Source organism: Eriocheir sinensis, unplaced genomic scaffold (assembly GCF_024679095.1).
Source record: "Eriocheir sinensis breed Jianghai 21 unplaced genomic scaffold, ASM2467909v1 Scaffold106, whole genome shotgun sequence".
Classification (NCBI taxonomy): domain Eukaryota; kingdom Metazoa; phylum Arthropoda; class Malacostraca; order Decapoda; family Varunidae; genus Eriocheir; species Eriocheir sinensis.
Window position 1 is genome coordinate 752,134 of NW_026110363.1, and position 72,089 is coordinate 824,222.

The following is a 72,089-nucleotide window of genomic DNA, read 5'->3' on the forward strand; positions in this document are numbered from 1 at the left end:
AATGCTTGATTCAACTCCAGATGCTGCACACAGGGAACAAATGTCAGAGATCATAAGATATGTAGAGATAAACTATGAAGAAAAACAGTTTGTGTGAAAGAAAGTTTCCTTGGATTTATTCAAGTACACCAAAAGGATGCAGCAAGTACTGTAAATGTAACAATGCAGCAGCTGGAGAAAGATCACTTGCCTTTTGAAGACTCTCGTTCTCAGTGTCATGACTATGCTGCTGTCATGTCTGGACACAAATAAGGAGTACAACAAAGACTTGTTACAGTGAACCCTAAAGCAATATATGTGAACTGTGACAACCACTCATTAAATCTGGCTGGGGTTCATTCCGCTAGTCATGAGGTGGTGATGGTCACATTTTCTGGAACTGTGCAGGCAGTGTATGTTTTCTTTTCAAGGTCGACCTATCGATGGGAGACACTGAAGAAGAATTTGCCTATATCTGTGAAAGCTGAATCTGAAACACGCTGATGCAGCTGATGCAGTTCGACCCATACATGAAAATGTGGGGGATTTGGTCCAACTTTTAGAGACCATCGGAAGTGATTTGAAGGAGACAACAGATACCAGAAGTGAAGCAACACAGCTGTTGAGCAGAATTTTGACATTTGATTTCTTTGCTGCACTAAGTTTCTGGAACATTTTACTTACCAAGATTGACAGAGTCCAGAAGCGACTGCAGGATCCAAAAACGAATTTCCATGAGGCATGCAGCACAAGATATCCAGGCGTTGCAAGTTTATTTCCTTGCTAATCGGCAGGAAATCTGCCAGACATCTATCAAAAAAGCAAAGGAGCTCTGTCATGCTTGGGATGTAAGAATTGACAGACGACGTAGAGTGAGGAAAAAATTGCCTGGTGAAACTGGTGATGATGCAGACCTTTCAGCAGAAAATGAGATGCAATGTCTGCTAAAAGGTACTATTGACAGAATGCATAATGAAATGGGCGAATGGTTCATCAGATTGCGTATATTGGATTCAAAGTTTGGCTTTCTTTTGGATATTAAGGAGTTGCTATCTACAACCAATGAAGCATACATCACAGAAAGGTGCATTGATGTGGCAAGTTTCTGTGACACTGACTTAGATGGCTTGGAACTGTTCAGTGAAACTGTAGATTGCAGAATGCTGCTTAAGACACGAGATGATGTTCTGATCACTAACACACAGGAATTACTTTGTTTCATTGTACAATATGGGGATGAAAGTGTTTTCCCAAACCTTCGGGTTGGCCTTAGATACTGCTGACCATTGCAATATTAATTGCTAGTTGTGAGCGATCATTTAGTAAGTTGAAACTTATCTTGTCGTACCTTGGAACGTCTATGGGGCAAGAAAGGTCATCGGCCTTAACTCTACTAAGTGTAGAGCAAGAGATCGCAGACAAAATAAACTTTGATGACGTGGTAGATAAATTTTCAGCTGTAAAAGCTAGAAAGATAAATACATTGTGTCGTGCATCAGTACTTGATATCCTTCAATTCACTGTCAACCCTTTTCTTTGGTTTGGTTTTCTGTTATCAATATCTGTCTAATTACCTTTACCCTCTAATAGCTTTATACCGTTTTATTTCCTTGCATATTGTTGACCCTAAGCATCCAGCACTTAATTTTTTTTGTTTTCATTAATTTGCCACATGCTATAACATTCTCTAAAGAAAAGTAAGGTTTATAATTAGTGAACTAATTCATCTTTGTTCTTATCAGATTTCTTTCCAGGCATTATAACTATTCAGTCTTTACCACAAAATACATTTTTTTCTAATATTAACTTCTATACTGGCAACAATTTATACATTTTCATGATTTTCTTAGCCCCTGTTTTTACTAATGTTTATCTCCTATTTTAGTCATATTTATTTAATTTGCCATTTGTCTTTGGTTATTAAGAGTTACTGGTTGCTGTGATGCCTTACTATAGTCTACATTTTATTTATCTTATCAACATTTTGGAATTTATTTATGAGGGCTAATAATTAAATAATTATATCTATTATTAATAAAATAAACTATTTTAGTTTGCGAATTCGGTTTGTGTTCTATCATTCCAGAATATTATTATGCAAATTAGAATGCTTTGTTTTCAACACAATATATCTGAAATAATAAAGGCCAACATTTCCTGCCAAGATTAATACACTCAAATGAAAAGAGCCCTCCCCACCTTTGGGGGCGCCATAATAGACTTTGCCCCCGGGCGCCAACAACCCCACGACGCCACTGACAGAGCCACAGGGATAGGAGACTTTGGCCGCCTCCATTCCCCCCCATTCCTTCCCTCCCTCCCAAGAGTATATAAAGGAAAGGGAGTAAGGGGAAAGTAAGGAAGAAAGGGAAGGGAGGAAGGGGACGAGAGAGAGAGAGAAGGTGATTGAAAGGGAAGGGAAGGAAAGGAAGGAAGAGGAAGGGGAAGAGAGAGAAGGGAAGGGAAGGGAAGGAAGGAAAAGGAGAGAGAGAGAGAGAGAGAGAGAGAGAGAGAGAGAGAGAGAGAGAGAGAGAGAGAGAGAGAGAGAGAGAGAGAGAGAGAGAGAGAGAGAGAGAGAGAGAGAGAGTGAAGGGATGGGAAGAGAGAGAGAAGGGAAGGGAAGGGGAGGAAGGAAAAGGAAGGGAAAGAGAGAGAAGTGGATGAAAAGTGATGGAAAGGAAAGCGAAGGAAAAGGAAGAGTAGAAAATAAAGGAGGAAGGAAGAGGAAAGGGAAAGAGAGATAAGAGGGGACAAAAAGTGTTGGAAAGGGAAGAGGGGGAGGCGCAATGCTTTCCCTCACCAAACCACATTCTCACACCTCGGCACTTTCCAGGTATTTGGAGGAGTACAAGTTGAAGGAACGGTGCGCTGACGGAACCATTGTAGCCGTGCCGTGCTCCCTGCCAGACAACACCAACACCAACACCACTGCAGGGAAAAAGAAGAAAAAGAAATGTGGTGTGTGTCTCAGGCTGGGAAGGAAGACAGCGATTTGTCACACCAGGAGGAAACACACACTGGCCTTCAGATGGTGGTGTCAGTGAAGGTTCAAGCACAAAGAGGATGGGGTGTGATGTGTGTCTCAGGCTGGGAAGGTAGACCCCACATTACCACACCAGGAGGAAACACACACTGGCCTTCAGATGGTGGTGTCAGTGAAGGTTCAAGCACAAAGAGGAGAGGTGTGGTGTGTGTGTCTCAGGCTGGGGAGGAAGAGGAAGGAAGTTCACTGGAGAAGCAGGAGGAAGCACTTAATGGCCTCACGAATGGCGGTTCTGGCTCAAATACCGATGTGATTAAATATAGGAAACAAACCCGAAGGAGAGGGAAGAAGTTGAAGGGAGGCGATGAAGTGGCTGTACTTTAGAGGAAGAATAGGGATGAGTAGAACATGAAAAACACTAGTTACCCTCACAATGGCAGCGTTGGCTCAAGTACTGACGTGATTAAACATAGGAAGCAAAACACGAAGGAGAGGGAAAGAAGAAGTTGCAGGAGGTTATGAAGTTGCCGTGCCTTAGAGGAGGAACAGGATGGATAGAATATGAAAAATACTAGTTACCCTCACAATGGCAGTTTTGGCTCAAGTACTGATGTGATGAAGCACAGGAAGCAAACCCAAAAGAGAGGGAAGAAGAAGAAGTTGAAGGAGGCGATGAAGTGGCTGTACACTAGAGGAAGAACAGCGACAGATGGAACATGAAGGAAGAAAACACTAGTTACCCCTCACAGTGACAGCACTAGTGAAAGGAAGAGAAAGAAGGTGGAACAGAGGGAATGTAGTGTGGCTTGTGTGTGTTGAACTTAAGAAGGGACACACTGCAGGGTTTGAACAAGAAGAAATGCTTACCTCACAATGACAGCACTAGTGAAAGTAAGAGAAAGAATACAAAACAGAGGGAGTGTGGTGGCTTGTGTGTTGAACTTAGAAGGAAGACACTGCAGGTTTGAGCAAAGAAAAACACTTACTGACGATGGCTGAGTGGTCGGTGCCTGGATGCCATGACCCCAAGGACCCAGGCTCAAGTCCCTCTGCAAGACACTGACAATTCTTAACCATCGGCGAGTGGTGGAATATTACCCACATGCTGCCCAGGTCTTCAATCAACCTTGACTTCAGCGACTTCGGTCAGGAGGAGCACCGGGGGGCAGCATGGGCCAAGCAGAGTCATACATCACAGCAGCCACTATAAATTAAATTCGCCTGTGCCACGAACGGACTGGGGTCTTCCAAGTGGTCCCTCGAGAGAGCCTACTGGTGCTATAGGCAGAGGAGAAGGAAGAGGAAAAATGAAAAGAGGAAGAATTCTGTGGCACTGGTGAAGGAGCAGAAGGGAGAAGAGGATAAAAAGGAAAGAGAAAGAAATCTGCAGCTACAATGGAAGAGAGAAAACACAGAAAAAGAGACACATGAAGAGACTGAAGGAAAGGGAATGGACAGTTACGACAAGAAGAAGCACTTAATAGTCCTTATAATGGTGGCACTGCTGAAGGAGAAGAAGAAGGAAGAGGAAGAAAGGAAAGAGAAGGAAATATGTACCTTGTGATTTTGGGCTGTGAAGAAGCTGGAGGAAGGCAAAGTAATGGAGGGAAGAGAACAAACAGTCAATTACAACAAGAAGAAGCACTTACTAACCGACAGAATGGTGGCACTGCTGAAGGAGAAGAAGGAAGAGGAAGAAAGGAAAGAGAAGGAAATATGTACCTTGTGATTTTGGGCTGTGAAGAAGCTGAAAGAAGGCAAAGTAATGGCAGGACCTTGAGGGGAGAGAACAGACAGTCAATTACAACAAGAAGAAGCACTTACTAATCTACAGAATGGTGGCACTGCTAAAGGAGAACACAAAGTAACACAAATGAAGAACAAACAACAGCAGACCTGCTGGTCCTTACGAGGCTGTTTGTGGCAAGCTACACTAACTATCTAATCAAAGGTGGAAGATGAAGGACAGCAAAGGCGAAGGCTCCTCCCCACCCCCCATCCCTCCAGCCAAAGCTGGCAGGAAAGGAAAAAGAACCATGCAGCATGGAAAAACTGCATGGAAATTATGTAGGAAAGAGGAAAACTACCATTACTGCTACCACAAACCAGGCGATAAAAGCGGACAAGGACAAGAGGAAAGAAGGAAGAAGAGGAAAAAGGACAGAGAAAGAAATCTGTGCCTTGTGAATTTTATGCTGTGACAGTTACAATAGGAATTACACTTACTCTCCTTCGCAGTGCTGGCATGTGCTCAAATTATGACACACAAAGGACAGTGGAAACAGTCGCCTTCACCATTACTTCTCCTTCCTCTCCACTCTTACAAACACTTCTTCCTCTCCCTCCCTCCCAGCCAAACACTGTCATGGAGCCATCTGGTCCCATAAAGCACTAGTGGAAACAGTCGCCTTCACCATTACTCTTTCCTTCCTCTCCACTCTTACAAACACTTCTTCCTCTCCCTCCCAGCCAAACACTGTCATGGAGCCATCTGGTCCCATAAAGCACTAGTATTTTTAGAATGGCAAAAACATGTATAATGAGCTCAAAGCGAAACAGTGCGCGCGACCTTTTGTATACTCGGACTTTTGTCGCGGCGGAAAACAAACACGATATACAGACAAACAGACAACATTGAAGGGAGGCGATGAAAAGGCAGTCCCTTCAACTTGACGGGGGTGGAAGGAAGTGTGAGAGATGAAGAAGGAAGGAGAAAGAGAACATCCCATCACACTGCCCTTCACAACACTGGTGCTAAGAAAAGACAAAGAAGAAAAGTAAAATAAGAAAGAAAGGTGTAGCTTGTGGCTCTCAGGAATGTTAGTTAGGCTGTGACACTTGCAATAGAGAAAACACTTTAGTAGTGGCGTGGACTCAAGTTCTGACTCACACGAAGAACAGCTGAAACAAATATGAAATAAAGTATGTGTGTGTGTGTGTGTGTGTGTACCTATTTGCAGTATACAGGGCCTCAGCTCAAGCATGGTCAGTCCTGTCTCCCAATCTATATTTGTCTAGCTTTTTCTTCATTTTCTGGTCACTGCCCGCCTCAACAAGGTCTTTGCTTCGTCCATTCCATGTATCCACACTCCTGTATGGAAAACTGCATGTCTTTCAAACAAGTCCTCTTTCTCAATTTCTTACTGTGTCCTCTTAGTTGCCTCCTCCCTTCCGTTGTGATTAAATAATTTCTATCCAACACTTCCATGCCACTCGTATTCTCTCATAAAAATTACATCTCATCCCTTCTCCATTTTCATACAAGACTAACCATCATATTTTTTTTACATTTCATGCCCAAGCGCACAGATTCAACAAGGCTTGCATGAGTTGGGGAGGCATTTCCAGGGGTAGTTTCATGGCCCTGGTGGTAGTTTGACCCTTCTTCTGTAACAAGAACTTAAAATACCACCCTTTAGAGCTCGACTGATCTCCTTTTATGCCTTTGGAAATAGTTGATGCGAGGTGTTTGAGAATACCAACCTTATTAGTATCTCCATCTCTCCAGTGCTTTCATCTCCTTTATGACAATCTTCTCTCACTTAAAAACTAATTCTCATCCTTCTCCATTTTCCTATAAGACTTAATGTATCTCCATCTCTTTGATCTCAATGTAATGAACTCCATCTCTTTGATCCTTTCCTCTCTTCCTTCTTGTGTTCCTTCGGGTTGTCTTTAGAGGGAGAATTAAAGGTTGGAAACTGGACTCTGAACTCAGACCCTCAGAGCTCAGCATTCACCACTTCCAGCCGTTGTGTAATATAGTGATATCTGTAGAAGTAGTAGTAATAGTAGTATCAGGTCCTTTGCATGCTTCTGATTATTCCAAATTTCTTCTTTTCTCTTATTTTTACATCATATTTCTCTCTCCTCTGTGCCGGCTCCATTCAAACAAGACTTTCCGTATCTCAATATTTATTCAGTTAACTTACATTGTGTTTACATTAATGCAAGAGAGAGAGAGAGAGAGAGAGAGAGAGAGAGAGAGAGAGAGAGAGAGAGAGAGAGAGAGAGAGAGAGAGAGAGAGAGAGAGAGAGAGAGAGAGAGAGAGAGAGAGAGAGAGAGAATATTTGTGTCGGGGGGTCATGTGTCTGTGGGGTTTGTAAACATACTGTGGGGTGACATCCTGTGGGGCCTGTGGCTGAGAGAGAGAGAGAGAGAGAGAGAGAGAGAGAGAGAGAGAGAGAGAGAGAGAGAGAGAGAGAGAGAGAGAGAGAGAGAGAGAGAATTATTTATGTGTCCGGGGATCATGTGTCTGTGGGGTTTGTAAACATACTGTGGAGTGACATCCTGTGGGGCCTTTGGCTGAGAGAGAGAGAGAGAGAGAGAGAGAGAGAGAGAGAGAGAGAGAGAGAGAGAGAGAGAGAGAGAGAGAGAGAGAGAGAGAGAGAGAGAGAGAGAGATTTATGTCACTCAGCATTGCACTGTCACTATCAGGCTGCTCCTAACGTGCCACTCACTGGAGGTCAGTGATCAGGTGTGTACAGCCAGGCTTGGGCGCCACATTTGACCCAATGTGGACAAATTTCCCACGTCCACACATGAGGTCAATCTACCGCCCATGCCTGGCTGCAGACACCCACCCTAATCAGTGCGCTGCTAACACGTCCGCTGCGATTGGCACAGATTTGGCTTTCACTAGTAGCCTGATAACATATACTCCCAGGTCTTCCTCTGCCTCTGTGGTGGATAGTGGAGTGTTTCCCATGTGGTATTGGTGTGCTGGATATCCCTTCACTGGTAGCCTGGTAACATACACCCCAGGTCTTCCTCTGCCTCTGTGGTGATAGTGGAGTGTTTCCCATGTGGCACTGGTATGCTGGATATCCTCCCAGGGTGCAGTACTTTACATTTTTCTTCATTGAATTGTAGCAGCCACTTTTTGTTCCATTCCTGTTGCTAAGGATGTCTTCATAGGAAATCCGCAGTCAAGGGGTTAACGGTGACAGCATCGTCTTAGTGCCAGCCAGACAGTGACAGTTCCCAGGGCAGCCAAACAGTGACAAACTGCTGTGGGAAGCTTTAAAATTGGTGCATCAGGAATGAGAGCATTTCAAGCTTACGACACATATCCCTTACATCAAATCAAAATATATTAGTATTTCCATGAGAGAGAGAGAGAGAGAGAGAGAGAGAGAGAGAGAGAGAGAGAGAGAGAGAGAGAGAGAGAGAGAGAGAGAGAGAGAGAGAGAGAGAGAGAATCCTTTTCCCAACTCAGACTTTGGTGAAGAGATAAAATTTGTATTAGTATTAAGTAAATAAATAAATGATAGAAAAAAATGGCTTGAGTCTAGGCCCCTGAGAGAGAGAGAGAGAGTGTTGTGCTTGCCACTCATCTTTTTCTTGTATATTTGAATTCGTGAAGCATCAGTGACGTGGCAATAACAGTTCAAAATCTCAAAGTGTGTACCTCACAGTGCTGGGGATGGACCCGGACCCTTGCAATAAAAGTTGGGGCAGCACATCAACAGAGTCCCTTATGAGCAGCTCCTCCTCCTGTATAATATGGAAGCAGAAGGAAGTGTAAATGAAAGTAAAGGAGTGTATTGAACAAGTGCATTAGTCTCATCATCAGTCATCATTCCCTCAATGTCCACACTGCTAGGCTGGGACGTCAGGTGTAGTGCCGCAGAATTGGCCCCTGGCACGATGGTTGAATTTGCTTGCTGCCCTGGCTTGTACTCTGAAGGCCCGGGTTCCCTCAGTGCACGTACGAGACTAGTGAAACATTATTATTATTGTTATTAGTATTATCTGTCATGGAAATACACAAGAATGACGAAACTAATGCATCTGTTCAATATACACCCATGCCTTAATATACTTTCTCTTGCATGCAAATTATTGGGGAAGGAGATGGGAAGATTTAGAAGAGGAAAAATAGGAGGAGGAGGAACTAAGGAAAAATATTATAGATGAGGATTTGTAGGAGAGGAACAAAGGAAAAAAACATAGAAAATAAGAAAAAGGAGGAGGAGGAGGAACAGAAAAGGAGGTGAAGTGAAAACTGTGAATAGAGGAATATAAGAAAGACCTAAGTTTAGAAGAGGAGGAGGAGGAGGAGGAACAGAGGAAGAAAATTATAGCTAGAGGAGGATCCGTAAGAGGAGAAATGACGGACGAAAATAAATGATGGAAATAGAAAAAACAAGGAAGAGGAGGAGAAGGAGGAGGAAGAGAGAAGTATAAGAAAGACGTAAGTTTTGGAGAGGAAGTGGAGGAGGAGGACAAGTAGGAGGAGAAACGAAGGATAAAATTAAGGAAGGAAATAGAGAAAACAAGGAAGAGGAGGAGGAGGAGGAGGACAAGTAGGAGAAGAAACGAAGGATAAAATTTAGGAAGGAAATAGAGAAAACAAGGAGGAGGAGGAGGAGGAGGAGGAAGAGAAGTATAAGAAAGACATAAGTTTACAAGAGGAGAAGAGGAGGAGGAGGAGGAGGAGGACAAGTAGGAGGAGAAACGGAGGAAGAAAACTAACGCTGGAGATATAGAAAAAAAGGAAGAGGAGGAGGAGGAACAGAAATGAAGATGGAATGAAAAACGGAGAAAAGGAAAAATATATTAAAAAAACCTGAGAAGAAGAAATAATAAGCAGGAGAATAAAGGAAGAAAGGGCAGAAAGGGGGAGAGAGGAAGGAAAAGGAGAAGTAGAAAGGAAAAAGACATAAAATTATAGAAAACGAATCCTAGGAGAGGAAGAGGAGGGGTCAAAGAAGGAAGAGGAGGAGGAGGAGGAGAAGGAGCAAAGGAAGAAAAATAAGAAAGGAAAGAGGAAGGAAGAGGAGGAGGAAAAATTAGAAAGGAAAGAGAGATACATGAGAGAAAAATGAATCATATAGGAAGAGGAGAGGGAGGGGAAGCGATAAAGAAGGAGGAGGAGGAGGAGGAGGAAAAATTAGAAAGGAAAGAGAGATACATGAGAGAAAAATGAATCATATAGGAAGAGGAGAGGGAGGGGAAGCGATAAAGAAGGAGGAGGAGGAGGAAGAAGGATAAAGAATGACATATATCAGAAATGAAGAAAAATAAAGGAAAGAAGAAATAAATGACAAAATAATATAGGAAGAAAAGAAGAAGAAGAAAAAGAAAAAGAAGAAGGAGAAGAAAATATATATTAGGAAGGAGGGAAAACACGAACAGAAGGAGAGAGAAGATATAGTAAAAGAGGAGGAGGAGCAAGGAGGAGGAGGAAGAAGAGGAGGAAGAGGAGGAGGAGGAGGAAGCTCTTGCTACTATAAATCTTGCAAACTACTACTATTATTACTACTACTACTACTACTACTATTACTACTACTACTACTACTACTATTACTATTATTACTACTACTACTACTACTACTACTATTACTATTATTACTACCACTACTGCTACTATTACTACCACTACCACATGCATTCACTACAGTAAGGTCTGTATATAATTCTTGCTGTGGTGGTTCTGCTGCTGGTATCACATTCTCCCTCATTCTTGTTGTGGTTCTGTTGTCTCATTCGACCATTCTGTTGTGGTTTCAATGCACATTCATTCATTCTATTCCCGTCACTGCCTGTTGCTTGCCGCCCGCCTCGCCTGTGAATGGAAGGATGTGTGAATGTGTATGTCATGGGAAGAATGTGTGAACCATCTGTATGTTACGGGAGGGAAGAATGTGTGAACCATCTGTATGTTACGGGGAGAATGTGTGAACCATCTGTATGTTACGGGAAGAATGTGTGAACCATCTGTATGTTACGGGAAGAATGTGTGAACCATCTGTATGTTACAGGAAGAATGTGTGAACCATCTGTATGTTACGGGAAGAATGTGTGAACCATCTGTATGTTACGGGAAGAATGTGTGAACCATCTGTATGTTACGGGAAGAATGTGTGAACCATCTGTATGTTACGGGAAGAATGTGTGAACCATCTGTATGTTACGGGAAGAATGTGTGAACCATCTGTATGTCATGGGAAGAATGTGTGAACCATCTGTATGTTACGGGAAGAATGTGTGAACCATCTGTATGTTACGGGAAGAATGTTAGAACCATCTGTATGTTACGGGAAGAATGTGTGAACCATCTGTATGTTACGGGAAGAATGTGTGAACCATCTGTATGTTACGGGAAGAGTGTGAACCATCTGTATGTTACGGGAAGAATGTGTGAACCATCTGTATGTTACGGGAAGAATGTGTGAACCATCTGTATGTTACGGGAAGAATGTGTGAACCATCTGTATGTTACGGGAAGAATGTGTGAACCATCTGTATGTTACGGGAAGAATGTGTGAACCATCTGTATGTTACGGGAAGAATGTGTGAACCATCTGTATGTTACGGGAAGAATGTGTGAACCATCTGTATGTTACGGGAAGAATGTGAACCATCTGTTTGTTCATGGAAGAATGTGTGAACCATCTGTATGTTACGGGAAGAATGTGTGAACCATCTGTATGTTACGGGAAGAATGTGTGAACCATCTGTATGTTACAGGAAGAATGTGAACCATCTGTATGTTACGGGAAGAATGTGTGAACCATCTGTATGTTACGGGAAGAATGTGTGAACCATCTGTATGTTACGGGAAGAATGTGTGAACCATCTGTATGTTACGGGAAGAATGTGTGAACCATCTGTATGTTACGGGAAGAATGTGTGAACCATCTGTATGTTACGGGAAGAATGTGTGAACCATCTGTATGTTACGTGAAGAATGTGAACCATCTGTATGTTACGGGAAGAATGTGTGAACCATCTGTATGTTACGGGAAGAATGTGTGAACCATCTGTATGTTACGGGAAGAATGTGTGAACCATCTGTATGTTACGGGAAGAATGTGAACCATCTGTATGTTACGGGAAGAATGTGTGAACCATCTGTATGTTACGGGAAGAATGTGTGAACCATCTGTATGTTACGGGAGGGAAGAATGTGTGAACCATCTGTATGTTACGGGAAGAATGTGTGAACCATCTGTATGTTACGGGAGGGAAGAATGTGTGAACCATCTGTATGTTACGGGAAGAATGTGTGAACCATCTGTATGTTACGGGAAGAATGTGTGAACCATCTGTATGTTACGGGAGGGAAGAATGTGTGAACCATCTGTATGTTACGGGAAGAATGTGTGAACCATCTGTATGTTACGGGAAGAATGTGTGAACCATCTGTATGTTACGGGAAGAATGTGTGAACCATCTGTATGTTTCGGGAAGAATGTGTGAACCATCTGTATGTTACGGGAAGAATGTGAACCATCTGTATGTTACGGGAAGAATGTGTGAACCATCTGTATGTTACGGGAAGAATGTGTGAACCATCTGTATGTTACGGGAAGAATGTGTGAACCATCTGTATGTTACGGGAAGAATGTGTGAACCATCTGTATGTTACGGGAAGAATGTGTGAACCATCTCTATGTTACGGGAAGAATGTGTGAACCATCTCTATGTTACGGGAAGAATGTGTGAACCATCTCTATGTTACGGGAAGAATGTGTGAACCATCTCTATGTTACGGGAAGAATGTGTGAACCATCTCTATGTTACGGGAAGAATGTGTGAACCATCTCTATGTTACGGGAAGAATGTGTGAACCATCTGTATGTTACGGGAAGAATGTGTGAACCATCTCTATGTTACGGGAAGAATGTGTGAACCATCTCTATGTTACGGGAAGAATGTGTGAACCATCTCTATGTTACGGGAAGAATGTGTGAACCATCTCTATGTTACGGGAAGAATGTGTGAACCATCTGTATGTTACGGGAAGAGTGTGTGAACCATCTGTATGTTTCGGGAATAATGTGTGAACAATCTCTATGTTACGGGAAGAATGTGTGAACCATCTCTATGTTACGGGAAGAATGTGTGAACCATCTGTATGTTACGGGAAGAGTGTGTGAACCATCTGTATGTTGCGGGAAGAATGTGTGAACCATCTCTATGTTACGGGAAGAATGTGTGAACCATCTCTATGTTACGGGAAGAATGTGTGAACCATCTGTATGTTACGGGAAGAGTGTGTGAACCATCTGTATGTTGCGGGAAGAATGTGTGAACCATCTCTATGTTACGGGAAGAATGTGTGAACCATCTCTATGTTACGGGAAGAATGTGTGAACCATCTGTATGTTGCGGGAAGAATGTGTGAACCATCTGTATGTCGCGGGACGGAAGAGTGTGAAAATCGGTGTCATTGCTTAAAAAAATAGATGAAAACTACTTCGATTTTTTACCATAATTAAGAATGAGAGAGGCCAATCGGCTACCATGGTTGCCGACTGTTTGGGACATTCGGCCAACTTGTTGGCAGAATGTCTGCGACATGCTGCCAACTAATCTCAAGACGAGTCTCAACGGTCATTTTTTTAAATGGCGCCATGTCTACAACAACCACGAATCTGCCGCAGGAGGCGAAGGGGACGCCCTCTGAGTTCGTGACTTGAGCATGTCGACAGATCCTGCCAGGAAGTACTCAGGATGGGAAGCGGGTCTGCATGGATACTTGCCCGGAGTGACCCCCAGACATGGCGTCGTAAGGTGGGCGAGGCTACGGGGCCCCCGGCGTATGCCCCTATTGGTTGAAAAGAGGCAGCTCAAAGGTAAAATTGATTAAAAAAAAAAAAACTACTCCGTTGGCGCTGCTCCTGTGAGAAGTTTAAATAGTAATCGGAAGTGTTAAAATCGGAAAGGTGTTTTGATACACCCCTTTTGAAAGCGTTCAAGTCGTAGGCAGGAGGAAACATTAGGAAAGGATGTTCTAGAGTTTACAAATGAAAGGGATGAAATAAGGAAGATGCTGGTTGACTCTTGCATGAGAGATTTGGATATCATAAGGATATTCAGTCAATGAATGGGGGCGTGCTAAATGCCCGTATAGCCGGAGACGGACAATGAGGGTAATCGGGTCCCCCTCTTTCTTTCTCTCAAACATCCTCCTCATTCTCCTCCTCCTTGTCTCCCCACGATATATATGTTTTACCCACAAAGCATCGCGTCGCAGTCTTCCAACATAAAGCTTGTTCCACGGTCCAACATTACCCCCCCCCCCCTCCCCTCCCTAATTTATCGCCTGAGTCTCTCTCTCTCTCTCTCTCTCGTGACCATAGGTAAACCCCCAAAATATGTGGGTGTTAGCCCTCGTTGGTGCCTCCTGAGAGAGAGAGAGAGAGAGAGAGAGAGAGAGAGAGAGAGAGAGAGAGAGAGAGAGAGAGAGAGAGAGAGAGAGAGAGAGAATTACATAGATTTACATAGAAAATCAGACCACACAGACCCCATGGTCCAGACTAGGTGGTCTGTCCTTAAACCTGAGTGAATCTACACTAATCATATGGCTCCAAAACGTTGCTTTTCTACTTTAGTTAATATTAAGTTCAAGGAAGTGACGGTCGAGCTTGTTTTTAAAGGAGTCAATCGTGTTACACTGGACCACTGACGGTGGGAGCTTATTCTATTTTCGCACTACAACGTTGGTGAAGGAAAATTTGGTGCAGTCTGAATTTACTTGTCTACATTTGAGTTTTATGTCATTGTTCCTCGTTCGCAAAGTGTCATTGATCATAAACAATTTTGTTCTGTCTACATTCGTGAAACCATTAAGTATTTTAAAACATTCGATCAGTTTTCCTCGGAGGCGACGTTTCTCAAGAGAGAACATGTTAAGGGTGGAAAGCCTTTCTTCGTAGGATTTGTTGTGCAAGGAAGGGATCATTTTTGTTGCCCGACGCTGAACACCTTCTAATTTAGTAATGTCCTTTGCATGGTGAAGAGACCAAAACTGTACCGCATATTCCAAGTGGGGTCTGACTAAACTACTGTAGAGCGGAAGTATTACATCTTTATTCTTGAATAAACAGTTTCTTTTAATGAAGCCCAACATTCTGTTCGCTTTATTTGCTGCATCGATGCATTGCTGTGAGAATTGGAGGTTTGACGCGATTTTGACCCCCAGGTCCTTAACGCATTGAACGCTTGTAAGTTTAACGCCGCGCATTTCGTATTCGAACTTCTTATTTCTTGTTCCAACCTGAAGGACCTGGCACTTGTCTACGTTAAAGGGCATCTCCATCTATCCGACCAAGTTGAAATTTTGTGCAAATCCACTTCGAGGCTTTGCCTGTCTTCGTCAGTGAGAACCGAGTTACCAATCTTGTGTCGTCTGCAAATTTACTAATGCGATTATTGAGTCCAACATCCACATCGTTGATGTAAATAATGAAGAGCATTGGGCCAAGAACCGAGCCATAAGGGACGCCACTAGTGAGCGGCGCCCACTTCGAGTTAAATCCGTCAATCACCACTCTTTGTTGTCTGTTGCTCAACCAATTCGCGATCCATTGGTTTACTTGACCGTCAATACCTATTTGCTTTAATTTATAAAGTAATTTATGATGTGGGACCTTATCAAACGCTCTCTGGAAATCAAGATAGACTACGTCCAATGATTTGGTTACGTCATAAACTGAGAAGAGGTCGTTATAAAAGGTCAATAGGTTTGATAGGCAGGATCTTTTGTTACGGAAGCCATGTTGTGAATCCCCAATTAATGAGTGGCTTTCGAGGTAACTCACCATTTTGTCTCTAATTATGCTCTCAAGTAGCTTACCTACAATTGAAGTTAGACCAATGGGTCGGTATTTTTTTGTCTCCTTTCTTAAAAATCGGTGTCCCGTTAGATTTATTCCAATCCGCAGGGACGATGCCTTGTCGCAAGGACATATTGAAAATGGTTGTTAGCGAGGAGAGTATTTCGCTCTTTGTTTCTTTAAGCAGTATAGGATATACTTTATCGGGTCCGGGACTTTTATTTGTTTTAAGTGAATGGAGAGCTTTAAGGTTTCCATCGGTTGTTATTTCAAAATTAGGCAATGCATGCTCGAGATTTACATTAGTACTGGTGTTGGTGGTAGTGGGAGGAAGACTGTTAGTATTAAACACCGAGGAAAAGTAATTGTTTAAGAGATTTGCAATGTGTTGGCTGTCAGTCACCAGTGCACCGTCGCTGTTTGTTAAAGGTCCAATTCCACTTCTGATCGCCTTTCTGTTGTTTATGTAACTGAAGAAAGATTTCGGATTATTTTTACAGTTGGCTGCAATATTTTCTTCATATCTACGCTTTGCCTGACGCACTAATCTTTTTACTCGTCGCCTGGCACCATTATAAAGTCTAATGTTTTCGGGCGTGCTTTGTTCTTTCTTTAACCTGTAAGACAATTTTCTCTCCCTGACTGAGTGTTTAATTTCGCTATTAAACCAAGGTGGGCTTTTATTAGTGTTAATTCGCTTCTCGCACAAGGGGACGAATGTGTTCTGAGTGAGTATATGATTTTAAGGCTTAGCCAGGCTTCCTCTACAATGCCGTCATCTGATAGTTGTATTTCTGTTAGTTTTTGTCGGATTTCTACGAAGTTAGCTCTTTTGAAATTAGGCACCTTTACTTTATTTTCAGTCACTGATGTTTGAGCTCTAATGTCGACGCGCACTGATTTATAATCGCAAGAGCCGAGGTGTTCTCCTACCGTGACACTACTGACTAGGTTATCTTGGGTCGTTATAACAAGGTCGAGTATATCATTTTGTCGAGTTGGCTCAAGAAACCATTTGGCTTAGATGATTTTCTTCTAGAAATTGATCATTCTATGTGACTCGCCTCCTGTACCTGACAGTGTCGCCCAGTCGATATGAGGGAGGTTAAAGTCTCCTAATATCAGTGAGTCGTTGTTATTAAATGACTGCCTTAAAACGCTGTACATTTCAAGGTCGTCATCGAGTGATTGCCCGGGAGGCCTGTAGGTGACCGATATATTTAAATTGACTTTTGCAATGTTTACTCGCACGTACAAATGTTCAACGTTACTGTTTCCCGATGTTCTGTCAGTGGGTTGCAAATACCTTTTGATATAAAGGGCGACGCCACCGCCTCTACGGTTCACACGATCTTTGTTGAAGAGTCTATAGCCATCTATGTTGTACTCGGAACTTTAATCAATATTTGTGGTGTCGATAAATATTTCGGTTATGGCAATTATGTCAAAATTTTCTGTTAGAGCAAGACATCTCAGTTCATCAAATTTGTTGCTTAGGCTACGCGCATTGAAACTAAGGATTTTTAAGTTATCTAGAGGCTTGGTAATAGAGGTGTTGGTACTTGCGGGGATCACGGTTACGGGTTTGTTGAGATCCACGGAAACTATTTACACGTGCGGGGTGGAGGGAAGTTGCTGAGGGTCGTTTTTTGATCGAGAGAGAGAGAGAGAGAGAGAGAGAGAGAGAGAGAGAGAGAGAGAGAGAGAGAGAGAGAGAGAGAGAGAGAGAGAGAACAATTATTTGACGTTAGAGTCAGGGTCTTTTTTTTCTTTTTCTTTCCCTACTTCCCTTTTCCCTTCTACTTACTTCCTTAATCTTTCTTTTTATTGCCGTGTCAAATGAAAACAAACACATCGTAAATAGACAACAGCAACAGAGGAAAGTAAAACTGAAAACAAGCAAAAAAGAAATTCAATAATAATCACAATCAATCAATAATCAATGTCTGAAAGCATCAGTTTGCCGGCATAACACACTCAACAGCCATCCACCATCAACTCGTCACTGAAGTCCATATATTATTAAAAGTATCGGGCGCCCATTACGACCATTCCCAAGGCCACGGAGAAAGTTGGAAAGTTTCGTTTAGTCGGCGCAACATCTGTGGTCATATGCCGGAGAGAGACAGAAGGGGAAGGAATTATAGGAGAAGGGAACAGTTGGAAAGTTTTGTTTAGTCGGCGCAACATGTGGCCATATGCCGGAGAGAGACAGAAGGGGAAGGAATTATAGGAGAAGGGAACGGACCCCAGGAGACGGGACACAACCCCTGATTAATACTTGGTACCCATTCACTGCTGGGTGGACAGGGGCGTAGGGTATCTGAAAAGCCGCCCAAATTATTCCACTCCGCCCGGGAATCGAACCCAGGCTCTCTCGGTTGTGAGCCGAATGTGCTTACCACTGCACCACGAAGCCCCCTGCCACGAAAAAGATGAACCAAGTTTTCAGGGGTGATTTTTCCCGTTCAAGATGCAAAAGTCGTGTAAAACTATCACATTACAAAACAGTCCATGAATATCCCAGCGACTTCTACGAGAGGCTATTCAAACAGGCGAACTGCGGTGCCGAGACGCTGAACAATAAGAACATGTTTGCCGGGCTCCCACTACGACCATTCCCAAGGCCACGGAGATTAACGAGGTTTTCAGGGTAATTTTTCCCGTTCAAGATGAAGAAGTCGGGTAAAACTAAGGTATCGGGCTCCCATTACGACCATTCCCAAGGCCACGGAGAAGATTAACGAGGTTTTCAGGGTGATTTTTCCCGTTCAAGATGAAGAAGTCGGGTAAAACTAAGGTATCGGGCTCCCATTACGACCATTCCCAAGGCCACGGAGAAGATTAACGAGGTTTTCAGGGTGATTTTTCCCGTTCAAGGTGCAGAAGTCATGTAAAACTATCACCAGCGTCACAAAACAGCCAACGAACATCCCTTCTAGGAGAGGCTTTTCAAACAGGCGAACTGCGGTGCTGATACGCTTAACAATACGGGCTAAGAGCTTGTTGCCCACCTATCGTCCTTGTCTCATAACAAACCAATAGCCAATCGACAACAACTCGTTATTAAGAACATGTTGCTCATCTCTTCCCTGCCTCACAAAACACTACTGTTTACCTCTCGTCCTTGCCTCATAACACAAAGCAAGCAACCGCCACCAACTCGAATGTTCCTCTCCTCTCGTCACCGTAGCGGCCTCCTCGTGCGCATAATATAATCCCTTCGAACGTTGCTTCCTTATAACGCACCAATAGCCACTCTCCACCAGCTCACGTCACCACGGATGTTATATTGCTCACCTCTCGTCCTTGCCTCATAACACACAAAACAGCCGCCTGCCATCAACTCGTCACCGAGAACGTCCTGTTGCTCACCTCTCGTCCCTGAATCGGCCTCCTCGTGCGCAGAAAACCCTTCGTACGACCAACACCCACACCCACGGCACACCCTTGGCCATATAAACAGCAGCAGATGAAGCTCACCGGAGGCTCGGTTCTGACGTCACGGCGTACTACCTTGTGATTGGCTGGAAGCCGGAAGGTGAAGCAACGACAAGCGTGTGGAAATCAATACAAAAAAGTACCGTGAAAACGTTTACTTTAAGGAGTCACCAAGTATTTCTACAGTATGATTTATTTTTTATGCGTTTGTGACAGGAAATTCAACCTTGGATTAATACCCTATTACGTGGTGAGCCCGTGGACCTAGGATCGAGTCCCACCTAAACGCGCTGATATTTCAAGCCATCGCCGAGTGGCGGATGATTACCCACATGCAGCCCAGGCCTTCAATCAACCCTAACTTCAGTGACTTCGTCCAAGAGGAGCACCGGGGGGCAGCATGGACCAAGCAAGAGTCATACATCACGACAGCCACTATATAAAAAAAAATTCGCCTGCGCAGCTAACGGGCTGGGGTCGAGCAAGAGGCCTCTCAAGAAAGCTTGCAGGCGCTATTGGCAGCATGTAAAAAAAGTTGTTAAGTTTGCTTGATATAAAGTTGCTGTCTGACTTACGTAAGTTACTGAGAGTTTTGAATGTTTACTGTTGACTCATCAGTCTAGCTGTTGGTTAATGATAAATTTGGTGCCATTATTAAACTTTGCATTTTGTTTTCATAAAATATTTCGTAAATTTAACTGAGTGTGTTACTGGACCATGCTTCCCCGGCCCCCGCTGTCCAGGCCGTGTGTTCCCTCGGGCGGGTCATAGGGCGTGTCCTCGAGCAGCAGGCCCCACCCGTAGAAAAGTGCCCGGGTGAGCTTCATCGGGTGCTTCTCCACCCCAGTTTGTACGATCCTGAGCAAGGCCCAGAGTGTTAGGCTCCACACCATGACGCCGGCCACCATGGAGACCCAGACAGTACCTGAGGAAGAAATGACGCATGGCACCATCGCTTGATTGAACACACACACACACACACACACACACACACACACACACACACACACATAAAAACATAAGAACGCAGGAGTCTACAAGAGGCCGGTAGGCCTGTACAAGGCAGCTCCTTTGACCCTAAGCTCCCGTGTATCTAACCCCACCTAATATCGCTGTCCATGAATTTATCTAGTCTATTTTTGAATGTGACAATTGTATTGGCACTCACCACATGACTGCTAAGCCTATTCCACTCATCCACCACCCTGTTAGTAAACCAATTTTTGCCTATGTCCCTGTTGAATCTGACTTTATCCAGTTTAAACCCATTACTTCGTGTCCTACCCGGTTCTCTTACCAACAAAACCTTATGAATGTCTCCCTTATTAAAGCCCTTCATCCATTTATAAACCTCGATCATGTCTCCACGCACCCTTCGCCTTTCTAGAGAATGCAAGTTTAACTGTTTGAGTCTTTCCTCGTATGGCAAGTTTCTCAACCCCTGAATCATCTTAGTCATCCTCCTCTGCACCGATTCTAACATTTTGATATCCATTCTATAGTAAGGTGACCAGAACTGAACCGCATAGTCAAGATGAGGTCTAACTAATGCTAAATATAGTTTGAGGAAGACTTCGGGGCTTCTGTTGCTTACGCTCCTTGAAATAAATCCCAGTACCCTATTAGCTCGATTTCTAGCTTGAATGCATTGTGCCCTTGGACACAACACACACACACACCAAGCTTCTCAACCAGCCCAGACACAGACACATCCTCCCACCCGAGTAGTAACAAATGTACGGAAGTGGGGGTAATTGGAAGTGGGGTTGGGGGGATGGAGGGAAGTGGGTTGGGGTGCGGGGTATGGTCAGGTTATGTAGGTGGAGGGGTGGGTCAGCAAGGGGGTTACGGAAGAGGGGGTATGGACCCTCTCCACCTACCCTCTACACCCCCCCATCTCTTTTACCGGTTCACCACCCCCCCCCCCCCCTCACCCCCTCTCGGACTAGCGTACGGAAGCGTGAGGGTGACGGGAGTAGGGGTGCCCAGCAGGGAGGGGGGGAAGGGTTAAGATAATATCTTGGACCCTCGAATGACCACGAGATAATAATCACGGAAAAGGTTAAGGACATTAGGTTAATGACCAGGCTGGAATATGAATTTACTCTCTAATGCAAGTCCGAAAATAAAATAAAAAATCGCCATTGAACGTAAGACTCGATAAATTATTTAAGTTTTTGCTGGATGTATTGTATCATTATCTTCTTATTTCTCATTTCTCAACTTGTTTCTTCTTATTTCTTTCCTCAACTTATATATATATATATATATATATATATATATATATATATATATATATATATATATATATATATATATATATATATATATATATATATATATATATATATATATATATATTTTTTTTTACTCGGTTATTTGGTGCCATCTAACCCTAAACACTGCAGCACCAAGTCTTTTTTCTGATTTTGCATTAATTAATGTCTTATATCTCATTTCTTAACTTCTTTCTTCTTATTTATTTTCTCAACTTGCATTTCTTTATATTTTCTGCCTGCTCTTCGATGTCATATGACCTTAGACGTTGCCGCATCGAGTTTACCTTTTTCCGTGAAAAGGGATCATGTCTGTGTGTGTGTGTGTGTGTGTGTGTGTGTGTGTGTGTGTGTTCCATTCCCTCCGATTCTTGAGAAATCTGCGCTAGCTCGAAATTTTGTGGGCCATCTTTTTAGCCGATTATATGCTCCGAAGCGGAATTTAGTGAGGATTCTTATGGTATCTTGAAATTCCTCATACGTCTATTAGTTCCCGAGTTACACGAGAAAACTGATTTTTTTTTCTCTCGTCAGAGTAGCCTAACAAATAAAAATGACTCATTAATTAATGTCTTATATTTCATTTCTTAACTTATTTCTTCTTATTTCTTTTCTCAACTTGCATTTCTTTATATTTTCTGCCTGCTCTTCGGTGTCATATGACCTTAGACGTTGCCGCATCGAGTTTACTTTTTTCCGTGAAAAAGGGATCGTGTGTGTGTGTGTGTGTGTGTGTGTGTGTGTGTGTGTGTGTGTGTGTTCCATTCCCCTCTGATTCTTGAGAAATCTGCTGCTAGCTCAAAATTTTGTGGGCCAACTTTTTTAGCCGAATATATGTTCCGAAGCGGAATTTAGTGAGGATTCTTATGGTATCTTCAAATTCCTCATACGTCTATTAGTTCCCGAGTTACACCGAGAAAACTGATTTTTTTTCTCTCGTAAGAGTAGCCTAACAAATAAAAATCACTCAAAGCTCCTCATCTACATTCCTTAGAAAGATTGCCATATGTTACTATTAAGAAACTTATCCCAACAACTGCAAATTTGACGCACTTTCATTTTTTTTCTTCTGATTTTGCATTAATTAATGTCTTATATCTCATTTCTTAACTTCTTTCTTCTTATTTCTTTTCTCAACCTGCATTTCTTTATATTTTCTGCCTGCTCTTCGGTGTCATATGACCTTAGACGTTGCCGCATCGAGTTTACCTTTTCCCTAGATCAAGATAGCGCTCAACCGAAGGCAACCCAGAAATACCTCAGTGAGTCAGTGGAGGAAGGGAGCGATGTGAGAGGGAAAGTGTGTGTGTGTGTGTGTGTGTGTGTGTGTTCAATTCCCTCTGATTCTTGAGAAATTTGCAGCTAGCCTGAAATTTTGTGGGCCAACTTTTTTAGCCAAATATATGTTCCGAAGCGGAATTTAGTGAGGATTCTTATGGTATCTTCAAATTCCTCATACGTCTATTAGTTCCCGAGTTACACCGAGAAAACTGAATGTTATTCTCTCGTCAGAGTATCCTAACAAATAAAAATCACTCAAAGCTCCTCATCTGCGTTCCTTAGAAAGATTGCCATATGTTACTATTAAGAAACTTATCCCAACAACTGCAAATTTGACGCACTTTCATCGAAAACTTAATTTTTAATAATTTTTTTATTTACTTTTATGGCGCGTTTCGCGTCATCGTCCGCCAGAACCTTTTACCCTTGATGACATGAAATGCGTCATCGTGCGCGAGAGGGTTAAAAAAGTCAGATTTATCTCAAATTCACTGACTGGGCAGACAAATATTCGGAAAAGAGAAGGCAAACCAGTTTGTAGATATATATAAATATGCTGTATATTCACGTCCTTATGGATATCTTCTTGTTGATTAGGGTATAAATACTCCTGAATCCCTACAGTTTCGCTCAAACATTGTTGGAGAGCCTCCCAGATGAACGCGTATTCCAATGGTGAACTCCAGGAAAAAGGAACTCTTACACGTTCTATACTCCCAACATAACGAACCCTATGGTTTAAGCTCTCAGCTACTTCTGATCTTACTCTCTTAAGCCTTTGCAGTTACTTTCTTAAACCCTCGAAGTCCGCCTTCCTGAAGTCAGGTATTACGTGTTGTTTCTGCTGACTCTATCCTCCCATTTAATATTAAATTTAGTTTCCTTATGATCACTGTTACCTAATGAACCCCCAACCTCAATGTTGCTTATTATGTCCTCTTTATTAGTTAACAACAAATCCAAAATATTTTCTTCCCTCGTTGGTGTTCTAATTAACTGCTTAAGGAAACTATCCTGCGGCGGGAAATGAAAAAGAACCATGCAGCATGGAAAAACTGCATGGAAATTTGTGTGCCTGTGAGAACAAGACAACGCTTGCTGAGCACCCAATGATGATCACAAGACTAAGATTCCCACCTGCGGGATATACTGTGAAATTTATTAATCATGCTAAAGCATAAACCATCTTATTTTAGCATCTATGTGTTTTTGAGATTACTATAAAAGCCTTCTTCAAAATGGGTGTAAAGAACATCACTTTGCCATAGCGTATGCTTACATTATAGTGAATAGAAACGGAGAAACAGTAGAAAGCGGATCCTATTGTGGAAGTAATGCTAAACCATTTTAGCTGAACCCACACTGTTTTGTATATAGAACGAACTTACATTAGCTGAACTCACACTGTTTTGTATATAGAACGAACTTACATTAGCTGAACTCACACTGTTTTGTATATAGAACGAACTTACATTAGCTGAACTCACACTGTTTTGTATATAGAACGAACTTATATTAGCTGAACTCACACTGTTTTGTATATAGAACGAACTTACATTAGCTGAACTCACACTGTTTTGTATATAGAACGAACTTACATTAGCTGAACTCACACTGTTTTGTATATAGAACGAACTTACATTAGCTGAACTCACACTGTTTTGTATATATAGAACGGTCTTACATTAGCTGAACTCACACTGTTTTGCATATAGAACGAACTTACATTAGGTGAACTCACACTGTTTTGAATATAGAACGAACTTACATTAGCTGAACCCGCACTGTGTTGTATATAGAACGAACTTACCTTAGCTGAAATCGCACTGTTTTGTCATGTAGTTGTAGTTCGCCATAAGAAATATTCACAGGCGAATCATCCAAACTACATTGGCTACTACGTCCTAGAGCTGTCCAAGCTGCGACTATATGATTTCTTTTACAGTATCATGAAGGCTCATTACGGGGATCGGGCGAAACTAGTGTATTGTGACACTGATTCCTTAATAACAGAAACTGAAACTCCTGATCTATTAACAGAGTACTCGCAGGAACCCTTTAAAAGCTATATAGACACAAGTAACTTTAGCTCCTCACATTCCTTGTACAACACAGACAACAAAGGCAAGCTCGGATTTCTCAAGTTTGAAGTGAGGGAAAGAACCATCTCAGAATTTGTAGGTGTAAGACCAAAGTGCTACTCCATCCCCTTGGCAGACAGTGACCGGTTGAGTTCAGCTAAGAGCGTTCCAAAGCTCATAGAGAAAAAAAAATTGCTCATCAGCGATACAAAGACGTCCTATTCCAGAAGCAAACATTTACCTTTGGCTATCAGGGATTCACAGTGCGTAATGGACGAAAGAGTACAGTAAAATATCCCAAGAGAGGGATATCTGTAGTTGAGGACAAAAGACACTGCTTTAGCACCTTGGAGTTACGACCTTACGGTCATCCCGATAATTCTACAGGGGTAGAGGAGGAGGAGGAAGAGAAGGAAGCTGTAATCATAATTTGACCAAATTCCAATAAACATTGAGTTTGTTTGAATTGTTTATATGCCCTTTATCAAAAAATGAATGAAAAAATCAATAATTGTCTTAAAATTTATTCGATTTGTGGAAACATGTAGATAAAACGCGTCTATGTTTCGATCTGGCTCATATAAAAAAATTAAAAAAAGACTCGCGAAATGTGCGCGGCGGCGGCAGCAGCGGGCCCTGCGGCGACATCATGCGACGACAGGATGCGACAGGATTGCGTGGGCTCGGGGCGGGTCGGGGCGGGGCGGCAGCACTGGGGCTAGTGGTGGTGACGAGTGAGGTCCTGTATGTCGTAATCCGCATAATGTGCAATGAGAGTGCGCTGCAATTTGTGATTTTTTTCATTTGAAGGTTGCATCTATTACAATAAGCTTCAATGTAATTGTTTCCTGATTTTTCATGGTCATGATGTTTTACTCCTTTACCTTTTAAAACCCGTATTTACAGAGAAGACAGTGAGTTTGTTCATTGTGACGTGCCGTATCTTCATCGGTCATATTGATTTTATTGTAGCCTTTAGAAAATTTTAGCCTCTTCCAGGAGTGTGGGTTCAGCTAATGTAAGTTCGTTCTATATTCAAAACAGTGTGAGATCAGCTAATGTAAGTTCGTTCTATATTCAAAACAGTGTGAGTTCAGCTAATGTAAGTTCGTTCTTTATACAAAACAGTGCGAGTTCAGCTAATGTAAGTTCGTTCTATATACAAAACAGTGCGGGTTCAGCTAATGTAAGTTCGTTCTATATTCAAAACAGTGTGAGTTCAGCTAATGTAAGTTCGTTCTATATGCAAAACAGTGTGAGTTCAGCTAATGTAAGACCGTTCTATATATACAAAACAGTGTGAGTTCAGCTAATGTAAGTTCGTTCTATATACAAAACAGTGTGAGTTCAGCTAATGTAAGTTCGTTCTATATACAAAACAGTGTGAGTTCAGCTAATGTAAGTTCGTTCTGTATACAAAACAGTGTGAGTTCAGCTAATGTAAGACCGTTCTATATATACAAAACAGTGTGAGTTCAGCTAATGTAAGTTCGTTCTATATACAAAACAGTGTGAGTTCAGCTAATGTAAGTTCGTTCTATATACAAAACAGTGTGAGTTCAGCTAATGTAAGTTCGTTCTATATACAAAACAGTGTGAGTTCAGCTAATATAAGTTCGTTCTATATACAAAACAGTGTGAGTTCAGCTAATGTAAGTTCGTTCTATATACAAAACAGTGTGAGTTCAGCTAATGTAAGTTCGTTCTATATACAAAACAGTGTGAGTTCAGCTAATGTAAGTTCGTTCTATATACAAAACAGTGTGGGTTCAGCTAAAATGGTTTACAGCATTACTTCCACAATAGGATCCGCTTTCTACTGTTTCTCCGTTTTTATTCACTATAATGTAAGCATACGCTATGGCAAAGTGATGTCTCTTTACACCCATTTGAAGAAGGCTTTACGAGAATACTCTCAAAGACATAGAATGCTAAATAAGATGGCTCATATGCTTTAGCATGATTGATAAATTTCACAGTATATCCCGCAGGTGGGAATCTTAGTCTTGTGATCATCATTGGGTGCTCAGCAAACGTTGTCTTGTTCTCACAGGCACACAAATTTCCATGCAGTTTTTCCATGCTGCATGGTTCTTTTTCATTTCCCGCCGCAGGATAGTTTCCTTAAGCAGTTAATTAGAACACCAACGAGGGAAGAAAATATTTTGGATTTGTTGTTAACTAATAAAGAGGACATAATAAGCAACATTGAGGTTGGGGGTTCATTAGGTAACAGTGATCATAAGGAAACTAAATTTAATATTAAATGGGAGGATAGAGTCAGCAGAAACAACACGTAATACCTGACTTCAGGAAGGCGGACTTCGAGGGTTTAAGAAAGTAACTGCAAAGGCTTAAGAGAGTAAGATCAGAAGTAGCTGAGAGCTTAAACCATAGGGTTCGTTATGTTGGGAGTATAGAACGTGTAAGAGTTCCTTTTTCCTGGAGTTCACCATTGGAATACGCGTTCATCTGGGAGGCTCTCCAACAATGTTTGAGCGAAACTGTAGGGATTCAGGAGTATTTATACCCTAATCAACAAGAAGATATCCATAAGGACGTGAATATACGGCATATTTATATATATCTACAAACTGGTTTGCCTTCTCTTTTCCGATTATTTGTCTGCCCAGTCAGTGAATTTGAGATAAATCTGACTTATTTAACCCTCTCGCGCACGATGACGCATTTCATGTCATCAAGGGTAAAAGGTTCTGGCGGACGATGACGCGAAACGCGCCATAAAAGTAAATAAAAAATTATTAAAAATTAAGTTTTCGATGAAAGTGCGTCAAATTTGCAGGTGTTGGGATAAGTTTCTTAATAGTAACATATGGCAATCTTTCTAAGGAACGTAGATGAGGAGCTTTGAGTGATTTTTATTTGTTAGGATACTCTGACGAGAGAATAACATTCAGTTTTCTCGGTGTAACTCGGGAACTAATAGACGTATGAGGAATTTGAAGATACCATAAGAATCCTCACTAAATTCCGCTTCGGGACATATATTCGGCTAAAAAAGTTGGCCCACAAAATTTCGAGCTAGCCGCAAATTTCTCAAGAATCAGAGGGGAATGGAACACACACACACACACACACACACACGCACACTTTCCCTCTCACATCGCTCTCCCTTCCCTCCACTGACTCACTGAGGTATTTCTGGGTTGCCTTCGGTTGAGCGCTATCTTGATCTAGAGAAAAAGGTAAACTCGATGCGGCAAAGTCTAAGGTCATATGACACCGAAGAGCAGGCAGAAAATATAAAGAAATGCAGGTTGAGAAAAGAAATAAGAAGAAAGAAGTTAAGAAATGAGATATAAGACATTAATTAATGCAAAATCAGAAGAAAAAAAATGAAAGTGCGTCAAATTTGCAGTTGTTGGGATAAGTTTCTTAATAGTAACATATGGCAATCTTTCTAAGGAATGTAGATGAGGAGCTTTGAGTGATTTTTATTTGTTAGGCTACTCTTACGAGAGAAAAAAAAATCAGTTTTCTCGGTGTAACTCGGGAACTAATAGACGTATGAGGAATTTGAAGATACCATAAGAATCCTCACTAAATTCCGCTTCGGAACATATATTCGGCTAAAAAAGTTGGCCCACAAAATTTTGAGCTAGCAGCAGATTTCTCAAGAATCAGAGGGGAATGGAACACACACACACACACACACACGATCCCTTTTTCACGGAAAAAAGTAAACTCGATGCGGCAACGTCTAAGGTCATATGACACCGAAGAGCAGGCAGAAAATATAAAGAAATGCAAGTTGAGAAAAGAAATAAGAAGAAATAAGTTAAGAAATGAAATATAAGACATTAATTAATGAGTGATTTTTATTTGTTAGGCTACTCTGACGAGAAAAAAAAAATCAGTTTCCTCGGTGTAACTCGGAAACTAATAGACGTATGAGGAATTTGAAGATACCATAAGAATCCTCACTAAATTCCGCTTCGGAGCATATAATCGGCTAAAAAAGATGGCCCACAAAATTTCGAGCTAGCCGCAGATTTCTCAATAATCGGAGGGGAATGGAACACACACACACACACACACACACACACACACACACACACACACACACACACACACACACACACACACACATGATCCCTTTTTCACGGAAAAAGGTAAACTCGATGCGGCAACGTCTAAGGTCATATGACATCGAAGAGCAGGCAGAAAATATAAAGAAATGCAAGTTGAGAAAATAAATAAGAAGAAAGAAGTTAAGAAATGAGATATAAGACATTAATTAATGCAAAATCAGAAAAAAAAAGACTTGGTGCTGCAGTGTTTAGGGTTAGATGGCACCAAATAACCGGAGTAAAAAAAAAAAAAAAAATATATATATATATATATATAGATATTTATAAATATATCTATATATTTATATATATATAGATATATATATATAGATATATATATATATATATATAAGTTGAGGAAAGAAATAAGAAGAAACAAGTTGAGAAATGAGAAATAAGAAGATAATGATACAATACATCCAGCAAAAACTTAAATAATTTATCGAGTCTTACGTTCAATGGCGATTTTTTATTTTATTTTCGGACTTGCATTAGAGAGTAAATTCATATTCCAGCCTGGTCATTAACCTAATGTCCTTAACCTTTTCCGTGATTATTATCTCGTGGTCATTCGAGGGTCCAAGATCTTATCTTAACCCTTCAAGTACCCCTTCTCCCGTCACCCCCCCTTCCCTGCTGGGCACCCCTACTCCCGCCACCCTCTCGCTTCCGTACGCTAGTCCGAGAGGGGGTGAGGGGGGGGGGGGGTTGGTGAAAAGGTAAAAGAGATGGGGGGGGGTGTAGGGAGGGGGGGGGGTAGGTGGGGGGGTCCAGATACCCCCTCTTCCGTAACCCCCCCGCTGACCGCTGACCCCCCCAACCCCCACTTCCAGTCCCCCCCGCTGACCCCCCCAACCCCCACTTCCAGTCCCCCCCACTTCCAATTACCCCCACTTCCGTACATTTGTTACTACTCACCCGCAGTGAACCGCCCTCAGCACTCAGTAAGACACCACAACATTATTGCCCCGATACGGGCACGGACTGACCGCTATAAGAACAGCGCCGTGCCCATGATGGTCAAGTATATTAACAATGCAAATTAAGAGCAGCACTATTTGTATGTTTTGTAAATATTTTTCATTAGCACTTATTGTTGTTGTTATTATTATTGTTATTATTATTATGAATATTATTATTATTATTATTATTATTATTATTATTATTATTATTATTATTATTATCATTATTAGTATTATCTTTACTATGATTATTGCTATTATTGTTATTTCTATTTTCCTTTTTAGTTTCAATCATACTACTTTGCTTATTTGTCTCATTCATTTCATTTCATCTTCCATTGATGTATATTTTCAGCTCTAGGGCTGCCTGCTACTTCATGCAATAAACCGTTTATTATTATTATTATTATTATTATTATTATTATTATTATTATTATTATTACACACACACACACACACACACACACACACACACACACACACACACTTTAGGAAAACAAAGTGAACTTTAATATTGCATTGAGACAATATTTTCAAAAATAAAATACTATACTTAATTATTCCAGTCGTACTGCTTCATATACGAATAACTGTGTGTCTACTTCAATATTTGCCGAGCAGTGTGAAATAGCCCTTCAGTTTTGGCAGGAACCGGAGCTGCTTTCGACGAGTCCTAATAATGAAAGGCTTCACGTGGCCACTTGAAACACTTTTTATATACTCAAGGGAAGAAGAGTACGGCCGCCGTAGCTTTAAATTGCACCGACGGTCTTGGTTAGGCTGTGCACGTGTTGTGTGTAACAGTAACATAATTATCATAAGAAGATTTCAAGATGATCGGACAAAAAAATATTTTACAAAAAATGACGCTGGCTATTTGTCCTCAGCAAGTTCCTTCTTACCCGCACATCGATACTTTTCTATCATCCTAACAAGCTTATGTGATTTCCTTTTCAATATGTTTTCATTTATCATTTGAATGTTTTTACATAGCATGGAAAAAACATGACGTTTAAAAAAAATCTAATCACATATATTTCTCCTTTAAAATTTGAACTTATAAAACCCCAAGTTTTATTGATTTCATGCAAACCTGACAACACCGTTAGCCAGACCGATGTATTTATCTGACAATGTATGAGAGAGAGAGAGAGAGAGAGAGAGAGAGAGAGAGAGAGAGAGAGAGAGAGAGAGAGAGAGAGAGAGAGAGAGAGAGAGAGAATGTTATAGAACCATCTCTTACCTTCTAAGGGCCTGAAGAGAGAGAGAGAGAGAGAGAGAGAGAGAGAATGTTATAGAGTAGGTAGGAAGACACCAACCGAACGGGCGCAAGCCACTCTCGGTGAGGTATATATGGGAGGTGAGAAGGGAGCTGAAGCCCTCCAGAGACTCTTCCCATGTCCTCACTAACCGTTTCCCTATTGTCTCACCAACACCGGAGAGTAATTCAGCATGCTCTCTAAAGATAGATCCTCTCTCTATCCACACCACACTTCATTCACACAACATATACACCTTTTCCCAAAATTCAAATTTCAAAATGGCGCACCTATATCAAGCCTCGGAGTCCCCACTTGGGGGGGGGGACCACAAATTTCCCCAGGGAGGACTCCCCTTCTGGCTGCCGACCCGAGAGGTGTCTTGATAACTCCTCGAACCTCTTTCTTCTCAGTTTCTGCAACATTCGCGGTCTTCGTTCTAATTTTCATTGTGTGGAACATCATCTCTCCTCTTCTAAACCTCACCTTCTCTTCCTTACCGAAACAGAGGTTTCTGAGGCTACTGACAGCAATCTCTACTCTGTTCCCTCCTACTATCTCTATCCTAAATTTCAATCCAAAGCTGGATGTTCCGCCTACGTGCACAACGACATCACTTGCTCTCGTGCCCACAACCTTGACTCTTCTGAATTTTCTACCATCTGGCTAAGACTTCATTGTCAATCTATTACTAAATACATCTGTGCTGTTTATCTCTCACCTAACTCTACTAACTATGTAAAATTCTTTGACTATTTGAACTCTAAAGTGGAGCACATCTTGACCCACTCTCCCTTCGCTGAAATCTCCATCTTAGGAGATTTCAATGTTCACCACCAGCTTTGGCTTTCATCTTCTTTCACTGACCATCCTGGTGAACAAGCCTACAACTTTGCTATCCTCAACGACCTAGAGCAGTTGGTCCAGCACCCTACACGTATTCCCGACCGTCTTGGAGACCGGCCCAACATTCTAGACCTCTTCCTTACCTCAAACCCTTCTGCTCATTCTGTCAAACTGTTCTCTCCGTTGGGCTCCTACGATCACAATCTTATTTCTGTATCCTGTCCTATCGCTCCTGTACACCCTCTAGACCCACCGAAGAGGCGATGCTTCTGGCATTTTGCTTCAGCTCGGTGGGACGACGATTCAGGATAGAGACCCATCTGTGTGCATCACAGAGGTGATTGTCTCTGAATGGAGGCATACATTCCTCGTTCTTTCTCTACTCCTCACGCTAAAAAGCCTTGGTTTAATCGCGCTTGTTATCGTGCTGTCAATGATAGAGAGGCAGCTCACAAAAGGTACCAGAGCCTTCAAACTAATGCTAACTATGAACTTTACATTTCTGCCCGGAATCGTGCCAAATCTATTCTCCGACTAATCAAAAACTATTATTAATAGAAAATGCCAAAACCTTGCTTTCCTTAACTTTTCCCGTGACTTCTGGCATCTAGCCAAAATCATCTACACGTTCACTTCTTCATCTTTCCCTCCTCTCCTCAGTCCTGACGGCAACACTGCCGTCTCATCTATCTCTAAGGCTGAACTCTTCTCTCAAACTTTTTCTAAAAACTCCACTCTGGACGATTCTGGGCATATTCTTCCTACTCATCCCCCCTCTGACTCCTTTATGCCTGTTATAAAGATTCTTCAAATGATGTTTTCTATGCCCTCTCTGGCCTCAATCCTCAGAAGGCTTATGGACCTGATGGAGTGCCTCCTATTATCCTTAAAAACTGTGCCTCCGTGCTGTCACCCTTCCTGGTCAAACTCTTTCGCCTCTGCCTGTCAACATCTACCTTTCCTTCCTGCTGGAAGTATGCCTTCATACAGCCTGTGCCTAAGAAGGGTGACCGTTCCAATCCCTCAAACTACCGTTCTATAGCTTTTCTTTCTTGTCTATCTAAAGCTTTTGAATCAATCCTTAACCGGAAGATTCAAAAGCACCTTTCCACTTCTGACCTTCTGTCTGATCGCCAGTATGGGTTCCGCAAGGGGCGATCTACTGGTGATCTCCTAGCCTTCTTAACTGACTCTTGGTCATCCTCTCTTAGCCGTTTCGGTGAAACCTTTGTTATTGCGCTGGACATATCAAAAGCTTTTGATAGGGTCTGGCACAAATCTTTTCTTTCCAAACTACCCTCCTACGGTTTCTATCCTTCTCGCTGTACCTTTGTCTCCAGTTTCCTTTCTGACCGTTCTATTTCTGCTGTGGTAGACGGTCACTGTTCTTCCCCTAAACCTATTAACAGGGTTCTGTCCTATCTCCCACTCTCTTTCTGTTGTTCATTGATGATCTTCTTTCCAAAACGAACTGTCCTATCCATTCCTACGCCGATGATTCCACTCTGCATTACTCAACTTCTTTTAATAGAAGACCCACCCTACAGGAACTTAACGACTCAAGGCTGGAGGCTGCAGAACGCTTAGCCTCAGACCTTACTATTATTTCCGACTGGGGAAGAGGAACCTGGTGTCCTTCAACGCCTCAAAAACACAGTTTCTCCACCTATCTACTCGACACAATCTTCCAAACAACTATCCACTATTCTTTGACAACACTCAGCTATCACCTTCCTCAACACTAAACATCCTCGGTCTATCCTTAACTCAAAATCTCAACTGGAAACTTCATATCTCATCTCTTAAATCAGCTTCCTCGAGGCTGGGCGTTCTGTACCGTCTCCGCCAGTTCTTCTCCCCCGCACAGTTGCTATCCATATACAGGGGCCTTGTCCGCCCTCGTATGGAGTATGCATCTCATGTGTGAGGGGGGCTCCACTCACACAGCTCTTCTGGACAGAGTGGAGGCTAAGGCTCTTCGTCTCATCAGCTCTCCTCCTCATACTGATAGTCTTCTACCTCTTAATTTCCGCCGCCATGTTGCCTCTCTTTCTATTTTCTATCGATAATTTCACGCTGACTGCTCTTCTGAACTTGCTAACTGCATGCCTTCCCCCCTCCCGCGGCCCCGCTGCACGCGACTTTCTACACATTCTCATCCCTGTACTGTCCAAACCCCTTATGCAAAATTTACCCAGCATCTTCACTCTTTCATCACTCACGCTGGTAAACTCTGGAACAATCTTTCTTCATCTGTAGCTATTTCCTCCTGCCTACGACATGAACTCTTTAAAGAGGAGGGTATCTGGACACCTCTCCTCCCGTATTTGATCTTGTTTTCGACCACCTCTTTTGTTTCTTTTTTTAGGAGCAGCGAGTAGCGGGCTTTTTTTTATTATTGTTTTCTTTTTTTGTGTGCCCTTGAGCTGCCTCCTTTGTTGTGAAAAAAAAAAAAATCCTCTCTTAGCCGTTACGGTGAAATTTTCTCTGTTGAGCTAGACATATCGAAAGCCTTCGATAGAGTCTGGCACAAGTCTTTGCTTTTTAAACTGCCCTCTTTCGTATTCTATCCCTCTCTTTGTTCCTTTATCTCCAGTTTCATTTCCGGCCGTTCTATCTCTGATGTGGTAGACGGTCACTGTTCTTCCCCTAAACTTATCAACAGTGGTGTCCCGCAGGGCTCTGTCCTATCACCCACTCTCTTCCTGTTGTTCTTCAATGATCTTCTTTCCTTAACAAACTCCTGTCCACTCATACGCCGACGATTCCAATCTGCATTATTCAACTTCTTTCAATAGAAGACCATCCCAACAGGAAGTACATGACTCCAGACTGGAGGCTGCAGAACGCTTAAGGGTGATGAACATGATGATTGCTATCATTTCCGGTGTTTTTTTTCACCTATCAAGTCGACACAATCTTCCAAACACCTATCCCCTATTCTTCGACAACACTCAGCTGTCACCATCTTCAACGCTAGATATCCTCGGTCTATCCTTAACTCAAAATCTGGACTGGAAACTTGATGTCTCTCTCACTAAATCAGCCTCCTCGAGGTTGGGCGTTCTGTATCGTCTCCGCCAGTTCTTCTCCCCCGCACAGTTGCTATCCATATACAGGGGCATTGTCAGCCCTTGTATGGAGTATGCATCTCACGTGAGGGGGACTCCACTCACACAGCTCTTCTGGACAGAGTGGAGTCTAAGGCCTTCGTCTCATCAGCTCTCCTCTTCTGACTGATAATCTTCTACCTCTTAATTTCCGTCGCGATGTTGCCTGCCTCTCTTTCTATCTTCTATCGATATTTTCACGCTGACTGCTCTTCTGAACTTGCTAAATGTATGCCTCCCACCCTCCCGCGGCCTCGCCTCACACGGCTTTCTAATCAAACTGATCCCAATACTGTCCAAACCCCTTATGCAAAAGTTAACCAGCATCTTCACTCTTTCATCCCTCACGCTGGTAAACTCTGGAACAATATTCCTTTAACTGTATTTCCTCCTGCCTACGACTTGAACTCTTTCAAGAGGAGGGTATCTGGACACCTCTCCTCCCGAAATTGACTTCTCTTTTTGGACACTCCTCTGTACTCTATTCAGGAGCAGTAAGTAGAGTTTTTTTTTTTTTTCATTATTGTTTTTTTTTCACGCCCTTGAACTGTCTCCTTTTCTCTCTCTAAAAAAAAGTTTTTTCGAGTATGTATGGGTGTGCGTGTGTGTGCATGCGTCTACTGCAACCTGTATACTGTTATACATTCATCAATTTTATTTGAAGCACAATGACTTTTTTTCAGGTTACGAATCAGTATGCAGCCTTCCCCTTAGACAGTTTGTCATGGACGCCTATAACAAATAAAAGCTGATTTGGTTGAAAGCGTATTTCTATACATCCTTTTTGTTGTGTATATGCTGCGATTGGCTGACTGCCGGTACATAACAACTGTTCCACCATTGTTGCTTACTGCTAACCATAATATGGAGATATGCTGTGGGAAAAACAAGTTCCTTAATATGATGAACCTTACCACTGGAATCGTGTTTAATAAGGCAAACACAACATACAAATAGAGCAACATAAGCCTAGGTTAATTAATGGTAATCCATCTATATATTACATAGGTGCCGTGCATATACCACTGTAAACCACACGGAACACATATAATAATAACAATAACAACAACGAATAGCATAAATCCGCATTGTTTACGTTTTTCGCATCGTTTACGGTCGCATTGTTTACGTTTTTCGCATCGTTTACGGTCGCATTGTTTACGTTTTTCGCATCGTTTAAGGGCGTATTGTTTACGTGTTTCGCATCGTTTACGGACGCATTGTTTACGTTTTTCGCATCGTTTAAGGGCGTATTGTTTACGTTTTTCGCATCGTTTACGGACGCATTGTTTACGTTTTTCGCATCGTTTAAGGGCGTATTGTTTACGTTTTTCGCATCGTTTACGGGCGCATTGTTTACGTTTTTCGCATCGTTTACGGACGCATTGTTTACGTTTTTCGCATCGTTTACGGGCGCATTGTTTACGTTTTTCGCATCGTTTACGGGCGCATTGTTTACGTTTTTCGCATCGTTTACGGGCGCATTGTTTACGTTTTTCGCATCGTTTACGGTCGCATTGTTTACGTGTTTCGCATCGTTTACGGGCGCATTGTTTACGTGTTTCGCATCGTTTACGGGCGCATTGTTTACGTGTTTCGCATCGTTTACGGGCGCATTGTTTACGTGTTTCGCATCGTTTACGGGCGCATTGTTTACGTGTTTCGCATCGTTTACGGGCGCATTGTTCACGGGCGTCTAAGTAACGGAACGTCTCGGGACGAGGGGGCAGTGGAGGAGGCCCCTTCCGCGAAGGTGTCGCCGGCCTGCTCCTCGACTGGGCCGGGGCCTGCAGCCTCCTCCTCTTCGTACCCCGCGCGTTTTGTGTGCCAGTCAGTGTGTTTTTAATGGACTCAGTCTTGTGTTTGTGTGTGCCAGTCAGTGTGTTTTGAGGGACTCAGTCTTGTCTTTGTGGGGTTTTTTTTTACAACAAAGGAGGCAACTCAAGGGCACACAAAAAAATTAAAAAATGATAAAAAAAAAGCCCGCTACTCGCTGCTCCTAAAAAAGAAACAAAAGAGGTGGCCGAAAACAAGATCAAATACGGGAGGAGAGATGTCCTGATACCCTCCTCTTGAAAGAGTTCAAGTCGTAGGCAGGAGGAAATACAGATGAAGGAAGATTGTTCCAGAGTTTACCAGCGTGAGGGATGAAAGAGTGAAGATGCTGGTTAACTCTTGCATAAGGGGTTTGGACAGTATAGGGATGAGCATGAGTAAAAAGTCGAGTGCAGCGGAGCCGCGGGAGGGGGGGAGGCATGCAGTTAGCAAGTTCAGAAAAGAAGGCATTTGACAAAGTTCCACATTCAAGACTGCTGTGGAAACTAGAAAATAAAGGAGGATTGAGAAGGAAAATGAAGAGCTGGATGGAAAGCTACTTAAGAGGAAGAGAGATGAGAACCATGGTTAAGGACACTAGATCGGAATGGAGAACGGTGGAAAGTGGAGTGCCCCAGGGGTCGGTTTTAGCACCAGTACTCTTCCTAGTCTATATTAATGATATGCCAGAGGGAGTAAACAGCTACATGAGCCTGTTTGCAGATGATGCTAAACTGCAAAGACATATAAGAAACAGTGAAGACTGCAAGGAGCTGCAAGAAGACCTAAACAAGATTTGGAAATGGAGTCAGAAATGGGATATGAAATTCAACGTGAAGAAATGTCATATTAGGGAAATGGGAAAAAGTGTAGAAAGACCAAAATGGACATATAAAATGGGAGATGGTGAAACATTAAAGAAAGTAAATGAAGAGAGAGACCTGGGAGTAATAATGCAAGATTATATGCAACCAGAAAGTCATATAAATCGGATCTTCGGTGATACATATAACATGGTGAGAAATGTAGGTATAGCATTCCACTACATGGACAAAGAATTGATGAAAAAAATAATTACTACTATGATCAGACCTAAACTAGAATACGCGGAAACAGTGTGGTCTCCACATATGAAGAAACACAAAAAAACTAGAAAGAATACAGAGGATGGCAACAACAATGGTTCCAGAACAGGAGGGACTGACATATGAAGAGAGACTAAAGGAAATGGAATTACCTTCACTAGAACAAAGAAGAGAAAGAGGAGACCTAATACAAATATATAGGCTATTGAGTAAAATGGAAGAAGTGGATAACGAGAATTGCTACTAAGAGAGGAACCTTCCAGCAGGAACATAGTAAAAAGTTGAGGAAGGGAAAATGCTCAAGAGACATAAAGAAATATTGCTTCCCACAAAGAAAAATAGAGGTTTGGAACAGACTACGTGAAGAAATAGTATCGGCGAAGAGTGTGCAGAGCTTCAAGGAAAAGTTGGATAATTATAGATACGGAGACGGGACCACACGAGCGTAAGCCCAGGCCCTGTAAAATTACAACTAGGTAAATACACACACACTGACCGAGGTCAGACGTGGGGCGCAGCGCGCCGAAAGGAGAAGCCAGGGCCCAGCCTGTTGGCCTCCCCCCCTTCCCCTTCCCCTACTTCCCCTTCTCCCATTTCATTAAAATCCCAACTCCGTAAGAAACTTTTGTGCCATCAAGCTCTATCGCGGTGACAGACAGTGAGAGCAGTGCGTTTGTGGTGCCGTTAAGACACTGAAGAGGAAATGGCCAGTGTGACGGCGCCGCGGCCTTACCATCCGGCCAACTCCCCAGGTCCTCCCAGGTACACCAGCCCGACCATCATCCGGCTGGGTTAAGTCGGTGCAGTGCAGTGTTGAGGCCCGTCACTCAGGTGGAGGCAAGGGTGAGGCAACCAGCACTCCCCTCAACATAAAAGGCTGTGCAGACCCGGTGCGTGACGACAGACGCTCCCACGCCTGCTCTCTCGCTTGTCATCCTCTTCCCTTCTTGTCTCGCCGGCTGGATGCAGATTAGAAGATCAACGCTAAGCCCATAAGCTGAGTGACGGTCGAAACCGCCTCTACCTGCACCCTGCCCCCATCAGCCGCGACCTGACCCTTTCTGACCGGGGGTTGACCTGGAGCTTAACACCTGACACACCACCCAGAAGACTGCCGCACAAACACACTGCATTCCAACACCGCACCTCCTCCCCCCGCCCTAAACATTTTTATCACAACTTTCCCAGTGTTTACCACAGACCCCGATACCTCTTTCATACTGTACTTTTCCCCTTTTTATTGTACTTCAATATTATATATGTAACGTGTATATTTTCAGCTTAACAGCTGCTATCTCTTAATAAACCGATTATTATTATTATTATTATACACACACACGCGCAAGAGCCCCAGCCATTAGATATGTGTAGCTCCATGCACAGCTACAGAACGAGCACACAGCCGTGCACAGCTTACACAGCGAACCTAACATGACACCTTGTCTTCACACACATCAAAAGCGCCTGAAGACACTGAAAGACGCTGTGTCTAAACCCCCAAAAATATTTAGGAGGCACATAATCTCAGAACATCAACTCCAGGCATTAGTTGCAGGGCCGAGGTATCCTGTATGAGGCGTAGAGGCAACGCTTGTGTCATACCTGCAGTCCTCAAGCTGGACGCAAGCTTTAGCGTGACAACACCCAGACTCCTCCGGTTACAAAGGACAAGTTCACAGAGTTCTATTTGGTGCAAGTGTAGCTTAGCTGTGTGGGGCGTGCAGCAAGGTGCAGGATTCCTGGGCCAAAACTTCAGCGCAGGCACGCAGCACTGCACCTTTCTGCACCAGTAGATATTGAAGTGAATCTTTAAGAATAATGGAGACGTGGCCATTGAGGTCAGCTTGGATGCCACGAGGCCACGGGTCTTGTGTGCTTCGTGACAGGAGCTTACACCAGGACCATCATAAGAGTATTTCTGCCATGATAATCGTCATGGAAAGTCTGGTGCCAAGGAGAAAGAGGGCGCTGTGGTTTCACCAAAGAAGAGTGTGTCAATCACATATGCAGTGTCCTAGGCAGTGCTGACAGATGATGGGACTGACTGTCTGTCATAATGCCACGGGAAGGCAATTCCTGGCGACTGTGGCACCACTGCCAGGCTATATATATATATATATATATATATATATATATATATATATATATATATATATATATATATATATATATATATATATATATATATATATATATATATATATATATATATATATATATATATATATATATATATATATATATATATATATATATATATATATATATATATATATATATATATATATATATATATATATATATATATATATATATATATATATATATATATATATATATATATATATATATATATATATATATATATATATATATATATATATATATATATATATATATATATATATATATACTGGCATCTGTGTTCATCAGACAGACATCAGATGTGTCCCAAGGTGCATATTCGTGGTACTTTCAACAGAGCTGAGCCCTGTAATGACACAGACGCCTGACAGTCACAAATCAAGGAACCTGTATTGGCAAAATCCTCTGGAAAAGTTGACACTAATCCGAGGGGTCTACAAGGAACTTAGCGCTCCAGACCTATTGCGGAGGTGCTTGAACCCTAATGAGTCACTAAGTATGCTGGACTATTCAGTGACTCTTGTCCAGGGTTACTACACTGGAACACAACACTGGCAAGGAAGCCAACACATGGCAAACCTGGCGACAATGAGGCCTTCTGTCACCCTGGGCTATTACTATGCCCTGCACTAAGATGCCAGCCATACACTAGAATGCAATGTGAATGTGGCATAACACTCAGGCATGATACAGAGAGGGCTAGAATACCGCCTCTATTGTACTCGAGTTTCTTGTGTGGCTCTAGAATGTGGTGCAGCATGACAAAATAACACCTGGCACATTTGACTTGAGTTTCTTGCATGTATATAGAGTGTAGTGTACTCACCTCCACAGTGTCCTGGGGAAGAGGAGGTCACTCTTGCTAGTGACGGGGCCGCTCCAATGTGCCTGATGGAGACCAGTCACGCACAGCCTGGCGGACGGTGGACTGAACCTTCTCCACGTCTAACCTGAAATAGATAATATATAAATAGATAAACACTCATAACTCCACTCTCTTCCTGTTTCACCATATATACAGCCTTCCTCCCTTTCCTTATACACCATTTATACTTTCTCCTCTCCTCTCTTTCACCGTGAAGGAGGAAATGTACGAGGAAGCCAGGCCGAGGATAAGTAAATATCGGTGCCTGTAGTAGTCTAGGTGTAGCATGTCTGAGCCGTGAGGAAGGACGTGTAATTGAGGCAGGAAGGAAGGGTCTTCACTCATCATGTTGGAAGAAAGATAAACTGAGAAGGGAAACAGAATGATATAGAAATTACAAAGGCCAAACTCACGACCCTCAGTTCACCTCACCCCGGGCTGCGGCTGCTTCTCAGACATGGCGTCCACAACCCTGCCGGTGAGCCTGACCATCTCAGCCGACCCCCTCTCCGGCACCTTCTTCAGGGAGTGAGTGCTGCCTGCAATGGATTAAACTTATAGTGATTCATGTAGCCAGGGCTGTTTGCTTGTAAAGGAGTGCAAAGCCCTCATCTTTGGTGAGTGGCAGATGCAGTACACTCCAGCATGCATCAGACCAGCAAACAGATACCATGAACCTCTATTACCAAGGGAACCTCATTACCCTGCATGGGCCCAGAAAACTCATCCAGACTGTCACAGGGGCACTCAGATTTGGTATTTACTTGTCAGTCTCTCTGAGGAATGTGGCAGCAGAGTTGGCACCCCACACTTGATGGAGCAAATATATACATAGCAAAGGTTATTCTTGAGGCCTGGAACACTCCTCTAAACTGTAACTCTAACACCAGTGATGACCTAAACTTTCTTATCAACTCTACAGTCACATCTATACGGCTTTGCTCCTTCGCCCACAAGACGTGATGAAGCAAGGAAGTAAGACACACTGGCATTACTAAGCACTCTGGGTTCTTGTTAGGGCCAGTTGTTAAGGCCAGAAAGGAACTACGTCAGGTTGCCAGGAGTGTTTTACTCATTCACAGCGCACAAGCCTTAACTGCACAACTATCGCCAGGCTCACGAAACCACCCATGGAAACCCTGACAACTTCCACTAGAACCACGCACACACACACACACACACACACACACACACACACACACACACACACACACACACACACACACAGGAAAGGAGGAAGGATGGAAAGTGTCTTATACGAATATCAATGGAATAGGGTCATCATGGATAGAGTTTAACGACTATTTGAGAGACAGAACCTGATATTGTGGGGCTGACAGAAACTAAGTTGTATGACTCAGTTGAGGTGGTGGGGATTGGAGAAGGTGCATACAATATATGGAGGAGAGACAGAAAGAGAAAACAGGGAGGTGTGATGCTGATGGTAAGGAAAGGCATTAGGTGGAAGAGGTGATTGAGGGTGAAGGCTTGGCAGAGGTACTGAAAGTGAAAATTAGGGTGCTGAAGGAAGAAGGAGGCAGTATGTAGTGGTATGTGCTACCAAGAACCAATGCATGAAGGCCTGAGAATATGAACAAATGATACAGGATACAGTGAGTTGCCTGGATGGAATGTTGAGAAGGGGTGAGAGAATAATTTTAATGGGTGATTTTAATTGCAAAGAGAGAGAAGGGGAGGATTGGCATACGCGGGGAACCGAAGAGTCGTGGGGAGGAAGACTCCTGCGATGCTTCTGGCATTTTGCTTCAGCTCGGTGGGACGACCTGAGGATGTACTTTTCCGATTTCCCGTGGAATGATTACTGTTTCCAGGAGAGAAACCCCTCTGTGTGTGCCCAGCGCATCACAGAGGTCATTGTCTCTGGAATGGAGGCATCCATTCCACGTTCTTCCTCTACTCCTCATGCTAAAAAGCCTTGATTTAATCATGCTTGTTCCCGTACTATTACAGATAGAGAGGCAGCTCACAAAAGGTACCAGAGCCTTCGCACTCCTGCCAACCATGACTTTTACATTTCAGCAGGAATCGTGCCAAATCTGTTCTCCGACTAACTAAAAACTTCTTTTATCAATAGAAATGTCAACACCTTTGTTTTCTAATTCTTCCCGTGACTTCTGGCATCTAGCCAAAATATCTCCTCCAATTTCACTTCTTCCTTCTTTCCCTCACTCTCCTTAACCCTGACGCCAGCACTGCCGCCTCATCTGTCTCTAAGGCTGAACTCTTCGCTCAAACTTCTGTGGTAAGAGCTTCACCTTGACGATTCTGGCATATTCCTCCCACCCATCCCCCTCTGACTCCTTTTGCCTGTTATTAAGATTCTTCCAAATGATGTTTTCTATGCCCTCTCTGGCCTCAACTCTCAGAAGGCTTATGGACCTGATGGAGTGCCTCCCTATTGTCCTTAAAAACTGTGCTTCTGTGCTGACACCTGCTCTGGTCAAACTCTTTCGTCTCTGCTCTATCAACATATCTTTCCTTCCGCTGGAAGTATGCCTTTGCACAGCTTCTGTGCCTCAAGAAGGGTGACCGTTCCATTCCTCAAACTACTCCGCCCTGTAGCTTTACTTTCCTGAAGTTCTGCTCTAAAGCTTTTGAATCAGTCCTTAGCCGGAAGATTCAAAAGCACCTTTTCACTTCTAACCTTCTATCTGATCGCTCAAGTATGGATTCCATAGGGCGTTCTACTGGCGATCTTCTGCTCTCTTAACTGACTCTTGGTCATCCTCTCTAGCAGTTTCGGTGAAACTTTTCTGTTGGCTAGACATATCGAAAGCCTCTCGGATAGAGTCTGGCACCAGTCATTGCTTTGATAAACTGCCCTCTTTCGGATTCTGTCCCTCTCTCTGTTCCTTTATCTCAGTTTCCTTTCCGGCCGTTCTATCTCTGCGGTGGTAGACGGTCACTGCTCTTCCCTAAACCTATCAACAGTGGCGTTTCCACAGGGCTCTGTCCTATCACCACTCTCTTCCTGTTATTCATCAATGATCTCCTTTCCATAACAAACTGTCCTGTCCACTCGTGCATACTGACGAATCCACTCTGCGTTATTCAATTTCTTTTCAATAGAAGACCATCACCGCCAAACAGGAAGTACATCGACTCCAGACTGGAGGCTGCCGAACGCTTAACCTCAGACGTTGCTATCATTTCCGATTGAGGCAGAATGAACCTTGTGTCCTTCAATGACTAAAAAACTCAATTTCTCCACCTATCAACTCGACACAAACTTCCAAACACCTATCCCTTGGCCTTCGACAAATACTTTCAGCTGTCACCTTTCAACACTAAACATCCTCGGTCTATCCTTAACTCAAAATCTTAACTGGAAACTTGATGTCTCTATCAAGCAATCCAGCTTCCTCGAGGGCTGGCTGTTCATGGCCTGTCTCCGCCAAAGTTCTTCTCCCTCGCAGTTGCTATCCGCGAGCACAGGGGCCTTTGTCCGCCCCTCGTATGGAGTATGCATCTCACGTGGGGCCTACCCACCACAGCTCTTTCTCTGGACAGAGGGAGGCTAAGGCTCTTCGTTCTCATCATCTCTCCTCCCTCCTACTAATAGCGTCTTTACCCTTAAAGTCCGCCGCAGTGCGTGCTGCCTCTTCTTCTATCTCTTCTATCGATATTTCCACGCTGGACTGCTCTTCTGAACTAGCTAACTGTGATGCCTCCTCCCTCCTCAGCGGTGGCCCTGCTGCACACGAGACTTCTTCTACTCATGCTCATCCCTATACTGTAAAACCCCGATGCAAGAGTTAACCAGCATCTCAGTCTTTCATATCCCTCACGCTGGTAAACTCTGGAACAATCTTCCTTCATCTATATTTCCTCCTCCCTCACGACTTGAACTCTTTCCGCAAGAGGAGGATATTTGACCAGGACGCCTCCTCCCGAATTTGACATTGCTTTCGGCCACCCTCTTTGATTCTTTTTTGGAGCAAGTGAGTAGCGGGCTTTTTATTATTGTTTTCTTTTTTGTGTGCCCTTGAGCTGCCTCCTTTATTGTAAAACATTTTTTTAAAATGGCAATGGAACATGTGCTGACGCAATGGATTAAGGAACATACTAGATTCGGGAAAGAAGGAGAGGTGATCAAGACTAGACCTGGTTTTTAGCAAGGAACCAGGAAGTAATAGAAAATAGGTTGTAAATCAGATTGCTCCAATAGCAAAGAGTGACCATGCTATCGTGTGGAATTTGAAGTTAAAGAAAGAGAACGATTGACCGAAAAGAGGATCACAAAATAGGAGAAGTAACTACTCTAAGGCAGACTTTGTTAATATGAGAACTTTTTTGAAAATGCATTTGGAGTGGGCCAAAAATACAAAGCCAAAAAGTACACAAAGACAAGTGAGAGAGTTTTTAAAGCTGTACAAAGAAGCCGAGAATGGATATGTCCCTAAGGTAACCAAAAGTGGAGGTTTGTAAGCAAAGGAATGGTTTAACAAAAAAGATGCGAGGCAGCTAGAAAAATTAAGGAGGAAGCCTGGAAGGGATGGAGGAGACGAAGAGAAGAATCAATCTCGTGGAACAATTTCAAACAAAGTCACAAGGAAATGAGTATACAAAGATTAGAAGAGAAGAAAAATCGGAAATATGGCGAAAAGATATAATCGACAAATGCAGAGACCAACCTAAATTTATTTTATAGGACATTTGAACGGCACCAAAGAATAGAGAAAACAATCGATAAACTGAAACAGGATGGAACTACATATGAAGACCAAGCAGAGATGGCAGAAGGATGAAACAATAGCTTTATGAGTTTTCACAAAGGAAGACGAATTCAGAACCACTGGGCCTAAGAAAGAGGAAGGATTATGCAGAGATACAGTTAACGCAGCAGAGAGGTCGGGGAAGGAAAGCTTCTGAACAAGCTGGATGTAAGAAAGGCGACAGGGCTGGCTGAAGTATCACGGTGGATCCTGAAAGAATGTAGTGAGAACTGGTAGAGAAACTGCACTCCAGTAATGAGCGCCTCTGAGTGAAGGAAGGGTACCACAGATTGAAGAGAGCAAACAGGTAGCACCAATTTATAAAGGAGGAAAGAGAGAGGACCCATTAAATTACAGAGCGGTATCACCACTAGTGTGGTTGCGAAAAGATATGAGAGGCTAGTTAAAGAGGTGGTCGGATTTTTGGAAAAGTGAGAGAATTATCTCTGATTGCTATATACGCCTCAAGTAAGTATTACTTAATACAAGAGAGAAGGTTGGGGGATGAGCAAAACAATTACACTGAAATTCCAAGTTGAATCACAACACGGATCAAACAACAGATAAACACATGGACCCTCTTCACATACGCGGACAAGCACACAGACTTACATTTATGTACAAGATCACAAACACCACATTGGACATTGACCCAAACATACTCTTACACAACACAAACAGTCAACGTACTGTAACACACACACTCATAAATACCAAACATATCACACTAATGACTGACGCATACAAGCACCATGGCTTTCCACGCACCATACAGACTGAAACAGCCCTCAACAGATTTTAGACTGCGGTACAACAGACTCATCTAGAAAACAAATACACACTCTGGGTCACCACAGCACACCAACACTAACGATTACACTTGATCTACTTCCTCCCCACACCCGGTTCCCCTGTCCCCCCAACAGCTAACACAAATATGCGTGGTGCAGGTACCTGTACGGCTGCCCTGCGCATCATGTATCCAGATTCAGCATACCCGCCCCACCTGCGCCTTCCTCAGGGACGGGCAGCCTGTGCGTGGCCCTCGCCACCGGGGCGCTGAGGTGACTGCCTCCTCACTTTAGAGCTATCTCACTTGTCTCACAACATGTCACTTCTTCTTGGGTGGTTTTATAATAGTTAGCTGGGGCCACAGCCTTCACAACATGTCACTCATCCAATAACGAGCCTGAACAGGACACAGGAAGAATGGAAGACATTTACCTATTTCAAGGGATCGCTGCCCCCACGCCTGCGCCTCCGCCTCCCCACGCCTGCAGTATTTATATAAGTGTTCTGAGGGTTTAAATAAGAAGGCTAGGTTTGTTATCGCTGTGGTTTTGCCTTGCTCTTGCTGCCAGTTCAGTTCAGTTCAGTAGTAGCGGATGTTTCTCATGGTCTCACTCAGGCTGTTTCTTTAGTTGTGCTGCAGTTCCTGTGTTTTCTGTGTCTGTTTGCCAGATAGTTTTAATATATTCTTTTCTTTCTTGTATATTTTGATTCATTGTTCACCAAATAGTAGTGTTTCTGCTATTATTTCCTTTTTGTCTGTGTTGGGGAGAAGTTACCTGTGTTAAATTTGTTTATATCTTCATAACCTGTACATTCTAAAGAAAATGTTCTAATGTTTCCTTGTCAGTGATCATATGGACATCGCTCACTCTTTCCTTTTGTAGCCATTTCTCGAGTTTAAACTTAGCGTTGGTTCTTGCTCTCATCATTAATTAATACCAGTTGTACAGGTGACCTGTTTTTTTTTTTTTTTTTTTTACAGCAAAGGAGATGTCTAAGGCACACAAAAATCAAACATTATCAAAAACCACAATTACTGCTCCCAAAAGAATCCAAAGAGGTACGAAGATAGGTCAATTTTGGAGGAGAGGTGTCCTGATACCTTCCCTGAAAGAGTTGGGTCGTAGGCAGGGAGAAATACAGATGAAGGAAGAGCGTTCCAGTTTACCAGCGTGAGGGATGAAAGAGTGAAGATACTAAGGAATCTCTGCATAAGGGGTTTGGACAGTATAGGATGAGCATGAGTAGAAATGAGTAGCAAATATGGGAGGGGGGGGAGGCATGCAGTTAGCAAGTTCAGAAGAGCAGTCATGTGGAAATATCGATAGAAGATAGAAAGAGAGGCAACATTGCGGCGGGAATTTAAGAGGTAGAAGACTATCAGTATGAGGAGGAGAGCGATGAGACAGTTTTAGCCTGCACTCTGTCCAGAAGAGCTGAGGAGCCTCTACACATGAGATGCATATTCATACGAGGGTGACAAGGCTCCTGCATATGGACAGCAACTGTGAGGGGGAGAAGAACTGGCGGAGATTTACAGAACGCCCAGCCTCGAGGAAGCTGATTTAGTAAGAGATGAGATATGAAGTTTCCAGTTGAGATTTTGAGTTATGATAGACTGAAAATGTTTAGTGTTGAGGAAGGTGATAGCTAGGTGTTGCCGGGGTAAATAGGGATAGTTGTTTGGAAGATTGTGTCGAGGGATAGGTGGAGAAGAAAGAAATGAAAATAAACAAAAACAAGTATCCACACAAATCTTCCACCCTCATTTCTTACACACCACATCTTTTCCAGAAAATCTTCATGGCTGCTATACCCTCTCATTTGTTTACATTCAGTCCCAGCAGCAGCAGCAGCAGCATCCATTCCCTCTCCGTTCTGCAGTCCTCCCATTCTCCCAGCCCATCAGTGCCACCCTCATCATCTCCGTCCTTTCTCTCCGGTACCTCCCACACACCAGTACCACATGCACGAGCAGTTTCATCCAACCACACCCCTGTCACACATCTGACACACTTTGCTGCGGACCTAGACCACCTGTAATTTCTGCATTCACATTCATATACTGCAGCTCGAGCTGGAAGAGACATCACCACCCAGGCTTCCATCATACCAGCTGACACACTGGGTGGGGCATCTTTTTTTCCCCTGTACCCAATCAAAGTACTCTTTCGCTCCATCGCATGCTTCACCTCCTCAGACCGCTCACCTTTCACTGCACTGTTCATCTCTCTTCCACTTTCACATCCTATTCTGGACTACTGTTCCTGTCAGTCACCTTCCATTCAAAGAAACGCTCCTTCCTCTCTGCTCTCACCCAATTGACTGCATACTCACTGTCACCAACCATTCTTATGCAGTTCTTAATCCTACCATCTGAGAAATATTGCATTTGTCAAGAAATACCTGATGATAAGACTATGAAGATGCTTATATATAATCATAACTAGCAGCGGGATTATTGTAACTCACTTTATTATGGCTCTTCCTAACATCTGCTGGAAGAAACTACAACTTGTTATGAACAGAGCTGCAGGCTAATAAAGGGTCTGCCCCCCGTGAGAGAATAACACCCACTTATAGACTTAGACATACCCATCAAGGCACGAATAGTCTACAAAAATATGTGTCTTGACTTATCAAGCAACGCGACTTTGGTAAACCTGATATTTGAGAAATATTCTACAGATTTTCATTTGACACCACCATGTCGCGAGACACAGTACAGAACGGTATAGAGAGCCCAGGGCCAACCTGAACTCGAGTTTCAGAGCATTTGAGAAGAGTTCCCCACGGCTCTATAATGAGTTGTACTGGGACGTTAAGAACAGGGAAGGTTCATAACCTCTCAAGAAAGCGCTGAAGACTTACTTATTCACTAAATCCTGCCGACTTAACAAATATGAGGATTGCGACCCCTTTAGGTGCTAATATTACTGTTATAATGTTACGGCCCCAGGAGCGCTGCCACGGCGGTGGCGACCGGGGCCTGAACCTCATCAACGGTAAACGGTAAACAATTAAGTAAACCTTCGATCCAACTCTATATCACCCTCAGTGCTTCCAAATTCTGCTGCATACCTGGTGCATTCAGCTAACCTACCGATCCTAATGTGTCTTACTTCCAATTTATCCATTTCCAACTCTCACCCATAATCACCTCCATCCCATACATCACACTCGCACTGCTACACTCTTCCACACCCTCTCTCAGCACATCATACTTACATGCTCTCATTCTTGCCGCATGCACTCCCAGACGGCCCACCCATTGATTGACTAGGCTAATCTTCTCATTCTTTTGTCCCTTCATCCGCTCGGACCTTCATCCATACACCCAGGTACTTGTATGCACTGTTTGCCCTAGCTCCAGTTCCTAGCTCCAGGCCCCATTTTCATCTTCTGTCCCATTCACAACCATTATCTGACTTTTCTCACTACTAAATTTCACTCCAAAATCTCCCATACTCATTCACCACATCTACAGTTCCTGCAGTTCCTCCATGACTCACTCATGACTACTCAATGTCATCTGCATACAGAAGCACACTTACCCTGTCTTCTCCCCACCTTTTTACTCCCTGCATTCTTTCCTCATCCTGGCTGCCAACTCCAGTATACAGACTGGAAGAGGCCTGGAGACAGGATGCAGCCCTTCCTGACACCCTCTTTCACCTCACCCACTCTGTCTCCAATGCCCTAACCTATAGAGGTTTTGGTGACGTCACTGAAATAGCGTCGTTCATTTTTGAAAGCCGCCCAAACCCGCTGTGGTCACCTCCCCAGCAGAGCAGCAGACGGACCACGTGTGCCCCATCCCCAAGTCACTACCTGCGGGCAAAGGTGGACCTTCAGTACCATTTAGTACATTACCGAGATCGCTTTAGGATGCTGGCAGTTTAAGATACATCGAAAAAACAGTGCTTTGGAGGGGAGATCGGTAGACTGGCTCCAGCTGGCTGGTTGTCTGCTGACTGGTGGGTTGCCCAAGAGTTGATTGGGTGGCTGATTGGTAAACCAACTGTCTGTCTAACTGGACCGACTGGATGGCTGGACTGGTTGACTGGATGACCGACTGGGTGGCTGACTGACTGGTGATTGATTGGCTGGCTGGCTGGTTGATTTGCCGATTGGTTTACTGGCTGACTGTTGGTTGGTCGGTTGACTGGGTGTCTCTGCCTGGTCGATTCTGCTGCTGACCAGTGATGCCCAGGTAGGCCCAGGTAGTAAGCACAGGCAGGCAAACAGAGGCAAGGACGACAGGTGAGGGCAGGACGGCAACTCACCTTACACTACGCTAATCATGGTCACTTCCATGCATATAATTTTATATACCCAGCACTGAGCCCCTTGTCCTCTGCATTTTGCTTCCACTGAATTTCCTTTTCCTATTTTCTTCCCTGCTTGAGCGTCGCCATGTAAGCTACTCCGCCAGCTCATGTAAACCCTGTTCCATATAAATCCCCTGCCACACAAGCTAGGGGACCGGGGGCAATACCTAAATGAGGTTACCTCATGCAATAATCTGATTAGTCTTGCCTGTAATATTTACTCAGATAAAATGAGCACTGCGGAGTCGAGATGAAGCAGACGGCCGCCAGTTTTCCCTCCTCACAGCTAAGCATCCACTTCCCCCGGCTCTTCTGGATTCGCTGGAAACCTATAAATGACACAGCATTCTCCTGTGTCGGTTAGAACATCTGAACCACAGCAAACGTGGTATGGCATGACGAACAATAACAGAGCACTTCCCAGCAGCCGCCACCAAGGTTTGCTTTGATTAGTGACCACCGCCACGACCACCAAGATGGCTGCAGCCCACGCTACTCCTGCACCCACACTAATGACGTCAGCTGCAAACCTCAATACCTGACTCTCTTGTCCACATAATACCCTAAATGACCTTCGCAATTATCTTATCACTCAAACCTACTTTTTCCAATACCTGCACATCACCTCCTGTTTTACTCTTACAGGCAGGCTCCCAACCAGGGTCGCACCCCCTGGGGGCGTGGAGCCTGGCAGGGGGCTGCGTAGCCTACAAAAGTAGCTTGGGATGATGTTAATTTCAACTCATCAATTACATTTTTTATGTTCCTATATATTTTTGTTTTGTTTTTGTTTCAGTGCAAAAAAAACGTGTGTTACAGCGGTTCAATGTGATTAGATGACACTGGGGGTGTCTGTATGGTGCTCAGGAGGTATGTGCCTGTATGAATGTGTATGTAAAGGTCTTCAAGTGTATAAGCCAGGTTCGTACCAGCGTGGAGTATGTGAGTATAGGCATAATGCTTGAGTGTCTGTTAGCTGTGCTACGCATGTGTTCAGTTAAGCCCTGTTCACACTCAGCCGACTCTAGGCCACGTCCTAGGTACACGAGGTCCTGGGTGTTGATGTGAAAGGGTCGGGCATGCTCCTGAAAGAGATCTTGAGACTGTTGCTGAATGCTGCGCCGACGTCGACGGGAGTCTGCAGTCGAGGATTAGCAAAAGTATTCCATGCTAAACTTTCACGACAAGAGTCGTGGTAAGAACCTGACCACCGTCACTTCCGGTTGAGGTCTGAGGGAGGTCGGGGTAGCCGTCAAGACTGTCGTTCGTCTGAGACAGTCAAAATGACTGTCGGGCTATTTTTTCAAATTTTACTGCTTCCACGGCACAATCGTCTGTGCCGACTTCTTAAGATGAGGGCTGTCGTGACGACAGTTCGCCATCAAGGACGTTCGTGACGACTGTCGCATATTCAGAAATATTGGCTAACACTGTCATATCAAGAAATTTTTATTTTATCTTGCAGCCATGCGACAATAACAACTTCTGGGCATGGTTACGTTTCTGCTGCAACAAACTTGGGAGCTGCAATAGCATGCATGCATTCTTTTGCCTCGATTCTCTTGTGTTGAATAACATAACTAGGGTTGCCACCCCTGAGGTCACTGGGGAAAATGTGAATGCAACATCTCACTCTCCAATACACGGAATGGATCCATATGTAAAGGAACGGTGGCAACCCTAAAATTCTTCGAGCATGTACGATGCTGCCGCATCACGCTTCTGGTGGAGGCAAGAGGAGGGAGAGGGACGCACACGCGTATTTTACACGTATTTTAGGACGAAACTTGACAAATTTTATGGGCTGGTTTTTGTGATTAACTGAAAATGCGCTTACTACAATTTTAAGATACTGAATTTCATCTGCTTGACCATTCAGTTAACAAAATACAGTGCGGAACAAATATCGTTCCGTATTGGTTCAAAAACGGAACGATATATTTCATTCTCGAATGCTGAAAGCGATTCCGGTATTTTGTTGAAACGGCAAGGCCAAGCCGCCAAGACAGTCACCAAGATAGTCGCGAAGACCGTCAGGGAAGACCGTTCGGCCAACTCTTAGAAACTGTCGGCCAGCTAGGCCGGCCAACCAGTTGCAGGGGCCGGATTAAGCTGTTGGCGAGGTACCTGGGGGCCTATACCTCACAGTGGGAAGGCCCCTTTCCAACTCCTCCTATTGCATACACCCACAAACCATAGTCTAATTAATCCCAATGCACAAAATAGTGTACCCAATACTAATTAGGTTTGTTTATTTAGGAAGCTTACTACAATGGGACTATTCTTCCGATTATCAATACCCATAAATTCAAAATAAATACAATGGGGATTACTATCTTCCGATTATCCAATATAATACAGTAATAATACTTGTCCTTGTATTTCTGTATTTCTATTATTAATAATATTAATAATAAAAATGACAATAATATCGACTGAATGGGTAAACCGTTATTTCTAGTTCTTGAGTTGGTTTGCAGTTCAAAGAATTTGGAGTAATCGACGTTATTGAATTTTTTTAGATACTTGAAGACTTGAATCATATCCCCTCGTAGGCGTCTTTTCTCCAATGTAAAGAGATTGAATCGCTTGAGTCGTTCCTCGTACGGTTGAGCCCTGAAGGTTGGAATCATCTTTGTGGCGCGTCGTTGAATCCTTTCCAGTAAAGCAATGTCCTTTCTGTAATTGGGAGACCATAACTGCACTGCATACTTGAGGTGCGGTCTTACCATGGTGTAACGGGCTTGTCGGGGGGCGTTTAAAGGGTGTTGACTAAGACTTCAGCTTCCTTAAGGCGAATTATATTCGTAGCCTTTATGTACAAGAAGCGACGGAGCGAGAGCGACTGTCGTTGTGTGTCAGTCGGACTCTCGTGAAGGAGTGGCGAGTTACAGGGTGGAAAATAATTGTTACAATTGGTCACGTATGTCAAGGTGACCTCCACGCACCATCGGAGTGCTAAGTATACAAAACTGAGACGGTAAACACTGACGGACGACATTCCTATAAGGTGGCGTGATCTATCTGTCGTGGGGTTTTTCCATTGACAATTGTATGCCTAATTCGTGGTGATATTAAATAATAATAATACATTGATATCCTACTATAACACTGCTCGGTCACCTACCAGTGATCGCGACCTCGCGATATATAAAAATCGAAATAGCAGTCTAGGTACCATGAACATACATAGTGGGAGTTTGTCAAGCAGACTGCCTATGATACAATTATATTAAAACACTGGCTATGTAAGAACAGATGTGGAATTATAATATAAATAGGGAGAGGGAAACCACAACGTGTGTGACATGAAACATAAGAAACCTCTCAAAAGATAAATATAAGGACACATGTATAAGAAACTATCAACTGGCATAGTTACAGACAATGAAACGTTGATCTAGCTCCTAAAAAAAAAATACAGTAGTGAAACACAGTACAATGTTAAGTATAGGAGCAGCCAGGTTTCTGTCCCCTGACTTGTCTGAGAAAAGGAAAACTACCTTGCCAGTGGCCTCCCTGCATCCAGTCGCCGTGTCTGCACAACCAAATAATCGTGCAGGACAGAGTTTCTCCTAATAAGGTAGCACATGACGACGAGACTGACGAACATCAGAAATGCAAATAATCAGGCAGCGTTTCCTCCAGGGTTTCCGCAAACTCTGTTTTGTTCGCGAAAGACAATGAATTAAGGGAATTAGTCACATACGAGATGCTGGAGAAATGAATGTCATCGAGAGACCGTAGAGGAAACACTCGATGGGAAATATTGGCCGTGAAAACCAGACGAATCCGGGACGGGTACGTTGTTATGTTAGTGGAGCGGATATAGCATGCTTCCGCTATGGCATAGTGACCAGTAACCCGTTGATAAGTGGTACCCTCCGGGCAGATGACCGATACATAGAATGACTGAGGGAAATAAAAATAATGCAGACCCTGAAAGTTCTTATGGAAAACAGGCGTTGGTGTTAGCTGCTTGTAAGGGCACAGGGAAAGAGCGTCAGACGCGTTCACGCGGGTGAGGGCGATCTCGCATACCCCTCCCCGAACTGGAAGGAAGGCAAAAGAGACGCAGAGCAATAGAATCGCCCGAAGACCGTCTCCTTGCAATACTGCAAGAGTGAGTAGCTACCCGTTGAATACAGAGCGAAATCCTTCGCGATTAGAACAAGACGGGGACGTGTCCAGGGCCAACACACTGTCCTTTGCTGAAAAGGAACGGGACAATTTCGTGCCTCAAACACGTCCGCCGTCTGAAATGGAACATGAATGATTATGGCATCAGGGGTGAGGCTGGACTCAAGCAAGGGGTAAAAATATTGACTCATGTCCGGGGTGAATAAAGGTGTTAGGCTATAATTTTGATACCCGATCTGGACAGTCGTTCTCAAATCGTGTAGAGGGAACAAGGCAGGTGTGACTCTACCGTGCGCTGCATCAACCATGTTGTTAATAACCTGCTGATTAGCCGTTGCGACGGAGGTAATGACGTTTTCCAATACATGCAAGGCCTGATCTAGGAGGAGAAACTGATTCACCTGGTCGATCTGTTTGACAACTATGTTGATAACCTCTACCATCTTAATTGTCTGCTCTAGCAGTTCCTCAATGTTAGTATGCAATTGCGCAAGTTTTCTACAATTGGCGTTGATCACCCTGCGATTTCGAGCAGCAAAGGAAAGTACATGAGCGTAGTGGTCCCGCAAATCGCGAACGTCCTCGTCGGTAGCCGTACCTCATCAACTTTTCCCCGTAAGAACAGAATCCTATCCTCCAGTAGTTGAAAAAGAGTCAGAGAGTTGGTACTAGAAGGAGCCTTTGATTCCCTAGTCTTGGTAGCCCGGATGGCGTCTGCCATGCCGAGTAGTTTTTCTGAGACTATCCTGATTGTGTCCGTGGTGTTGGTCAAGGAAGTATATGGATATTTTACGAGGAGCACATCTTCTATGAGGAAGACCTCTCCTATGTGTGCCGTGAGGGCACCAGGCTTCAGGTGGAAGGGTGTTGTTGCAAGCAGAGAGCCGAGGGACAATAAGATGGTCAGAAAACGCAACATCATGATCTGAAAGTGGTGGGAATGAAGTATTTAAACCCGTGGTCTCAAGTTATAGCTATGGGTGTTGGGATTATCTTGTTGAACATTTGACTCTGAGGGTGAAGTACCAATATCAAGGTCCAAAGGTGAGGGAATTACTTTCAGACGATCACTGTGAACTTCTAGACTGACTCCACTATTCGACTCGAGAACCTCGAACCGATTACCCCTGACATTCCGAACAACTCGGTAAGGACCCACAAATTTAGCCCCCAGTTTCGAACTCCTTTCCGCTTGCTGAATCATGACTGTGTCACCCTCTTTGAAATTCACCGGGACGGCCTGTTTGTGTTGTTTTGACATCATTTCAACCTTCGTAGCTTTTAACGTACACCTAACTTCTGAGTGTATCTTGGAAAACATATGCATCTGCTGTTGTGCGTACCTATCAATGTTGTAGAGAGGTTGCTGTGGGGTTGTAAGGAAGTCGTACGGAAGACGTTTCTCCACCCCATATAAGATGTAGTAGTAGTCGTTTACCGACGTATTTATGGAAGCGGCTATATGCGATAGCCAATCCTCCCAATTATCGTGGAGATCGTTCACGATAGGCCTGAGGACCTGTAAGATTTTCCTATTAGCCCTCTCCGCCAACCCATTAGCAGCTGGGTGGTAAGCTGTGATGAAGGATTGCGTGATGTTAAACTGAGCGCATATTTCGCTCAATACTGAGTTCCTAAACTCGGTGCCATTGTCACTCAGAAGAATTCGAGGAGACGAATGTGGACACAACACGTGAGTCACGAGGGCATGGGCCACGCGTGTGGCTGTCTTGTCCTTGAGAGGCGCTAGAACTAGAAACCTAGAGAACTGGTCGACGCACACCAATAAGTAGCGCGAGCCATGTTGGCTCTGGGGAGCTGTAAGTCTATCTTAACAACATCCCATGGCGCCTCTGGTGCTGGGTATTGCAACATAGGTGCTGGCCCTTTGACGGACCCCTTGTGCTTAGCACAAACGACGCAATGTGCGACATGTTTTTCTACATCAACCCGTAATGTGGGCCAGTAGAATTTTCGTCTGGTGACAGATAGCGTCTTGTCTCTTCCTGGGTGACCCGCAATGGGTGTGTTATGGACCAGCTTAAGCGTCACGGGGACGTATATGTCTGGGATGACCAGTTGGTCTACAGGTACCGGTTTGGTTGGCCATGACCTACAAAGGAGGTTGTCCTCTGATAGGAAGAAATGTGAAAAGGGAACTGGCAATTCAGGAAGGTTTGATTCGTCTCCCGACTCGAGGGCGTAAATTAACCTCTTCCACACAGGGTGGTCACGCTGAGCAGTGTGTAGCGCAGGTGAAGTGAAGTTGTGGATGACCTCTGGGGTGGTAATCGCGCCTATCGGAACATTCCGAGATAAGGCATCTGCGACCACATTTGTTTTCCCGGTGATGTATTTTATCTCCGGATTGTATGCTTGGATCGTTAAGAACCATCTTGCCAGACGACCGTGTAGGTTTTTTCCCTTGAAAAGATCAGTTATGGCCGCGTGGTCCGTAAACACCACAATTTTGTACCCCATCACAATGTCACGAAAATGCTTCAGAGCCCACACAATGGCAAGAGCCTCTAGGTGGGTAACAGAATAGTTATTTTCCGGAGCTGTAAGTACTCGACTGGCGAACGCTATCACATGCTTTTTGCCGGACATATCTGTTTGCATCAGCGCGGCTCCTACTCCACTAGCCGACGCGTCGGTACAAAGCTGAAAGGGGTCCTTGAAATCCGGAAAGACAAGGACCGGAGCCCGTGTAAGCGCTTTCTTTAAATCCTCAAAACTCGTTTGTTGAGCTGGGAGCCACTGAAATGGTACGTCTTTCTTTAAAAGATGCGTTAGGGGACTCGCGCGAGCTGCGAAGTCCTTAATGAAAGGCCTGTAATAACCTGCGACACCCAAGAAAGACCGTACCATTGTCCGCAGACGTAGGCTGAGGGAACTCGGCAATAGCCTTTATTTTGTCGTCCACTGTATGGATGCCGAATTCGTCCACGACATGCCCCAAGAACTTGATCCGAGGCTTTAAAAATTCACATTTGGTGATTTTGAGCTTTAATCCGACCTCTTGAAGTCTGTGTAGGACTGCTTTTAGTGTTTCCATGTGTGCATGCACGTCTTTACTTGCTATGATGATGTCGTCTAAATACACATAGACAAAGTTGCCCAGCAAGTCACCAAAAATACTGTTCATTGTCCTTTGGAAAGTCAAGGGAGCTCCTTTGAGCCCGAACGGCATCCTCGTCCACCCATAGTGGCCATGAGGCGTGCTGAAAGCCGTTATTTCACGTGACTCGGGGGCCATGGGCAGTTGCCAGTAGCCACTGACCAGATCAAGACTCGTAAAGACTTTATTTCCTCTACCGAGACACATCAGAAGATCTCTAAGAACGGGAAGCGGAAAATGATCATCCACGGTCGCGGTGTTCACACGCCGGAAATCAATCACAGGACGATAAGAGCCGTCTTTCTTTGGAACCAGGAACAAGGGTGAATTCCACGGGGAATTCGATTCTTTGATGACACCTTGTTCTAACATTTCAGAGATAAGTTGTTGCACCACCTCCCTCTGACTGTGGGGGAGCTTGTACGCATTGATATGTACAGGATTTGTATTGGGTTTGAACTTAATGTGGTGTTCAGCACACTGCGTAACTCCAAGCGGCTCGCCTGGTAGAGCAAGCGCCCCCCGATAATGTTCCAGAAGCTGGACTAAGGTTGGCTTAATTTCGGAATAGTGTGCAACTTTTAAGAATGCCTCTAAATTAGCTGTGTCTTGTTCGGGAGAAGCCTGACACGCCGAGGTTATGCCTGAGACTTGGGCTGAAGGGTATTCAGCTGGTTCCGGGGCGACATTTCTCCCATACACTAGACACTGGCATAATCGAACACCGTGTTTTAAGGATACAGGGGATCCAGACGTGTTTATTACCAATGCCTCTGCAAAACCTCCCTCCTTGACTGTTGCAAGAGTTACCTCCACCGTCACGCGGTGTACGTGAGGAACTCCGTCGATACACACATCACTGCCCGCCGGAGGGGCGTTAGGCAAACGGATTTTAACAAGTTTTGCAGCACGATCCGGAACTATATGAGGACCTTCTACGACTGCCGTTACTGTCCGCCACAAGTCTGCAATGGTTTCGTGTGGTTTGACCGTAAGACGGGACACTTGGGCGGTGGCAGTCCCTGAGTCTGTGGTGGGTTGGTCATTTTCCACCTCTGAGGGTGAGTTTACAGTTGACAGAGGCGATGGATTGACCATCCCCTGTATGCGTCGGCCTTGATACACGATCGCGTTGCTTACAGGGTTTATGGCGATATGCAGGTCTTTCATGGCGTTCAATCCTAAGATCCCATCCACAGGTAAAGCAAACCTGCTAGAGACATAAAAGAAATCTCGAAAGGGACATACTTTTTCATGTAAGCTGACTGTTAGCGGTACTCGCCCAAGGATTCCCAAAGTGGTGCCCGTCACGCCTATCACATTCAGGTCGTTCTCTTGGAGCGGCCAATTTTCCCCACTCGCTTGTCGTGTCAGTGACCTGTAAGCGGAGTCGGATATGACATTGACTGTGGCACCTGTGTCAACCGCTAAGGTGAGTGAAGTGTTGCCCACCTTGCAAGGGAGGGCAATTATGCTTGTCCGTCCCAAGGCGGCAATGACGGAGTCAAGTTGCTCCCAATTAGTATATTCCTTAAGGGACACTTGGATGTACGCCTCGGGGCTGTCACGAAGTCATGTCTTTTTTTTTTTTTTTCTGAGAAGAGGAGTGTGGTTTACTGTCCGCTGAGGACTTGTACTTCTGTTCCTCCTTGGCCTTTTGTATTGCAGAACAACTGTCTGAATCATGAAAACAATTCCCGTGGATATGGCAAAAGGCAGCCTTCCGCTGATGGTTTGGCCTAGGGTTCCTGTGTGATGAATGATGCCCGCCCCTGTAACCTCCTGACCTCCTATCTGAGCCCCGTCTCGAAAGTGTTGACTCCCTACGTTTCGCGAAACAAGAATGTTCAGAATGTCCTGATTGGTTGCAAAAACTACAGGTGAGAGAGACCTTACTTTGAGCCTGTAATACTGCGGCCGGTGCGAGGGGATGCCGGTGAGGGTGTCCTTGAACCTTGAGTGGGTTGTAAGTATGCAGACGACCCCGGGGGTGAACGAAGTCTGCGGCCTGTAATTGATAAATAATGAGTGCCTGAACATAAGATTACCTTAGTAAATTCACCGGTTGTGGTATCGTGTTCCAGTCCCTCTTCACTTGAAGGACGAGCCAACTGTTGAAAGGTGTCGCTGAGTGTAGCGAGAGTGTCTTTGGTCATACTATGGTGTAAATCATTTACAAAATAGGAGCATATGTCGATAGCTGTAAATATGAACCAATAAACGGAACGCGTATGAATGAATAGTTTGCGTTGAAACCCTAAAAAGGCAAGAAAGAATGGCTAGCAAGGTGCCTGTTTAGACGTAATAGAAGTTAAGGTTATAATGGAATGCCCTAATGATATGGGTATATATAGAAAGAATAACTATATAAACAAGCGGTATGTTAAGTGAGTATACCATTGATGCTCACGTTTTCTCTCGAGCGGTGAAAAGAAAACGGAGGCAGGGCACACTGATGAAGATTAACTTTGATCAGGGAAATCACACTATACTCAATAGACTCGCTAGCAAACAATAAGAAAGAATCAATATCGTATGCGAATGAACGTTACTCTCACAATTATGACTGATTAACAGCGTTAGGAACACAGAAATAAAAAAATCGTGCCTCTGCACGGATAATAATGAAAATGAGCCGAGTCGGCATATTTGGACAAGAAGGGAATATCCACAAATACCAAGATTAATCAGCTGATGTAGTGGAGAGGGCGACGGCTTGTGATGCCCTGGGTGACGTGCAGTCGTTGTAGGCGCGTCAGGAAACCTCGGCCGCGGCCACAGCGGCGGTGAGAGGTGAGGGATGGGCTGACATCGGAGGACTCGCAATGGAGGTTGAAAAACTGCTGACCCAGCAAAATGAGCGGCCGCGGTGCGCGGCTGGAGCCGTACACTGCCGCCAGACGTATGATGGCCGCGTCGTCCGTGTTATAGTAAGAGATGGGCGGCGGTGGCAGACAAGACGACTTGGGTGTGTAACCTCTTGAGAAGACGCCTTGCAAGAAACGGTAGTGGGAACAGCTTGCAGTCACCGGGAGATGTCCGCGGGTACCCTTGCTGACTGTTTGCCGGAAGAGGTTTGGGCCGATGCTCCCGGCAGCGGCGGTGGTGCCGCCAGCCGTGGAGCGAGGGGCATGCGGGTTGTCCCAAGGTCAGCGGGGCGTGCCCCCTCGTTGCAGGTGTGAATACTTCCGCCGTATCGTGGAGTGGCTTGCAGGGTACGTAGCAGTGCTGGCTTGAAGCGGGGGAGCGGCTTGTAGATTGTGGCCCTCGCTATCGGCTGCGTAGGCCTGTGGGTGTGCTCGGGGCTTGTAGGCTTGACGCCTGTAGAGTTGCTTGAAGCTGGTGTGCTCGAGGCTTGTAGGCTGTAGAGCCTGTAGGCTTGTAGCTGGTGTGCTCGAGGCTTGTAGGCTGGACGCCTGTAGAGTTGCTTGTAGCTGGTGTGCTCGAGGCTTGTAGGCTGGACGCCTGTAGAGTTGCTTGTAGCTGGTGTGCTCGAGGCTTGTAGGCTGGACGCCTGTAGAGTTGCTTGTAGCTGGTGTGCTCGAGGCTTGTAGGCTGGACGCCTGTAGAGTTGCTTGTAGCTGGTGTGCTCGAGGCTTGTAGATGGCGCCTTGTGAGTTGCACGTAGGTGGCGACTTGTGAGATGCTTGTAGCTGGTGTGCTCGAGGCTTGTAGGCTGGACGCCTGCAGAGTTGCTGCTGGTGTGCTCGAGGCTTGTAGGCTGGACGCCTGTAGAGTTGCTTGTAGCTGGTGTGCTCGAGGCTTGTAGGCTGGACGCCTGTAGAGTTGCTTATAGCTGGTGTGCTCGAGGCTTGTAGATGGCGCCTTGTGAGTTGCACGTAGGTGGCGACTTGTGAGATGCTTGTAGCTGGCGCCGTGTGAGTTGCACGTAGGTGGCGACTTGTGAGATGCTTGTAGCTGGCGCCATGTGAGTTGCACGTAGGTGGCGACTTGGGAGATGCTTGTAGCTGGCGCCTTGTGAGTTGCACGTAGGTGGCGACTTGGGAGATGCTTGTAGCTGGCGCCTTGTGAGTTGCACGTAGGTGGCGACTTGGGAGATGCTTGTAGCTGGCGCCTTGTGAGTTGCACGTAGGTGGCGACTTGTGAGATGCTTGTAGCTGGCGCCTTGTGAGTTGCACGTAGGTGGCGACTTGTGAGATGCTTGTAGCTGGCGCCTTGTGAGTTGCACGTAGGTGGCGACTTGTGAGATGCTTGTAGCTGGCGCCTTGTGAGTTGCACGTAGGTGGCGACTTGTGAGATGCTTGTAGCTGGCGCCTTGTGAGTTGCACGTAGGTGGCGACTTGTGAGATGCTTGTAGCTGGCGACTTGTGTTGCACGTAGGTGGCGACTTGTGAGATGCTTGTAGCTGGCGCCTTGTGAGTTGCACGTAGGTGGCGACTTGTGAGATGCTTGTAGCTGGCGCCTGGTGCGTTGCCGCGGACGGCAGGGGCGTTGCCGCGGACGGCAGGTGCGTTGACTCCTTCTTCCCTTGTACGCCTGTCCCCGGAGTTTGTTGGTGAGTTCTCGTGGCTTGGAGGAGAACGAGGTAGCGAAGGCACAGGCGCGGGGTGACCGCTGCCAACCAAATGTAACGGGCTTGTCGGGGGGCGTTTAAAGGGTGTTGACTAAGACTTCAGCTTCCTTAAGGCGACTTATATTCGTAGCCTTTATGTACAAGAAGCGACGGAGCGAGAGCGACTGTCGTTGTGTGTCAGTCGGACTCTCGTGAAGGAGTGGCGAGTTACAGGGTGGAAAATAATTGTTACAATTGGTCACGTATGTCAAGGTGACCTCCACGCACCATCGGAGTGCTAAGTATACAAAACTGAGACGGTAAACACTGACGGACGACATTCCTATAAGGTGGCGTGATCTATCTGTCGTGGGGTTTTTCCATTGACAATTGTATGCCTAATTCGTGGTGATATTAAATAATAATAATACATTGATATCCTACTATAACAATGGAATTATACAAGGATAGCATCACGTCTGGTGTTTTACACTCGAAGTTCCTCGCTATGAACCCGAGCATAATGTTGGCCTTGTTGTATGCTTTTTTACAGTGATTCGCGTGTTTCAGGTCACTGCTGATAGTGACTCCAAGATCCTTTTCCTCCTGCATCGCTTGCAGAGGTCTCCCATTCATGATGTATGTGTGGTTACTATTTTTGGACCCAATGTGCATGACTTTGCATTTGTCAACATTAAAAGACATTTGCCATTTTTCCGACCATTCGATAATGTGATTGAAGTCTTTCTGAATGATTTCGCAGTCGGTCTTTGTGAGGGCATCTCCACCCACCTTGGTGTCATCTGCAAATTTCGATATTGTGGATTTCAGTCCTGATTCTAGGTCATTGATATATATGATAAAGAGGATGGGTCCCAGCACTGACCCTTGAGGCACTCCACTAGTGACTGGTAGCCAATCGGAAGGCTGTCCGTTGAGTAGTACTCGTTGTTTTCTGTCGGTGAGCCAATCTCTTATCCACGCGATCAGATTGGCTCCGATGCCCGCCGAGTGCAGTTTCTTAAGGAGTCGCTCGTGCGGTACCTTGTCGAAGGCTTTCTGAAAGTCCAGGTATATAACATCACTGGGGATGTGGGCATCCCAGTTCTTATATATACCTTGGAAGAAGTCTAATAAATTCGTTAGGCAGGAGCGCTTGTTTCTGAAGCCATGCTGGGTGTCGGAGATTACATTATTGTTTTCTAGAAACTTAACAAGTTTATCTCTAATAATCTTTTCGAGTATTTTTCCTGCCACTGATGTCAAACTTATGGGCCTGTAGTTTAATGCAACGCTTTTGTCTCCTTTTTTGAAAATCGGTGTTACGTTCGCCATCTTCCAGTCTTCCGGGACCTTGTTTAGTTGAACTGACCGGTTGAATATGGTAGTGAGTGGTTGAAGTATTTGTTGTTTAAGCTCTTTTAATAACCGCGGGGACAAACTGTCGGGTCCCGTTGATTTGTTCGTGTCGAGTTTGTCCAAGTACTTTTTTACTTCTTGGTCGCATATTGAGTCAATTTCCAGCGGCGTGATCTCACTCGGCGGGGCAGGGCTCTCGGGAATGGTTTCGATGTCCTCGACTGTGAATACGGATGCGAAGTTACTGTTGAGGATTCTGGCCATCTGTTTACTGTCCTGAGTTACAGATCCAGTCTCGTCTGTCAGGGGACCAATATTGGATTTTACTTTCTTTCTTGGAGTTAGTTTTGATTTCGCGCGCTATTTGCTTTTCATAGTTGCGTTTGCTACTCCGAATAAGGCTGCGACAAGCTCTGAGGCTGTTGTGGTACTGTGTGCTGGCTTCGGCCGTAGCATTCTCTTTCATCAAATTATAATTCCTTTTTTTTAGGTTTACTGCCCTTTTTATTTCTCTGGTCATCCACGGTGGATCTACGGCCCCATTTACTCGCCTGGATTTCGTAGGCACTGTAGCCTTCTCTACTTGTAACAGCTTATCTTTGAAGACGTTCCACGCGTTGTCGATTGTATTGTCGGTGATGCCAAGTTGGTCCCAGGTCGTAGCGGGAAGCAGTGCACGGGCTAAGTTGAAATTTCCTTATTTGTAATCTGGTATCACTGATGGATTATCTACGAGTTTGTGACATATGTTGATATTAAAACGGATTAAGTGGTGATCGCACCCATTAAGTTTCTCACCAACTGTACAGTCGCGAATGAGGTCGGGGTCGCTTACTAATACCAGATCCAGCAGATTGTTTTCTCTTGTTGGTTGAGTTACAACTTGAGTGAGGAACGAATCCTCCACCATTTCTAAAAGCCTGTTACCCTCTTGATCTCCAGTCATCAGTCCCCAGTCAATGTTAGGGCAATTAAAGTCCCCAATTATAATTGCTTCCTTGCTTTGTGTTAGAGAGTGAATCTCTTCGTAGAGGGCAGTGTCATCGGCTGCCTGTTGTTTCGGAGGCCTGTATACGGTTGCAAGTGTTAGTTTCTTGTTATTTGCGGTTATTTCCACATAGACAGAATCGTATTTCTCTGCGTCCTGTTTGTCTATTTTTATGGCAGGGAGTGTACTTTTTACGTAGCAAACTACTCCTCCTTTCTTGTGCTTTCGACTTTTGTGGAAGCTTTCGTACCCAGGGAATGACATTTCGGATTATAGATGGGTAGAGTTGGCCCAAGTCTCTGTGATGGCTACCACATCTGGTTTCTCTGTTGCAATATACGCCCTAATTTCGTCCTTTTTGGGTATTAAACTACGTACATTTGTGTACATGATAGAAATGTGGCCGTGACGAGTTGTACCAGTTCGCTTGTCGGAGGCGTGGTTAGTTACACAGTTTCTTGTGAGTCGCACTGACGCTACGGGTTGGTTGATCAAGGGCTGCCTTTGCCCCGTCCTCGCCCGCCGTTTTTTGAAAGGCTTTTCGAAAAGCTTTTCACTGCCTCGTCCAGAAGCCTCCCGAAACGCGCCGATCCAACCTCATTCAGATGTAGTCCATCGTTCCAAAACAAGTCTGGGCGGTCAAGGAAGTGGTGCCAGGCGTTTGTAAACGCCACGCCTTCGTCGTCACAAATTTCCTTCAGACTAGTATTGATGTTGCTCGCTTTGCTGTTGAAGCCGGCGTAAGCGCTGATTCTGGGTAGAATTCCAGAGACAATGACGTGAGGGGACTTGGTCTTGTAACGCCGAATGACCTGACGGTATTTTGATAGTAGGGCCTGAGTTTGAGTAGACTGAACGTCATTTGTCCCCGCGTGAATCAAATAAACTGTGTCTTCCTTCGCGAGTTCCGTGACAGCATCGACAGCTGAAGTAATGTCGTCCAGTTTGGCTCCTGGAATACAATAACGCCTCCGCGTCTCTGTATTCCTGCTGCAGAATTCCGTTAATTGACCTCTAACCAGCGAGTCCCTACAAGTCTAACAGATGTTTTCAGCTTGTCTGTGCCCCGAAACTGTGTCTGATCTACGCAGACCACAGCAGGAAGAATGGTCTGTGGCGTCTAATGGATGAGTAGTGAGGTGGGAGTGGTGGCGACTGGACGTGGAGGCGTTAGGAGGGCTGGTAGAGGAGAGGGACAAGGGGAGCCAAGGGAAGATGAGGAAGAGGCGGAAGGGGTTGACTGCAGGGAGCAGAGGAGGAGGATGTTGAGGATGTGGAGGAGGGGCAGAGGCGGAGGAGGAGGAAGGAGGAAGGGGTTGACTGGGAGGAGTAGAGGAGGAGGATGTTGAGGATGTGGAGGAGGGGGCAGAGGCGGAGGAGGAGGAAGGGGCGGTAGGGGTTGACTGGGGAGGAGTAGAGGAGGAGGATGTGGAGGAGGGGGGAGAAGGCGAGGCGGAGGAGGCGGCAGAGGCGGAGGAGGAGGAAGAGGAAGAAGGGGTTGGCTGGGGGGGAGTAGAGGAGGAGGATGTTGATGATGTGGAGGAGGGGGCAGAGTTGGAGGAGGAGGAAGGGGCGGAAGAGAAGAGTGAGGAAGAGGAAGGGGAGGAGGAAGAGTAGGTGGTGGTGATGGTGGGATGGGTGGGGGAGGGGGCGGGGGTGATGGCGGTGATGGTGGTGGAGGGTGAAGAGGGAGAAGAAGAAGACGAAGAAGACGAAGAAGAAGAAGAAGAAGAAGACGAAGAAGAAGAAGAAGAAGAAGAAGAAGGGAGTTGAGGGTGTGACGTTACGATGTCCCAAAGTAAATAATTGGAGCGTTGTAGATCCTCGTTGGTTGTTTGTAGTGCCTGAATACGTAAGTCTAAGACACAGTACCTACACATCGCGTCGCTGGTTTGGTAGTGAATCGCAGCATATTTCTTTGAACAATTACAGCAACTGAAATAGTTGGACGGCATGATTACTTCTTTTTTTTTATTTACTGTTGCAAGACAATATATCGGTGAGCTTTACAGTTAAGATGAATTTTGTATCAACACCTGGAGGGAGGCGGCTTTAAATCGGTCGAGTCACGCGGGAGAGTTTGAGGTGTGGCGTCTATGAGGGCCCACACGTGTTTTCCCTCTGGGATTAAAATTCTCTGGGGGATTAAAATTTTCCTCCTTTTCAAAACAGGTGTGCTGGTATACGGGTCAAGCTTTGTACTTCTACGTTAGTGACAAATTTTCTACGTTAGTTAGACACAAGAAGCTCACTGTCTTTCACTGGGTGCTGTGTTAGGTCGTGTAGTTGTAATCCTACTGAGGAAAGACAGGAAACACAAAAAAGTCGATATATAACTTAACCGCTCAGCTCAGCAGGGAAGTCCTCTCACTGTAAGGTAATCCTCGCAACACTTCAAACACTAGTTAGACGCGTCACAACACTGAGTTAGACGTTAATTAATTAGGTTGAGTGGTGCTAAATAAGACAAGTAAACAAGCACAGTTAGTCGTTCAATTTCTGAGAAGGCGTACGGGCCGTACGACGTACGTACGCGCGCTATTACAAATCATATCGTTAATACTGCCAACGCTGAACTATGTGTGGGCTGCATGACCCACTATGACCAATTGCATGCGTTAAGTTATTAAAAAATAACAATCCATAGCCGTTAGGGCGTTTTTAGCGTAAGTGTTGCACAGAAAACGAGATGCCGTATGGCGAGAGCTGGCATCTTGACCGCGGAACCCGGATGAGCAGTGTGGGACGGCCGCCATCTTCCAGCCTTCTCCTGCCCAGACACCGCCACGAGCAGACGTCCCTTCCGCCTCCTGCAACACGAGGAAGATCATGGTGTTTTCCTGCCTGTAGTATCCAAATTCCAGAGTGATTGTATATTCAGGTCTAGGGAAGCCCGTGGCAGGAAGGAGGGCGACACGGCGGCTGCAGTGAGGAACGAGAGAGGATTGAAGAAGGACTCCAAGGCTCCGGACACGAGGTAGAAGGTGTGGCTTGGCTTCTCCCCACCCGCAGCTAAGTAATCTAATTCCTAGGATGTGTTAGGATAGCTACTAGGTTGCTGTGTGCTTGGTGTGAATTAATTATTCATAATTTCCAGTGAGTTGCTTTGTTGTTTTCAATAAACTTAAGAGCACGTTTATCTGGCTTTTGCTTACCCTATGAGAGAGATGTGATTGGTCAGCTATTTAAATAAATAATAAGGACTAGAGGGGCTGTGAGTCTGATAACTCAATTTTCAGTTATTTATTATATATTTTTTTATTGTTGAGAATTTGCAGGATTTTCGGAGGTCAGACCTTTCAAGAACCCCACACTTTCCCTTCCCATCCTTCCTTCCCATCCCTTTCCTTCCCATCCCATCCCTTCCTTCCATCCCTTCCTGTCCTTCTCTTGCCTTTCCATCCTTCCCATCCTTTTCCTTCCCTTGCCTTCCCTTCCCTTCCTTAACCCTCTTTTCCCATCCCTTCCCTTCCCATCCCTTCCTGTCCCTTCTCTTCCCTTTCCAACCCTTCCCATCCCTTTCCTTCCTTTTCCTTCCTTCCTTCCTTAACCCTTCCCTTCCCTTTACTTCCCTTCCCTCTTCCCTTCCCTAACCCTCACTTCCCATCCCATCCCATCCCATCCCTTCCTCCCCATCCATCTCATCCCATCCCTTTCTTTCCCTTTCCATCCCTTCCTGTCCCTCCTCTTCCCTTTCCATCCCTTCCCTTCCCTGCCCATTCCTTCTCTCTTCCCATCCCATCCCTTCCTTCTCTTCCTTTCAATTTCCTTCTCTTCATTAACCCTATCTTCCCTTCCCATCCCATCTCATCCCTTCCCTTTCTTTCCCTTCCCATCCCTTCCTGTCCCTTCTCTTCCCTTTCCATCCCTTCCCTTCCCTTCCCATCCCTTCTCTTCCCATCCCTTTTCTTCCCATCCCATCTCTTCCCTTCCCATCCCTTCTCTTCTCATCCCTTCTCTTCCCATCCCTCTCTTCCTTCCTTCCATCCCTTCCCTTCCATCCCTTATCCTCCCATCTCATCCCTTCCCTTTCTTTCCCTTCCCATCCCTTCTCTTCCCTTTCCATCCCTTCCCTTCCAATCCCTTTCCTTCCCTTCCCATCCCTTCTCTTCCCTTCCCATCCCGGGTATGCGGGTGAAGTGTTTTCACCTCAGGAAACTAGACGTCCCTGCCCTGCATAGTCTCAGGTCACCCTTGGACAAGGTGTAATACCTGATATGTCTCCCGTGCCAGGGTCACGGTGAAGCCTCTGGGCAGCAGCAGTGGTGGATTGGACTGCAGGCAGAAGATCTCTTTATGAGACAATGGCTGGAGTTCCAGGGTCCTAGTCAGTTGGACCGTGCCTAATTACTTAGGCCTGCGGTGTAGAGGAGTGTGACGACCTCTACACTAAAAGCTTCCTGGAAACCAGTTGTCGGTGTGAGCTCCCGTCCCTCCCCTCTATCGACGGTACTCCCATCCCTATTCTGCATAACAGCTGGTTCTTGTTTTCTCCTGAAAGATATGTCTTCCGTGGGCCATTTGAGATTGTACCTCCCTGCTTCTAGGTGGAGTTTCTGTTTTTTTTCTTCTTATACTCAAGGAATATTTCAGTTTTTTGGTCTCTCAGGAAGAGCGTCTGATACTCTCTAGAGTTGGTGGAGAACACCTGGTGACAGGTGCCACTGGCCAGGCCTCGAAAGGGTCGCAGAGTTGGGTTAGACGTTTCGGAAAGTGGGAACGAATTGCTGGTTCCTCTCCTCCCTTGCCAGCTCTGCTCTGTGTAGCTACGCCGACCCCGTTCTATGGGACAAAACTTCGAGGACAATAGCTGAAAAGCGCCGGGTTGTGAAAGTCTCTCTCGTGACCGAGGCTCAGGACAATCGATTGGTCTTTGAGGCGTTTTCAAGACCCTGTGGGAGCGAACTCCCAGTGTTGGAGGCATCTAACACAGCAGTATCTAATTTCCATGCACAATTTTTATCGAATTCAATTTATGGTCACAATTTAAGTTATTTCGAAAGCGCTTTTAATATTTGCCCAAACTGTTAACTCGCTTAAATTTCTAACAATGCCTTCGAACCTTAAGTGTGACGTCTGTCCCGGACGATTTGCAGCTCAGTTTTTCCAGCTGAGTAAAACTTGCCGCCTCTGCGTTCAAAGATTACAACTTCAGAAGGCTGTGACTGAATGGAAAGTCAAATATAATGATCTTGGAAAGAAATTCGAATCCCTTCAGGAAATTGTTTCAAATAATGTGGCAGTGACTCCACCATCGATGGTGGAGAGGCCCTCCACCGAGACTGCCCTCTCCAGACGAATCTCCTGCTTCACGGGAGGACGTGTTACCTGCCTCACAGGTTGACTCCCAGCCTGCCTCTGGGCTAACCCCTGCCTGCCTCACAGGCTAACCCCCAGCCTGCCTCACAGGCTAACCCCCAGCCTGCCTCACAGGACAACCGCCAGCCTGCCTCACAGACTGACCCCAGCCTGCTTCACAGGCTAACCCCCAGCCTGCTTCACAGGCTAACTCCCAGCCTGCCTCACAGGACACATTCCAGCCTGCCCCCACTTAACGCTTCTTCCTGAATCACAGGATGTCGGGTTCCAACCTGCAAGAATGGAGCCAAACCGAAACAGGCAACCAAGAATTTACTGACCCCCACTACCTTCAATAGGTTCCAGATGCGGGCAGATACCATGGAGGATGAGTTTGAGACTCGCCTAGTTGGTGACTCCATGGTGCGTGGCCAGCTGGTCGAGTTATGTGGTCGTTCATCAAACAGCCGCAGAAAACGTTACTGCTATCCAGGTGCCAGACTGGACGACATCACCGCAGCGTGCGATGATGTCACGAGAAATGCCGACCGAAACACCCTCTTTGTCATTCACGCGGGGACGAATGACGTAAAGACAACCCGTTCTGAGGAACTGCTTGAAAAATACCGCCGCATGATCAAGCAATATAAACGTAAAACGGATGCCAGTAACATCATAATCTCAGGAATCCTCCCAAGGGTCGGTGCCGAATCTAGCTTTTACAGTAAGGCCTTCAGCACAAACAACAGACTTCAGTCCCTTTGCTCACAAGAAAACGTCCAATTCGCTAACTAGTGGAACAATTTTTACTACGATTCAGACTTGTTCCTTCCTGATGGCATCCACTTCAGCCCTGTTGGAGCAGCCCGTTTCGGGAGGCTGCTCTGTGACCAAGTGGCTCTTCGAAAGCCAAAAAACGCGGAGGCGAGAACACCAGCAGCTCCACCGTAAAGGAGCACTCAACACGCGAAACCCCCGACTCGAGTCACATTAAAGCTTGCTATATAAACGCTCGCAGCCTACGTAACAAATTTGAAGACTTAGAAGTCCTCGCAGCTACAAATCATTATCACATCATCGGAGTCACAGAATCTTGGATAGACACTTCAAATAGAGATTTCATTGCGGAATATAGATTACCGGGTTATACCATCTTTAGTCATGAAAGAGAGAACAGACAGGTTGGAGGCGTTATCTTTTATATCCGCAACTCTCTCCATCCAGTATCCGTGAAAACAGATATTATAACCAATGTAGACACGGTCTTCATTGAAATTAAAAATAAATCTCGTAAAATAGTAATTGGACCTATCTACAGACCGCCAAGGCAGACTCTTGATATTAACCACGCATTAAATGAATTATTATTAGAAACAAGTAGCAGTTGCGAGGCGGTAATTGTTGGGGACCTTAACTTGCCAGTGAAAAGATGGGGTGAACCGTTGAACTGTCATACAGGGCTCGACCTGTATACAAATTTACTAGAAAATGACTTAATCAACACGTTCAAGAACCGACTCGGGAAAATAATATACTTGACCTTATCTTTTCAACGACAGCTGATCTAGTTAACGAAGTAAATGTTGGTCCAATTTTTAGTTCTAGCGATCACCGAACAATCACATTCAGCATCAATATGAAAAAAAGTAAAGTAACTCCTAGCAAAGAAAAGGTGCCTGATTATCAGAGAGCGAATTTCGTAAGACTCCGATCAATTCTGAATAATTCTGACTGGACTGAAATCTCGACGGAAACAGATATTGATAAATCTTGGGGGGCCTTCACCACACTATTGAACAGTGCCATAAGCATTTAAGAAGAAACCCAAATGGGGGGCCTTCACCACACTATTGAACAGTGCCATAAGCTTTTAAGAAGAAACCCAAATGGTGGAATAACGAAATTCAAAATAGCCTATCTCTTAAAAAACGCGTATACAGTAGATACATATCAACTCAGAGTGAGGCTGACAAACTAGAGTTGGACATAATTCGCCGCGAAACCAAGAAATTAATAAAACGA

The 72,089-nt window shown here is 44.5% G+C and overlaps 1 long non-coding RNA gene across 1 annotated transcript; it reads right to left on the reverse strand.

The window, feature by feature from the left end:
• Positions 1-19,119: 19,119 nt before the first annotated feature.
• Positions 19,120-41,284, reverse strand: LOC126989116 (uncharacterized). The gene is made up of 3 exons (XR_007742891.1): positions 41,222-41,284; positions 40,751-40,874; positions 19,120-19,898 (listed from the first exon to the last, which is right to left on the reverse strand). It is a non-coding gene; the product is annotated as an uncharacterized LOC126989116 (long non-coding RNA).
• Positions 41,285-72,089: the final 30,805 nt, after the last annotated feature.